This window comes from Salvia hispanica, chromosome 2 (genome assembly GCF_029641045.1).
Source record: "Salvia hispanica isolate PSC_SH4W2 chromosome 2, Shi_PSC_v1, whole genome shotgun sequence".
NCBI lineage: Eukaryota > Viridiplantae > Streptophyta > Magnoliopsida > Lamiales > Lamiaceae > Salvia > Salvia hispanica.
In genome coordinates this window covers 48,615,356-48,687,444 of record NC_142693.1, presented here as the reverse complement: position 1 = coordinate 48,687,444, position 72,089 = coordinate 48,615,356, and the positions used below count along the sequence as shown (strand labels likewise).

The following is a 72,089-nucleotide window of genomic DNA, read 5'->3' as shown; positions in this document are numbered from 1 at the left end:
TTGGATCTATGTTTTTCTTGATTTTAATTTTGGATCTATGATATGATGTTCTAGATCGATGAAAGAATATTATGAATCTTGGATTTTATTCAAGTTTTTCACAAAAATATTCTAGATCTATGATGAACAACATTAGATCTATATATTCTAAGTAATATATACTAGATTATATGTTTGATGCTTACATATATGTATGTGTTTAAGTGAATATATGTTTTTGAATCAAGAAATAAAGTGGTCCATGATTGAATTCTTGGATCGATGAAAGAATATTATGAATCTCGAATTTTATTTGAGTTTTTCACAAGAATATTCTAGATCTAAGCAAATATTCATAGATCTATGTTTTTATGTTCTTAATATGCAAGAGTATTTTAAATTGCTAAAATGCTAGATGTTTAAATATGCATATTTGATATGAACATAAAAGATTGTTATATATTAAGAAACGATTAATTAAGATTTAAGATCGCGGTCAAGTGAAGCGACTGCGATAAATCAAGTTAATTAAAGTTGAAAACGAACAAAGGAATACAATGGTTAAACCCTAGGTGTGTTCGAATACCGGGCTGCCTTCATCGGGGATCCGAGATCCAGAATCCGGTGAGAAAAGGCGGCGGCGGCTTCGGCTGGTCGGAGGTGTCAGCAGGCAGCAGCTCCGGCAGCGACTGCATCGTCTTCGGACAGCAGCGCCGGGCAGCGGCTGCGGCGATCAGCTCCAGAACGCAGCAGCAGCGGGGCGTCTTCTTCGGGCGACGGCGGGCAGCAGCTGCGTCGTCGACGAACAGCAACAACTCCGGTCGTGGACAGCGGCGATCAGCTCCAGATCTTGGAAGCTGCGACGTCGTCTTCGATATGCACCACGACGGACAGCCGTGCTTGTCGCCAGCTTGAGGCAGCGACAGCAGCCTCGTTGGATGGCAACGGAGGGCAGCGGCTACTGCAGTGGGAGTGACAGCAGCGGCGACGCTCGTGCCAGAGGCGGCGGCGGCCAGTAGGCGGCGCTACTGCAGTGGGAGCAACGCCGGAGGTCGCGGGAGGCGGCTGAGGTCGGGCGCGGCAGCAGCGGCTGCTGCGAGGCCCGTGGCGGCCCAAACCCTAATTAGGGTTTTGGGTTGCATCGTCGCGTCGTCTCGTTCTTCATTTTTCGTGTTTTCGTTTCTTAAGGCGCAAGCTATTTATAATTGTGGTTTAAAATCCTAAACCTAGAATAATAAAAATATCTTGTGGAAATTAGAATGATTTTGCAATTAAGTCAAGATTCTAATTTAAAGAGAATAATTGTCTTCTTTAATTTTGCCAATTGGAATAATTAGTCAAGTAATTGATTTAATTTGTTAATTAGTTGATTTTGATGGATTCTTTCCATCTAGATAATATCATGATAATTAACATAAGGAAATTCAATATTTGATTGATCTAATTTTTGACTATATGCTTTCATGTTTTATTTTTAAGGTTTAATTGAAATTGTCTTTATTTTATTTGGTGTGTTATGGAATTATTTCCTAGAAATATACCTAAGGAAAAGACATGAGTTTTTCAATTGGTTTTAAACCTTCAAAATTTTCGAAAATTACATATATAATAATTGAACGAATTTTAATTGGAATCCTATTCCTAGAATTTTGTCTTTAATATGATGTAGGTGAATTTTATTTCATCTTGATAACATCGGTTTAATTAAAGAAGTGAAAAATTCATTTGGCATTAACATGCTACTTAAATCCTAAATTATTAAAACGTTAAATAATTAATTGGATTTTAATTGGAATTCAATTCCTAGTTTAATTTGAATTTTATCTTTAATTTTGATGAAGGTGAATTTGTTTCATCTAGATAACATCAAATGTGATTTAAAGGTATGAAAATTCATAGAGCATTAATTTTGCTATTAAAATCCCTAATTATTTATTAAGTTGAATTTTGTCTTTAATTTTGATGAAGGTGGATTTTATTTCATCTAGAAAACATCATTTTGAATTAAAGATGTAATAAGATTCTTCTTATCATGTGATTTTATTTGAAAGCTATGAGAATTTTAATTCTCGAATTTAATTGGTGTGTTTTAAATGGATTTAGTCTTAATTGGATAAATGCGGATTTATATATCCAAGTGGGCATTGTAAATTGAGACTTAGCTAATCTTTTATGATATACACCTAGACATTAATTTTAGGATAAGGATGGATTAATTCTATCTAAGAAAATCCTAATAGTATTAAAAGGTAATTCTAATAATCAAGATATGTTATTTTAACTAATAATATATGATTGTTTAAGATTGGACTTAATGTCTAGATAATCTTGTTTATGTGAAGATAGAATTTTAATTCTATCTATTTATTTTAGATGCTTAAATTAAATGATCAAGTTTCGTCATTATGTTTATGTGAACCTTTTGTAAATGTGTTTACATGTTTGATTGATGAATGATGGATATTTAATTTGAGTTATGATTTTATTTGTTAAAATCTAGTTTAACTCGTGCATCGCCTATGTACTTATTGCCTTGCATGCATAACTAGTACATGTTTAATTATTCTTTGAATGTGGATACCTGCCTTATCTGCTTAAGTGATAATTAAACTATTAAAACCACCAACAAGAAAATATGAAGCGATAATTACAACACGTTTGTATATGGCCTCCATAAAATTGGTCTTAGTGCGAAGTAGTGACCGGCCTGTCTTTACGGGAGGAACATTACCAGTTCGTAAGTTTTGACTTCTCTAGATAAAGGTTATTAAAATCGTAAAATTAGTTTTTCAGTAATATCGCGACTGATCTTTACCAGAGCAATATTGCTGCGAAATTATAAGGATTGTATTTTAATAATGCTTAGAGGGAGCTATAGGAGGAGGTGCTTGTCCGGTTCGACCTTTATTTAGAGGAGTTCACGCACAAGTAAAGAATCCTTAGTGCTTAATTTTATGGTTATACGCTTTAGCATTGTTAGTCAGCCATGCCATTCTTATGGTCTCTGGACTATCTGTCGACTTTGTGGCCAGTAAAAATAATGGATTTCTTGCATGAATATGACACGGCTTCCTAGTAGAAGAACGTTTGTGCTTGATTTTTGTGGATGTAAAATTGATGAATTGTTTTGTGGTTATTTGCAATTCCTTGAAATTTTACATGTTTATATTATTGGTATTTATTCTCAGCTTGAACGAAAGATGATTGATACTTGGGATATTTACTATGCCATACTTAGTTCGAGGAAGCATGACTCTGAATTGTTTAAGAAATGGAAAAGTAAACTTGATGTTGATTGTTTGATCAATGACTTGAGATTGATCCTCAGCAAGGATCGTCCACCCACATACCATCTACAAGGAGAGGACAAGGAGTTTCGTGATCAGTGGCATACCGCGGAATGTCATCTCAAGGGCTTCATTTTGGCCAGTGTTGGCAATGCCCTTGAGAGGTTTGACAAACCCAATAGGCCGTTGGTCAACAAGCCCACGTGGTTTGAAGAAAAGTTCTCTAAGATAAGAGCTGGTATCGCTGTGAAGCATTTAAGGCATGATGTGTTTGAAGAGGGCCAAGACGTGGGGGTATATGCCCTAGTCATGCTTGGCTACTTCAATAAACTTCACTTGTCGGAGGGGAAAGTTGACCCAGAAACCCAACAGATAATGATCCTTGATGGGCTTCCAGATAGCTTTAATGAAGTCAGACATAAAATTTTGTTTAGCGACAAAAGGTTTTCGTTTTTGGAGCTTTATAATAAGCTTGTGATTGCTCAAACAAAGATGAAAAGAAGGGGTGGACTTTCGAGATGACCATGTTCAAGTCAGAAGAGTTTATTTTTGCTTGAATTTTAAGAGTTTTTGATATTGTTTGGTTTTGATATCATATGGATTATTGATATGGAATTTTATTCCTAGTTTATCAATTGTGTTTTTGGATTATCGATGTCATTTTATAATGCTTGCATTATTAGATAAATGAAGTTTTGATTATCCAATTATTTATGACATCAAATGTAACATGGTTAATATCAAAATGTTTACTTGTGATTAAATTTGTTGATTCAATTATTATGAAGTTTTCTTCTAGAAATATTGATTATTAAGTTTCTTTAATCCTTAAGTCTTTTGAACCATTATTTTGTTGATGAATCAATAGAACATTAATGTTCGACATGGATTCCAAACAAAATAAAATGATCTTATGATCGCATTTGTTCAAATAAAGGTGTAAGAAAAATAATCACAATAATTGATTACAAGACAAGTAAATTAAATTCAACTAGAAACAAGATAAGTATTTATTATAAATACTAGAAATTCTTGTATAGTAAATATAGTGTGCACATTAAATTTATTTTAATGTTCCAAGCCAAGAGTGGACTATTTGATTAGTTGTTGTTTTATTTAATTTGTTGTGAAAGTGATAATTAAAATAGTGGGAGCTTTTCTTAAATGAATGATTAAATTCTAAGTGTTTAATAAGAGTTTCATAGCTCATTTTATTAAACAAGGATGAATTTAACTCCAAGCACTATTTAAATTGTTTTAATAGCCTTAAAGAATATTGAGACTAATATTTTTCTACTTTTAAAAGTGGGAGCTAAATTTTGTCTCATAGAATATTCATAAATGGAATTAAGGTAATGTTTGATAGAGTTAAAAGGGCTCACACCCTAGAATGAAAGAAGTGATGAATTGCACACTTTCTAAGACTCTAATAACATTAAAAGACATTTCCAAGTTAGCTATTAAAATTATAATTGCTTTTGGATTTCCAAAGAAAGTATTTCTAAAGATCACAACAAATGGTTAAATAAATGAACTCTTGGAATTTATGACTATAAAACAAAGAATGCAATCATTCGGTTTTATTTTGTCATAAGGACTAATTTCCAATTAGTCATTGTGATGAGGTAATTATGTTCATGCATTAATTTACATCACAAATTATATAGCAAGGATAATACCAAGTTAGGTTGGTATTATATAATTAAAGTTTTGGGAATCATATTCCACATGATTAAAAACTTTATATTTGCTATAAATATTCTACTTTAATTAGTAGAAATTCAGAAGGATCAAAATAGTGGATTTTGATAGAGGAATATGTATAAGTGCACTTGAGAAAGGCACATAAAATTATTCCACTGGATCAAAGGGCCTAGAAATATTTTGATCAAATTATCGTGCTCCTTAGCAAGAATTAAGGTTATAAATTACAAGTATATTTTCGTCTTATGTACTCTAGCAAACTATGTCGGTAGATTCGTTTTTAAAGAATTATAGTTTTGAGTACATAGTGGCCAAAGCCTGCTTTGAGTATAAGTGGGAGAAAATGTGTGTGAATGTGTAGCACAAGGCCAATAAAGCGGTAGGTATACTCGAAAGCATTCTTTGAGTATAAGTGAGAGATTGTTGGGGTTTGTATACTAAAAGATGCTTCGAGCGTACATGCCTTTGTACAGTCAGCTTGTGCATGTATACGAGAAAACGCCACGCCCACATGTTTACCTAATTATGAGAATAAATAATATAATATAATGGTTTATTATTGAAATATGATAAACAAGTCTAAGGCTTTTTACTAAGAAGGTCAAGTAGGGAAATTCGATGAATCTCCTCATGAGTTTTCCAGTAGGGGACTTGGCCAGAACTAGTAAGAAGAAAAACGTATTCACAACCTAGATAGGCTTTGGCTACATATTGGTACGGTTGCGGTGTTTGTGATAATTCTCTCTTACCTAAGAAGAGATTAGTAACACCGGTGTGGTAAAGCACTGAAAGGATCTAATCCGAAATGTATTCTTTATTGCTATCTACTGAAAGAATATATTTCAGAAAGTTTAGTATTTTCTAGTCTATGATATTAATATCAATAATGTTTATTCAATCAAACGCCACTTTGACTTATCAATATGTGAAAGTTTGTACGTAACTCAAGTTCATGATATCTTGGGTGGTAGTAATTGAATAACATGAAGGTATTGGAATATTATTTCATAGAATTCGCGTGCCCAGTGTGGTATGATTAAATCCCTAAAAGGGTGATCCCCAATGAGGTGTTTGAAAGAGGAATTTATTATTCAGAAATCTGCGCAGTTGGAATTTATTCCACGAATAATAAATAAAGTTTCAAACTAGAAAAACTCTTTGGAGAATTAATTTAATTCTAGTCACATAGCAGACAAAAGAATTAAATTGACGGATCAAGATAATCTTAAACGCGGAAAATATTATAAAATAAAATGGACCCAAGTTATTTGTAATTTGGTGATTTAAGTGGGAGTGCAATATTATTCTTTAGTGGAACAAAATAATATTCCATTGATAATATATTAAATCATGGGTCATTTGATTTAATTTGTAATTTATCTAATGGGTGAGCCCAACACTTAAGTCATTCCATGGATCCCCAACCTAGCCCAACAAGTCCATTATAAATAGTGATGAGATGTGGAAACCCTAGCACACCATTCATTCACAACATTCCTCCCCTAAACCCTAGAAGCCGTCACCGGCTCTCTCTCTCTCTCCTTGCCTCGGTTTTCGTGCCTTGGCACGTGGGAGAATTAGGGTTTTGTTTTGTTCTTGTTCTATCCTAATTCATAGGCTTAGATCAAGACATTATCGAGTTTGTGATTGGGTTTCTCTAGATCTCTTCAAGACTATTATTGATTATTCAAGATCCGCCCACACGGATGGATGATCAAGGACTAGGGAATAGGTTGGAAGATTCACGGTCGATAAACCAAGGATCTCCGGGTGGTGCAGCTAGCAACTTCGATCCTATGATTGATCAAAATGAGGTAACAATCGAATCTACATCAAATTGCATGATTATGTGTTTATTTGATGTTATATCTATAGATCTATGTTAATTGCATGAAATTGGAGTCGAATGCATAATCACCTAAATAGATCCGGTCAAGGACCTGTTTGGTTTCCGTGTCTTCCGCTGCGGTAGTCCCAACATCTTCGCCTCCTGGCGGGCGTATCCACTGTCCCCGGGCGTTTTGTGCAATTTCGGGATCTTGAGCAAAACGCCCGGTCGGGCATGTTTACACTGCTGGTCGGGCATGTTAACACTGCTGCCTTGCAATTGCTGCATTTTTCGCCCCGGATATAAATAAGACCTAGGGTTCGACTTCAAAATAGATTCCACACGCCCCATAAGAGTTTTTCAAAGGTTTTGAGAGTAGATTGAAGAGACGGAGAGTCACAATCATCAACAAGATTGAAGATGAAGACGATTTGTCATTTAATCCACTCTTGGGAGTAGTTTATAGTTTTCCTATGTCCAATTCATTTTCTATGGATTCTTCTTGTGAATTTGCATTGAATATGAGTAGCTAAATCTTTTGTAGAGTTTTGGTGAAGACTACAATTAACGCTTTTGATTAATTCAAGGACTTTTGATTACCTTTGCTCTTGTGATTTCTTTGTTTCGTTCTTGTGCCTTTTCAATTAAATTGCTTAGCTACCAATTGGGTTTGTTGACCTAGTTTTGAGTAATCGAGAGATACCTAATTAGGATTGATAAAAGAATGAACAACACCTAGATAATTTGCATTCGAGAGAAGGAATTCTAGAGTGAGGGCTTGAGCCTTTTGTTTTAAGGAGTTAATTGTTAAGTATTAGAAGGAGACTTCAATATTAATGATTAATCAACTGGTTGAGTGCACTCGAGAGAGGGCTTAGCCTAAACTAGCGGCTTTCCTAGTAATCCTAGAGACTTTAATTGAGTAATCGAAGTTGTTGAATTGTTCGCATCGTGTTCATTGTAGTTGGATCCAAGGCTCTACCGTGTTCTCTTATTTGAAACTTTTCTTTGTTGCGTGCTTTTAGCTTGTTTATGTTTATTTGATTTTCAAAATCAAAACCAACCTTTCCGGATTCTCTAGATAGTAGTCAAAATCGGTTCGTGGTACTTGAGTTGCACAATTTGTCTCTGTGAATACGATACTCTTGACTTGCCTATACTACGATAGCCTCGTACACTTGCGGGTATTTCTCGTGTTAAATAATTCGAGTCAGTATTCCCTTTTGGACGATAGCACTGCAATTCTCTGTTAAGCCCACTATCTTGTACTTCCCCCACTTCCTTTTCCTGCCACCACATCATTAAAAAATTTAGCATAATTGGGCATTTGTTGCAGGGCCTCTACCAGTGGAATGTTGATGTGGACTTTGCTCATTGCTTCCATGAATTTGGCAAACCGAGCGTCAAGTTTCTTGCTCTTCAATCGTTGAGGATACGGGACGGTAACACTGCTATGTGGGGTGTCTGTCTGATTGCTGCTGCCCAGCCGGTGGACCGCCGCGATGGGGTGCGGCGGCCGCCGGGATTTCATCAGTGGCCAGTCCAGAGTCTATCTCGATCTGCTGGGGTGTAGACAGCGGGTCGCCGTGTTGGGGTGGGGCGGACCGCCCCACTTCTTTGGCAGACGTGTTACCAAGCGACTTCTCTGCCTCCCTTCTTCCCCTGCCTAGGTCTCCTGCCTCCGGAGGTTGATATGTAGTTCCACTACGCAGCTGCACGGCGTGGCACTTTCCTTTCAGGTTTACCTCTGGCAGGCTAGGAAGCGTACCTGGGGTGTGCCTGCTTCCTATGGACGTGGCTAGGATCCCAAGGTTAAATTCCAGCATCTGGACTTGAGTAACAAGGGTTGCCAACCCTCTTTCCAAGGTGTTTGTATTTCTTTTTAGATTTTTCAACCGCTGGTTTGTCACCTTTCTATATTCGAAGACTTCTGCGATGCAGATTTCCAGCAGATTCTCCCAATTGGAGTGGGGTTGATCCTCCATACCTGCGCATATTTCAGAAGAACTGTCAGAACAGTAATCTTGTGCATCGTAGGAGAATTCAGAGCAGTTTGGGTCGTAGTATGATCCCCCATGGTCGGAGTTATAGTACTCATCGTTGAATCCCCACTGCTGCTCATAGCCATATGGATCCTCCAACCCTGCAGGAAAATCCATAACAAAATAAAAATAAAAATAAAAATAAAAATAAAATAAAAGCGATTAAAATCCAAAGTAGCAAAATTATCCGTTTGAAGATATCTCTTGGTCTCAATTTTCATGCCTAGCACGTGGGAGAATTAGGGTTTTGATTATTGATCTTGATCTATCCTAATTCATAGGATTAGATCGAGATAATCTCGTGTTTTGTGATTGGTTTTCCTAGATCTCTTCAATGCTATTTGTTGATTATCCAAGATCTACCCATACGGATGGATGATCAAGAACAAGGGAATAGTACGGAAGATTCGTGGTCGATAAACCAAGGATCTCCGGGTGGTGCAGTGATGCACTTTTTATTAGCACTAAATAAACCTGCAAGTATACAGAGTATATATAGTATAGCCAAAAGTCAGTACCGGATATCGAACACGGGGAAGGCAAACAAAAAGTGTCTATCCTCTACTAAGGCTTTGTTTGGTATACGGAATTGGAATTGGAATTGAATTGGAATTGAAATTCTATGGAATTGAATTGGATGGAATTGAATTACAATTCAATTCTAAATTCTTTGTTTGGTATATTTAAGGAATTCATATGGAATTGGATTATAATTCCAAATCTTTTGTTTGGTAACTCAAGAATTGACATATTTAGAATTGGATTTCATCATTATAAAATAACAGTCCTTTTGACATTCAACAGTACTAATCGTTCACTGAGCTACTTCAACAAAAACGAAAGATATGAGAAATTATTCAAAAGTTATGACTGCATTATATAGAAATTCAACTAAAAGATGAAAATTATTAATCTACAATGCTTATATAGCTGTATCCAATAAAAAAACTAAAGAAACAATGAAGCCATACACATATGTAGATGTGAATGCCAACTATCTTAATCACAATGAAGAATTTCTTTGCCGGGAAGTCGTTGCTACGACCCACGCTGAGCAAGATAGCCATCACCAGCATCATTAAATAAACAATCCAACAGTTTCCAAGATGAGATGAGAAGGCTTGGTAACTTCATGGAGTTCTGTGCAGGTGATGATAAAGTTTACCGTAAACCTACAAAGGGAAACGATGCATGATTACAAAACCATTTGCCTACCCATGGAGTAGATTCATCATACTCTCTCCTCTTTCCTCTCTCTCTTTCTCAAACATAGTTATAATCATATTCCCACAAGAATCAAGGGATACTCTAGCTTCTCTATGTTACTGTACTTTTCTTTCATAATATTACTTGTTTTTATACTACCTACCTATTCATAAATACACAATCCAACTGTTCCAGGAAATTGCAACATGCATATTCTAATTAACCAAAAAGAAAAAGAAACTGATACACAGAGAAAAAGAAATGGCTTTGATCATAGCTATTTACAGTTGCATAAACATAATTACCTCAATATGTAACAGTTCAAACAATCTAAATGTGATCTAGTATTATACAAGATGAAGATGATAAAGGACAAAATGTACAGTAGAACTATTTTCTTTCTGGTGTTGCAGTTAAAATATGTTCAAAGTGATTATTTTGATTCTTAAGCCAGGTTAGTTCGTTTCTCCCGAGCATGTTGAATACTCGTAATAGATTAAAGAGTACAACAATGCACAAAATTTTCTTTCTTGATGTACATGATAAGGTGAACTAAGCATCTCACTTTCCACTTACTAGTGTAGGTGGATTGATGAAAATTCCTCGCAGCTTTCTGCTCGGGGGGACATAGCTAGTTCCAACCACTTTAGTTTCTTCCAACGAGCTTCTCTAGCGGATGCAGATCCAGGGCGTGTTCTGGCCTGAACTCATGCCTTGTCAAAACCATAACTAGATGTCTCTGCTCAAGACAGACACATCAGTTTTAATGACAAGAGTGTCATAAGGAAATATCTATCATTATCAACAAAGTTCTCAAGGGAGAAGCTTATCCCAAAATAATGCTAGAGATCTTCAATTCTATCACCATGGCCCAAACTCATCTCCTAAACTACCAGAGCACTTTTCTAAATGATGGCTTGGAACATGATTGTTCTGCTACACATGGCAATCTTCTCACTCTTCCATTCTTTTTAACTACCAGAGCACATCTCCTAAAATAATTGTTCTGTTACGAGAGCAAAAAATGTAGCTTGAGGGGAGGTAGAGTTGAGAACTTTCATTGACAAAGAGTGTCAATATTGAAGATTTCCGAAAAAAATATATAAATATAGCAACAACAAAAATTTCATAGCCCTTTTTTTCTCTCAAATCCTAATGAAAATGAAATTTAGAATATACATATAATCAATCACCCATGATCCATCTCATAAATTCAACAAGCCAAAGTGAAATGAATTAAACTAACACAGAGGTTGGTTCCAAGATTCTAAAGCCCTTTTCAAAGAAAATCTATGTACCTCTTTCTAAATTTTTAATCACTGTTACTGAAAAAGAAATGGCAAATCTGAAAACAAAATGACATAAATATACATCACAAAATGTGGTGAGAGATTCAGGTTTCCAGTGGAGATTAATACCTGATCATCGGCGATCTGTTGAAATCAAGTCTCCAGATTAGGGTGCAGTCGTCGCAGAAGAAAGATGAAGAGAGAGTTGAGAGAAATCAGAGTGACCGGTTTTTTGCTATGACCCGCAATAGGATCAGGCGTGTTTTTCATTTTTGACCCGTAGAATTGAAATTGTGGATTTTGAATTCTTTCTTTTTAATCATGGAATTGAAATAACGGAATTGATGGAATTGGAATTGGAATTCAATTCCAAATCCATACACGATGCCAAAAAGTAAAATTGGAATTAGAACTCCCAATTCCAATTCCATAGCTTGAATTCCATATACCAAACACAGCCTAAGACTCAATTACTATCTGGAAAAGCAAGTAGGTTTTGGAAAACTTTTGAAAACTAGAAACAATAAAAAGCATATAACAACTAAATGCAAATAAAACACAGAGATAAGCGATAGAGATAAGGGAATCCCAGGGATGTGCGTTCACAGTTATGGTTATACAAATTCCAACTACAATACTCTAGCACAGTTTATACTTTGAAAGGACGAATCACCTAGCTTATGCTCATGCGATACAAACGTTGATTACAAAATTAGGGTTGTCAATCCTAACACGTAACTCCAAAAAGCTCCTAAGACCCTTGAAAAGTCCTCACTCTCAATTAAAAGTGTCGTTTTAAGGGAAGCTAATTGTAGCGTCTACTAAGTGAATCTAACTCGCTAGAACTCTGTCACAGTTATGAAGCAAGCTATATTAAATCATACAAGATTGTGTCACTCAATCATGCAACATCAGAACTACTTAGGGAAGAAACAAAGTAAAAACAAAACGGATATTAAATAGAAAAATGAATTTGTATAACCAAAGTCGTTACTAACACATCCCTAGAATCCTATGAGTTTAGTTACACATGATGAAATAAGCTTAAAACAAAGATTGAAGGAAAGACAATTTGAACATAAAACTAAAGCAAATAAAACTCGTAGGTTGAATCCTTGTCGTTCTTGATGTTCTTCTCCAACTCCTTGCACAAATGAAGTACTCTAGCTCTTGATCTCTATGAATTATTTTGCAAGTAGAAACTCTCACTTTTGATGAAACTTGAGGTGTTATTTATAGGGAAAAGCCAATCCTTATTGTAGAAAGAAAAGATCTCCAAAATATGGTAAATCTAGGCGTAATTCTAGGGTTTCTCGGATTCGCCGCCTTTCTCTGGCGGGCCGCCGCACCTTGGCCGGCGGTCGCCGCGTTGGACTCCAGAGAGTCTGTTCCCTCGGCGGCGGACCGCCGCACGACTTCCGTCGGCCGCCGGACGAGACTTCTCTTCCAAGCGTATATTTCCGAGGCGGACCGCTGCATTGATCTGCCTGCCGGGCGCCGGTGGTCGCCGCACACATCCGCGGCGGTCGCCGGTCGCCGTCTGGCTCCAGATTTCCAGACTTTGCGTTTTGGCTCCTTTTTTCGGCTCAATTATGCACGTTTCTCACAAAACACGTTAAAATACCAAAATAGACAAAATATGCAAATAATGAACATGTAGTGTGACTTTGACATAAAAAACAGACCAAATAATGGCCTTAAAATAGTGCAAAATCCGAGCATATCATGCAGCTAGCAACTTCGATCCTATGATGGATCAAGAAGAGGTAACAACCGAATTTACATCAAATTGCATGATTATGTGTTTTTGATGTATTATATCTATAGATCTATGTTTATTGTATGAAATTGGAATCGAATGCATAATCACCTAAATAGATCCATTAAGGACCTGTTTGTTTTCCACGTCTTCCGTTGCGGTAGTTCTAACAATTGGTACATACTGTAGTACCCACCCATCGGTCCCCATCCACTTCCCACGGGTACCGTGGGAGTTTGAGACCCGCTCGTCACTAGAGGAGAGTCGTTGTTCTCCATTTCACGATATTGCTCTTGTACAAAAATTTAGAGAGAGAGAAAACTTGTTTAAACAAGTGGTGTAAATGAAAATGACGTTCAAATCGCGTATATATAGTGTTTCGGAAAAAAAAACACAGCTGGCCGATTGCTCGCCGATCGCCAGCCTACAATGGCGGCGAGCAAATCGGTGAGCGCATCGGCCAGTGACCAACGCTCACCTATTTTCTCGCCGATTTGGCGCTCGCCGCCTACAATGGTTCAGCGAGCGGACCGACCAGCGTCGGGAATCGGCTTGCCGGCCCGTCGCAGCCATTGTGGATGCTCTTAGATACTATATGCATTTTTACATGACCTTCATAAAGAGTTGTCAAATCAGTCAAATCACACATGTATATACCCAATATTTACAATGAAAATTCATTTAAAGATCACTCTCTATGACCGTTGGATAAAATACGACTAAGTGGTCTATCCCTCACTTTTTTTTATTGACCAATTGGATTATACCATTTGTTATAATATCATTAGTCAATAAATATCGTATTTAATATTGAAATATCTTTTATATACTCACTTTGTTCCACTCTAAGTGGAACATTTCTAATCCGACACGAGATTTTATTTAGTTTTGTTTTAACAGTAAAGTGAGAATAAAGTAAGAGAGAGGAAAAAAGTAGAGAGGGTGATATTTCTATATTTAGAAGAGTAAAGGTCAATTTTGGTTATAAACACATGACCAAAATTTGAATTTGGTCCAAAACGTTCACTATTTGTAAAATAGGTCCATAACAAATGAAAATGTCGTCGAAGTAGTCCTTGTTACGGTTCCGTAAAAATTCAAACGGCCATCGCTAATTGCACAGTGGCATGACAATTAGTTTTTTGATGGAACATAAAAAAAGGGACCACTCCGATAAGGATTTCATTTATTATGGACCTGATTTTCAAAAAGTGTATGTTTTGGACCAACTTCGTATTTTGGTCATATGATTAAGACCAAAATTGACCTTTACTCTATTTATAAATGTGTCATTTAGAGTGGGACATCCCAAAAAGAAAAATGTGCACTTAGAGTGGGACATCCCAAAAAGAAAAAATGTGTTACTTAGAGTGTGACGGAGAGAATATTAAATAAAGTATATATAGGGATATGCTAATATGCTAACTAATTTTAAAGTGCAAACTTAACAGTCTATATCTAAAATGGAAAACTCAACAATAAAAAACGCAATCTGCCTACAACTAAAATGCAATATGCTGAAATCCATCTATCACTTCTACAATTGTATATTGCATGTTTTGTGTCAAGTGGCAGCACGAGATTGGATGTACATTAACACTTTAAAAATAGTTAGCATATTAGTATAGGATTGTATTAAAACGACAACCATATTTAAAATGACAACATAGCACCAATGAGGACCCTTAGATTAGCAGATTCAATCTTAGCCTGCCACGTGGCAGGCTTGCTTGCTTATGTATCGCAGATTGCTTTTTTTTTATTATTATTATAAAATTAACTCCTATATGAAGGAGGAAATTACAAATTATAAATAAACTCCCAAGCAAGGAGGAAATTACAACTGATGTCAAGAGGGCTCAAACTCGGCACCTCATACATTGATGTCTAAGCTCTTTGCCCCTAGAACAAAGGCTCTCTTGACTATGTATCGCAGATTGCTTGATTATCTCTAATTTCGTATCTCAGATTGCTTGGATCCATATGCCGAGTTGTTTGTCTATGTATCACATATTGCTTGCCTATGTGTAGTATATTGCTTGCCTGGATTGTCATTTTAGTTATGGTGTCACCATAGTGTTCTGATGATGAAGCTTCCTATGACGAAAATTAAAGCTTCATAATCGTCATTTTAATTTTGGGTTGCATCAGATTGTCATCTTGATCATAATTAAACAAATTGTCATTTTAATTTTAATTATGATCAATCGTTCAATTTTGGGTTGCATCAGATTGTCATTTTAATTATGAGTAAATTGCATTTTAATGGATTGATCATAATTAAAATGACAATCTGATGATGAAGCTTCAAAATTGAACGAATTTTCGTCTTGGTTTGCATCTATTGGTGATGGTGAAGTGAATATTCATCTTCCATATTATTTTGCCTAATGTTGGTGATCCTCTTAAAACCATTATTTCGACCATTTATCCGTCTTATCTGAATCACGAATAGTTGACTAATTGTTTGCGTGATCATGTGACTCTTGCCCCTACTTTACAAGTTGTTTATGAGGTTAATCAGTTCAAGATTTTTTTGGATCAGTGTGCTGGGTGAAATTATTTGACATATTAAACTCTGATAGAACCTCAAATGGTTTTGCTCCAATAAATTCAGTTGAATTTCTGAATAATTCGAAGTGTTGAGGTATCCCTAATTATCAGTTGTTGTTGAAAGTTGGTACTCCTGTGATGTTATTGAGAAATGCAGATAACTCTAATGGAATGTATAATGGCACCCAATTGATAATTACCCGATTAGGTAATTGTTTTTGGAAGCAAGAGTTTTGGGTAGTCATAATATTGGTCATAAAGTTTTGATTCGTCAAATGTCTTTGATACCATTTGATCTAAGGTTGCCGTTCAAATTTCAACGACGACAATTTCCATTGGTTGTGTCGTATGCTATGACAATTAATAAAAATTAAGGTCAATCACTATCGCATGTTGGATTGTTTTTTAGAAAACCTGTATTTATGGACAACTCTATGTTGTTGTATCAAGAGTTACAAGTCGTGAAGGTTTGAAGATTTAAGTTTCTAAAGATGAAGTTGATAGGAGTGATGATTCCATTATTAATGTTGTTTACAAAGAAGTGTTTCAAAACTTATGAATTTTTTGTTCGGTGTTTGCTTCTAAGTTTTGTTTCTGCTTTTTAAAATGTATTTTTGGTCCCTATAACTTATGAACTACCCATCCGTCTCATTAAAAATGAAATGTTTTTCTTTATGTGTTGTCCCATTTATAATGAAATGCTTCCTAAAATAAAAACAACATCATCTCTACTTTTTCCTTTATCTTACTTTTTTAGTTTGCCCCATCATCTCTACTTTTTAATTGTGTATTTTTTTTATTTTCTAGTATTTTAATTATGTATTTTTTTTCCTTTATCACAGTCGTCGACAAAGTAATTTTCTATGATTTTAATTGTGTATTTTTTTTTATTTTCTAGTATTTTAATTATGTATTTTTATTTCTAGGAATTTTAATTATGTATGTTTTAAATTATGCACTTTTTAATTTTTTGGATTTTAATTTGTAATTTTTTGGTTTTTTAATGAAGTATTTTTTTTTCCATTAGATGTTTATTTTTATTAGTTGCATTTTAAATTGAAAAATATAAATAGTGAGATCCATGAATAATGAATAGAAGAGATAGTTAAGAGATAGAGGGAGGATGGAGTAAAACGTATTGTGGGGCCATGAGTTGCGAAAGGAAGAAATGGATATGGATGGATAAAAGATAAAGTTGTGACTTGTAAATAATCTTATAGTGTCAAATCTTCACGACATCTATGTAAACCCTAAAATCTTTTTACATAAATTTGTATTTATATATAATAACTTGCGCTATGCTTAAATTGTAAAGATTTTATGAGAAAGATTTTATTGAACAAGATATAAGACAAATATGTCATCTCAATATTAGCAATAGCGAGAATTGAAATTTGAACGGATCCTTTATACTCCCCCGTCCTAGCTTAAGTGAGACGTATTCCTTTTTGGTACGTCCCAACTAAGTGAGATGTTTCCTTTTTTGGCAACAATCAATTCACTCCTCTCTTGTACTTTATCATCTTTCTTACTTTATTCTCTCTTTTTCTTTCTTACTTTATCATCTCTCTTACTTTATTCTCTCTTTCTCTTTCTTAGTTTAACCTCTCTCTTTTTTTTATCTCTTTCTTTTTCGTATTTTACCCTCTCTCTTACTTTATACTAATAATTTAATTCACTAACCACCACTACCTAAATTCTTGTGCCAAAATAGAAACGTCTCGCTTAGGCTGGGACGGAGGGAGTAGTTGGTTGGGTTTGATACTTTGAATTGGAATGACAGGTTGGGCAAATATTATATTATTAAATTATTTATACTGAATTCAAATCTATTTGTGCAAATATTATATTATTTAATAATAATTTTATTTCAACTATTTACACTAAATTTAAAAGAATATTTTCTGTTCCCTTCGTCCCAGAAAGTTTGTTATGTTTTTCCATTTTCGTCTGTCCCATAAAATTTGTCACTTTTCACTTTTTACCATTTTTGGTAGTGGACCTCATATTTTACTAATGCATTCCTACTCATATTTTATTAACAAACTACTAATATATAAAAGTAGAACCACATTCTATTAACTTTTTCAACTCAATTTCCATTTCATTTCTTAAAACCCGTGTCCGATCAAAGTGTGACAATAATTATGGACGGAGGGAGTACTTTTTTCCACTCATAAACTTTGAAAAAATATTAATTTGTTTAAGTGTAAATCGAAAAATAAGTACTCCATCCGCCCAATTAGAAATGAAACATTCGCTTTTCGGCATGAGATTTTATGTATTGTTGTTATGTGAGTTAATGGGGAGAGAATAAAGTAAGAGAGATAAAAAAGTAGAGATGGTTTTTCGATCTCCGTTTTCACATGATGGGTTTTTCGGCCATGAAGCAAGCTGACATGGCTGCTGAGTGTATAAGCTGACGTAATTGGTGACGTGTCAAACTTTCTTCTTTATATACCCGGTATTGGGTAGAGCCAGCGTTGGCTAGGTAAGCATCCTGTAGTAAGATATTATACGCCAATTTTTTAGTTCGTGAAAAAACTGAAATTTGGCAAACTCGTCTCTGGGTGAAACAAAGAAGGGCAAAACTCGTAAATGATATACTTATGACGCAAAATCGTAAATGAAGGGCAAAACTTTTGCCAAATTTCAGTTCTTTCCACAAACTAAAAGATTGGCGTATAATGTACATTCGGTCGCCATTTTCACATGACGAGTTTTTCAGCCATGAAGCAAGCTGACGTGACTGCTGAGTGTACAAGCTGCTGACGTGCCAAACTTTCTTAAAAGCCACAAACTATTCCCATTTATGGTTTTTCCAGTTGACGTGGTTGCTATGTGTATTGACGTGTTAAAATTATGCTTACTCTCAAATTCACTCCACATCACTCTCAAATCAGTGCCGAAAACGATGAGCACGGCACAGTGAGGGGCTTCTACGGGGCGGTGGAGGAGTTGCTTTCTTGCTTCTTAAATGCCGCCACGTCGACTGACCATGAATTTTCCCCGCTCTGCTTCCTACACAGGATAAATAACAGCAAGAGAAGCAGCCCTAGAACAGATCCAATTGCAATTCCCGCAATGGCGCCACCAGAGAGCTTCTTCTTCCCTCCACTGGCTCCACGGGTTTAAACCATCCATAGTTTATTGTAGTTCAACAATAAATTACACACTTGAAGTTTAAACTATTCTCATTCCATTCATTTTATTGAGGCTCGTCTTTCCTAATGTCAAAAATATACTACTCCCCTTGTCTCCTAAAAATAGAAACCCTTTTCTTTTTAATCCATCCCCTAAAAATAGAAACTTTTTATTTAAGGAAATTTCATTTTCTCTAATTAGATAGGACTATGGGTGGCAAAATGAGCAGTGGGTAACAACTAACTGGTAATTCCCATCCCGAGTATTGGGAACCCACTACCTGACGACAACAGGAAACAAGGCGAGATTGAGTAGTCTGTCTTAGAGTTTTGTTGGTAGGGGTATACACGATATCGGCACGGATATACCCATTAATCCCGTTAATAGCTATATACGCATCTTTCAATATTTTATTTTAAAATATTGTTGTCAGACTCACACCAATAAATATACGTAAAGCTACCAAAATTAATACTGTAAATTGGAGAACATTGTTGTCTATTATTATTAGAAGAGGAAATTTTTTTTTATACATGATGGTATAGTTTTTCTTTTTCTCTCACAATAATCAAATATTAATAATAGTAGAGAGTCGGAAAAAGATATGCGAGCTTCAACAATCTTAGTTGTTTTACGAACCCAAATTTTGGTTTGAAGCACTTTTGATTGAAGGGTCAAACACAATATACTCAAACTTGGAAACCTCACAATATCACATATAGAAGCACCTATTTTAGGTTGGCTAATATGTCGCGGGACGGGTATTGGAACATCAAATTTGGCTGAAATCGGGTACAGGTATCCGCGGGTAACCCGTTTCACCACCCCTAGATGATACCCATTTTCTACTAACACAATTTTCTTTCTATCTTTCTCTTACTTTACCAATTTTGTATTAAAATCTGTGTCATTTCTAAAGTTTCTATTTTTAGGAGATAGAGAGTATAAAATAATTCTTCACATAATAAGACACTCAAATACTAATGACAACAATTCAATCCATACGAAGTTCTTCATATTGTTAAAAAATAACTGTCACAAACTTAAAAGTAAATTGTTTTTTTTATTTGAATAACGCAATCCTCCACTACTTTAGTTGAATTATTTTCCTTGAAAATAAATTGTGTTGCCAACCCCTTCTTTGAGTTACAGAAGAGAAATTAAGTAGAAGAAAGGATTAAAGAAGCCTTCATACTAGCGAACATCATAGTTTTATGTCTGATCGATACATAAACAAAAACGAAGGAAAACAGGCAGGGCACAATGAAGTGGCCTAAAAGTGCGACCTAGCAATTCAAAAACCAAAAGCACAATGCAGATTGAAGCCACATGCACTTTCACATAGATCAGTAGTACTTTGGGCACACGAATACAAGGCGATTTCCTACTTCTTACGCAAAAGGAAGAGAAAAAAAAGGATGTAGATGGCATGGAACGTATATCTTCACCTTAAGCTGATCACAATATCGAACAGGCTTTTTGAGCCTTTCCCTTCTTTTTCTTTTGCTTGGGTGGCTGGAGAACAACTTTAATCGCAGCATCAAAAACTGCTTTCACATTCTGTTTTGAAAAGGTATATTACAAAACAAATTCACTTTTGTGTCTTGAGTGAAAGTGGTTTTAATAAAAAGTAGGCAACTCATACCTCTTGTGTTTTTGAACTACATTCAACATAAGATGGAGATGCAATCAATTTCCTCAGCTCCTCTCCCTGTAAGTTTAGAGTAACAAGAATAAAATCTATAGGAATAGAGCCTCGCCATCACAAAAACCAGCAACAAATGCTAGAAATATATATATATATATATATATATATATATATATATATATATATATATGGGGTATACTAGTATAACAACTAATTTTAAAGTTACAATGTACATCCAACCACGTGCTGCCACATGGCACGAAAAATGCAATATTGTATACAGAAAAATGCAATACGCATTTGTAGAAGCTATAAATGAATTTCGGCAGATTGCATTTTTGTTATATGCAGATTGCATTTTTTATTGTTAAGTTTTGCATTTTAGATATTGACTGTTTAAATTGCATTTTATATATAGACGGATTGCATTTTTATATATGAAAATGCAAAACTTAACAATAAAAAATGCAATTTATGTGAAAATGCAAAACTCAACACTATAAAATGCAATTTACATACAACAAAAATGCAATCTGCGAAAATGCATGTACAACTAGATTGCATTTTTGTGTATAAAATATTGCATGTTTTGTGCCACATGGCAGCACCAGATTGGATGTACGTTGTGACTCTAAATAAGGGGGCACCCTAGTGCTCCCCTATATATATATATATATATGAGAGTGATCAATTGCTAATTTTCAAACTAAGACTAAATCTTAGCCATTAAATTAGAAGATCTAGTGGTTGAAATAATGCCACATGGATTATATTTTTAATTAAGAAAATTAATAAATAAAATTAGAGGGTATTAATATCAATTCCCTCTCATTAAAATCATCTTAAAACTTTAAATTTACGTAACTCTCTCGATTTAAATTATTTTTTCGCAAAAAATATATCAAATTAAAGATAATTTTATAAGGATTCCAACGAGATCTCAATTGCATATGTTCCGACGACGTTCGGATGATGAAATTTGATATTTTTTATTTTAGTTTTCGTAAATGTTGATAACCAGATTTTTATCAACAAATACATCAAAAAATCTCAATAAAACCATGTAAAAATCTCAATAAATATGTGTTGATATTTTCTTGTAGTAGTATTGATATTCTTATGTCACATTGTTAATATTTGTAATACATTATGTTGATATAAAAAAACATTCACGAAAATTATCATATGATAACATAATGACGATATTACCCTTTTGTTGATATTTTGTCTACTATTTATTGAGATTCGTAGATTTAATCTCATCCACTCATTTTAAAATCTAAGGGTGGAGATTTGGTCTTGATTTTAGATTAGTGTGCTATAAGCATTAGAATATGACCATATATATATATATGGGTGCACTATGGTGCCACCATAGATAGGATAACACCATACCACCAATATAGTCCGTTAGATCTCATTTATGGACGCCTAGGATTTAGTTTCGTGAAAAAACACGGGTTTGCAATCTACTGTATTAGATATTACAGTCGTGGTAATCTGCAACATTGTTGTGGTAAGACTGCAATATTCAATGAACAATACTGCAATCTGGTAACGTAAAATTAGAAATTTCCTATTTTACCCCTCCGTGTTTTTACACGTGGCAGCATGACAAACACACGATTTTCAGATCCAATGGTCTAAAATGGTGGTATGGTGTTACAATAAAGAGAGTTGTCATCTTAGTACATCCCTATATATATATAAGGGATTTGTTAAAATGACAACCCATCTTAAAGTAACATCATACTACCATTCCTAGCCAATCATATATACACGTGGACGAATAATCATCTGCCACGTGGCAATCATAAAAAATTCACAAGGGCAAATTTACGCGGACTGCATCATCCAATACTCGCATCCAATACTCTAGACTGCAATATCCAATACTCTAGACTGCAAGGTGTCGCGGCCTGCAATATCCAATACGCTAGACTGCAATCTATAGATTGTTGTAGATTGTTGTCTAGCGTTTATACTATTGCAGTCTAGCATATATAATATTGCAGTCATATTAAGAGTGTTGTGATTATATATATATATATATATATATATATAGGGATGTAATAAGATGACAACCCTCTTTATTGTAACACCATACCACCATTTTAGGCCATTGGATCTGAAAATCGTGTGCTTGTCATGCTGCCACGTGTAAAAACACGGAGGGGTAAAATAGAATATTTCTAATTTTACGTTACCAGACTGTTGTGTTGTTCATTGAATATTGCAGTCTTACCACAACAATATTGCAGTTTACCACGACTGCAATATCTAATGCAGTAGACTGCAATATCTAATACAGTAGACTGCAAACCCGTGTTTTTTCACGAAACTTAATCCTAGGCGTCCATAGACGAGATCTAACGGACTATATTGGTGGTATGGTGTTATCCTATCTATGGTGGCATCATAGTGCACCCCTATATATATATATAGATGATCAAAACAAGTATGTGTTTAAATCCAGAAATGCAGCCCAAATCTTGGCCCTAGGATTAGATGATCTAATGGTCAATAATTAACCCAAAACACGGAAGGTCATAATTAAGTAGTTTTAGGTCATATTATAAGATTTGGATTTATGTCATGTTAAGATCATTTTAAAAATAAACTAACTATGACCTAAAAATGTCTTACGTATGACCGTGTTCTGCATTTCTGTATTTAAATCTGGTCTTCATAGATCAAAACCCTATATATATATATATATATATATATATATATATAAGGCTGATATAACCAAGGCCACAGACTTTCACCTGTACATTGGTGATTGGTACAGAGCCTGGATGATTTTCAAAGAACTCCTTATCATCCCGAAGATCTGAAACCACCACAAGTTACTATCAGACAAGATATAAACCCTTCATACAATGTATTAATGCCAATTTTAACTTATAAAACAAAAATACGAATACAAAAGATTATATAGTAAACACACATCTTGATTTTCCATCCTTGAAATTCAAGATTAATCATGAACAAATTTTCAACAAGTGGTTGTTAAAATACAAAATGCTGCAAAAGTAGCTGTTCATGAAGACTTCTTCCTATGAACTTTTTTTTCCTTCATATGAACTCATACTGACCAAAAACATATGCATTAAAAAGATATAAGCACAAGAATCATACAGTCGCTGTCGCAACAAACAAGGTCAGCAAGATTAATACAGTTACAAAAGACCCCCTGACTCCCAATCATGTTTACATTTGACATTTAACTTGCAACATGCGGAGAAAGTCTTTTGAAGAAGACAACGATTTTAATGAATAAAGTCCAGGAGGTGACCAAACTAAGTTGAACTCTTAAGACTATCACATCACAGCTTCTAGAAGCAAGAAAGGATGTTGATGTCACCTAGACATTATTATCAACGTATTAAGCTTATCAGAAGTATCATCAGCTAAAATATGGGCAAACATTCACTTAAATACTTTTTATCCTACATAACAAGAATAATGATTACAAAATGGATGTTCGTGGTCATACATACTAAACATAAGAGTCTCTCACTCTTGGTTCATGTATATTATTCCAGGTGATAGCTAAGTGTTTGGGACAGAAGAATTAGGGTAGTGGCAGAGAACATGAAGCTGACACAAACATATTTTTCAGGCTTTAATCGTAATTTTCCCATATCAATAAACCTAATATCACCAGGAGCATCTTTAACAAGGAAACTAACTGGTACATGTACTTATGAATTTGGTATCTCACCAAGTTTTGTGCCAACAAGAACTATAGGGACACCAGGAGCGTAATGCTTCAATTCGGGAATCCACTGAATTAGAAATGCACCAGAGCCCAAAAAAAGAAAAGGACAATTAACAAAACAATTTGGTGCCAAAAAAAAGTAGAAAACATGAAAAAAGGTAAAGATGAAATAACACACTGTAAAGTGAATCAAATCCTCACCTTCTTGGAAACATTTTCATAGCTAGCCTTGCTGATAAGAGAAAATGCCAGAATGAAAACATCAGCTCCACGATAACTCAAAGGCCGTAATCTGTTGTAGTCCTCCTGCCCTGTTTCACAGAACAATAACCATCGCTCATATGTTAGAACCATAATAAGAAACAGAAATAAGTTTATCCGTACAAGCGTAGGAGTAATTCTCTTCGGCATATTGCTATTAGTTACCAGCAGTATCCCACAGGCCTAGGTTAACAGTGGCTCCATTAACGACAACATTGGCACTGAAATTATCAAACACAGTAGGCACATAATCCTGTTGCGTATAAAAAAAATTGTTAAAATATATATGATGGAATAATGGATCACATTTCAGAGAATTAAGTGTAGCATCATATAACATCCAAATCAACACGAGCAATCTGCTTTCAGGATTATCAAGGCAAAAATAAGATGAAATAACATAGGAATAAATCAGAAAAGAAAAGAGAAAGTTATGATTAGAAAAGCAAGAATAGGAAATTCCTCTTAGAGCAAAAATCACCTATCAAAACTGGCAATATGATTCTCACAATCATGAAGCAAAAAGTTGAAATTGATACATCAAAATGTTGGTATTTTTTGGAATCCCCACAAGACCAGTAACTGACTGTGTGCATAATTTAGTGACTAATAAAGCCAGAAATTCAAATCAATTAACCTAATCCTAGTTCATAATTATAACAAAAAATGAATAAAAATGTTAGACCGTGGGGAAGGTGTTGCTGGTATAGGAAATCAAGAGACATGTCTTTCCAACCGCACCATCGCCCACCGTCACACACTTGATGAATCTGGAAGCGCTCATTCTAACTATCTCTGCTATCTGTCTCTCTCTCTCTCTGATTACCAGAAATGCTCAATACAGACGTTGAAAGTGCAGAAACGGTTTCTTCCCATTGTTCAAAGCTAGATTATCAATGAATTCGAACCCTAACCATGTACGGAATCAAAATCTAGAGAGAGAAACAAGAATAATATGGTTAATTGATAATAGTGGTCTTCACGCATATAGCTGCAATTGAACCGCTCTCTTCTCCCCCACCGTTTTTCTCGCTCAATAATCACTAATTTCCACATTTTAACTTCATTTTTCAAATTTTTTAAACTATCAAAGTTAAAATAAGGTTAGGCTTTTCACCATTATACCCGGGTGTGAGAAAAAAACCGAAAATAGAATATCCGAATCGAATCAAACTGAGATTTTAAATTCAGTTTGGTTTTTTGGTTCGGTTTTAAAAATACAAAGTTTAGATTTTTCAATGCGATTCGGTTCAGTTTGGGCGAAGTACAAAAACGAAAAACTGAAAAACCGAATTATAGTTTGAAATATAATCTCAATTTAATATACTATATTATAGTTTGAACACTCCCCTGTATTATATATTATATATAATATATATTCTTTTAATATATTCTATATATTATGTTATTATATATATTCTATCAATTTTATATTTCAAAATATGATTCGGTTTTTCGTTTTTTTATTTCGCCCGAAACGAACCCAAAAATTCAAAAAAAATTTATTTTTTAAAATATATATTATATTTTTCTATATATAATATAAAAAAATATTATACATATATATATAATTCCAGTTTTTCGGTTATTTCATATAATTTTAGTTTTTTCAGTTTAGTTCGGTTTTCGATTTTTCAGGTTTGGTTCGGTTTGTGTTTTGAACTTAATTCGGTTTTGGTTCAATTTAGGCAAAAAACCGATCTGAAACCCGAATGCTCACCCCTAATTATACCTATCTAATTTTTTTGCAAGACATTAGAGTTGCAATTTAGATATTCTTGAGATATGCAGTGGCTCACTCGGATCAAATAAATGAAATTTACAGGGTAAATGGTCAATTTTTTTTTTTTAATGAAATTTGGTCAAATTTTAGTCATATTCATAACTTTAAAAAATAGTATACCAACAGGTCATAGCGCAGTTGGCACGCGGAGCTGTTATGACCTTGGGATACTTTCGGCCTTAATCCGTAAACCCGGTCAAACAAAATTAGTCGGATTCCACCAAAGGCTACTTGTGGTTGATGCACTTTTTATTAGCACTAAAAATATCTGCAAGTATACAGGTTAGATCTAGTAAAACTCAAGGTTAGTACCGGGTGTCGAACACGGGGAATAATATCACAGACTGACTACCTTCTACTAAGCTTCTTTTACTATTTGGTAAACCAAGGATTTTTGAAAACGTTTTAGAAAACAAAAGTACCGAAAGCGGTAAACAACTAAGTGCAACAAAAAATAGAGATAAAGTAATGGGAGATAAGAGAATTCCAGGGATGTGTGTTCACAGTTATGGTTATACAAGTTCCAACTACAATACCCTAGCACAGTTTATACTTCGATAGAACGAGTCACACTAGTTATGCCCATGCGGTACAAGCATAGATTACTAAAACTAGGGTTGTCAATCCTAGATTCGTAACTCCTAAAAGCTCCTAAGACCCTTAAAAAGTCCTCACTCTCAACTAACAGTGCCGTTTGAAGGGAAGCTAATTGTAGTGTCTATTAAGTGGATCTAACTCGCCAACCTCTTCTCACGATTATGTAGCAAGATATATTAAATCTTCATCGAATGTGTCACTCAAACATGAAGTGTTACGAAACAACTTAAGAAAGAAACGGAGTAAAAACAAAATGGATATTAAATAGAAAAAAGGAATTGTATAACCCAAGTTGTTATTAGCACATCCCTAGAATCCTATGAGTTTAGTTACACGTGGTAGAATAAGCTAAAAACATAGAATGAAGGGAAAACAGAATGAACATAAGAACTAAAAGCAACATAACCCAAAGGTAGAATCCTTGTAGCCTTGATCTTCTCTTGATTCCGTCTCCAACCTCTTGCACAATGAAGAACTCTCTCAATTTTATGCTCTAGAATTATGAGGCAAAAAGATGATAATAATGAAGAGGTTTGAGGGGGTATTTATAGGGGAAAAATCGAATCCTAGTTGAATAAGGTAAAAGGTGGCTAAATTTGGTAAAATCTGGAGAGAAAATAGGTCAACTAGTGCACTAAGTTTTTGCAGAGGGCCCGCTGCATCTAGAGCTGCCCAAGGTTTACTGAACCGGCGGTTAAAACCGAAACCGTAACCGGTGGTTACGGTTCCAAACCGAAACTGCGAAAAATATGCTAAACCGAAACCATGAATTTTAGAACCGTGGTTCGGTTCAGGTTCCAAATTTTTCGAACCGAAACCGCGACCGAACCGCCGGTTCCGGACGGTTTCGAACCGGCAGTTTCATGGTTCCGAACCGCCAACGCAATGATAAATTTAAACATAGTTAATCCTTATATTAAAACTATACTCCATTAAATAAAACATTGCTGAATGATCCGGTTTATGAGTTTTATACTCTTATATAAATAACTTTCATTTTTAGATTTGGTAATATCCGTAGAAACAATAATGTGGGACAAAATTTTGTAGCAAAAATAACTTTATAATACTATTTGGTAAAATTGGATGGTAATTTGAAAAACATAAGGTAAAAGATAATAAAATAAAAATAACTAAATTACAAGATGGAGTCTTTGTTGTATGGTTTATGGTAATAACTTTATAATACTATTTTCGATTTTATTAATTAACATATTTTTTTACGTATGGAATCTATGGAGTATGGATAATTATTAATAAATATTTATTCAACAATTTTTAATAAACTTAGAAGAATTGATTACTTTAAATAAAGTATAATAAATTAACATTGGTTAATGTTGTAGTCTTCAAAATTGATTAGTTGAGTCTTCAAAATTGATTGGTTGACGGTGGGCGATGGTTGCACTATTCAAAATTGATTGCACAAAACACCATTTCTTTTATTTTTATTTATTTATTTATTCTTAAATGTTGATTTTAAATTCAAATTGGATCTCATTTCTCTCTATTTTTATCTATATTAAATATTTCTCTCTATCCTTACTTACACTCACCTCATTTTAGTGTTAACAAGAATTTCTCAATTCAATCTCTCAATTTAAACTATCCATTTCCTTGTTCCAATTTATTTTATAATTTCAAACTATATGGCAGAAAAAAATTGACGGAAAAAACCGTGAAACCGCGAAACCAAACCTAAACCGCTACGAACCGTCCGAAAACCGGCGGTTCCGAACCGAAACCGAAACCGAAACCGTGAAACAGCCTCACGGTTCGGTTCCGGTTCCATATTTCCCAAAACCGGAACCGCCGGATCCGAACCGAAACCGCCGGTTCATCTTGGGCAGGTCTAGCTGCATCTTGGCCAGCGGTCGCTGCTCGTTGTCCGTAGCTTCTGCCCTTTTGGGTAACGGTCGCTGCATGATGTTGTAGCGGTCGCTGCAAATTATTCTAGTAGCTTCGGGAGCTTCTCGAGCAGTCGCTGCGCATTCCCCAGTGGTCGCTGGGCGTCTTCTGATTTTCAGCACAACTTTATAGGTGTAGCGATCGCTAGGCTCCACCGGTCGCTGCGCATGTTACAGCGGACCGCTGGACGACATGCTCGCTCCAGATTTCCAACTTCGACTTTTTCCTGTCTTTTTAGCTCAAATATGCACAAATCTCACAAAACATGTCAAAAATACCAAAATAGATAAAATATGCAAAATATGCACATGAATTGCGATTTAGACATTAAAAAAAGACCAAATAAAGGCCTTAAAACAATACAAAATCCGAGCGCATCACGGGCCACCGCACATCTTCCGGCGGTTGCCATACGATGGTCAAGAGACTCTACCTCTTTGGCGGCGGGCCGCCACACGTCCTTTTCTAGCACAGATTTTCGAGGCGGGCCGTTGTATGTTAATGGCCGCCGGGCGCATGCCGTCGCTGAACAGGTTGCGGCGGTCGTCGGTCGCCGTCTGAACTCCAGATTTTCAGGCTTTGCGTTTTGACTCCCTTTTTCGGTTCAAATATGCACATTTCTCACAAAACACGTCAAAAAATATATAAAATATGCAAATAATGGACATGTAATGCGGCTTTGATATTAAAAACGAACCAAATAATGGCCTTAAAACAGTGCAAAATCCGAGGGTATCAGCACTCTGAACACCAGCGAAGACACTTTCTCGCTAGAGGAGTTATGTCTTTCTCCAATGAGGGAACATACTCTGAAGCCCACTGGGAGGGAACCTGCGGGAGGGAGGCGGGGAAAGGGGAGTGATACTGGGGGAAGGGGAGTTGTTCGGGCGGAAGTGGGAAGAGGAAGGGCAAGGGGGTTACAGGTGTCACGACCGCATTTTGCTAAGGATAGCGAAAGCGGGTAAACCGCGACTAATGGGAGGGATTAAAGAAGCGGGGGAAAGAAAAGGGCTGGAACTTGAGAATTCGCACAAAGACCAAGTCAATTGATATCATAGAAGCCGAGTTGATACGACCTCACGTGTTGGACCCATGACGAGAGCCATGACGAGGCAGCTTCGGGATGGACTCGCAACTTTCATTCAAAAGTCCAAGCGGGAGGAGCCTAGGAGGACGGATGAGCCAAAGTTGAGGATCGTGCTGAAGAACGAGGGCCGACCAGTTGGATTCAACTGGAAATCTTCCTATTGAGATGACATCCGAAAGCTATGAAACTACCACCATTGTCTTCGTCTTGGAAACAGCTTCGCGTGGGTATCTTGCACATCCCAATCGGAGTCCGAATGAGGGAGTTATGGTGGTTTTACGGAAGTCGCGCAGAGAAGGCCGGGAGCTTCGGGAAAAACGCCCGACCGGGCGTTTCGCTTGTGAAAATCGCCCGGGGACAGGGAAAACGCCCGGGCCGGGCATTTTGGCATGTGAAAAACGCCCGACCGGGCGATTATGCCGTTTTTTTAGATTTTGTGGGCCAACTTTCTATTTTTGGACCCATACTATAAATACCTCTTGATGTTATTCCATTTCCTTAGGTTTTTGCTGAATTATATGCTTGAGAGATTTGTTCCTCTTGAAGAGGTTTTCCTATCCAATTCCTAGAATTAGGTTGCTTGGTTCATCAATTCTTAGTGAAGTATGGATCAAGTAGAGGTATGCTTCAAGGTTTGTGGATTCCCTTGAAGATCTAGCCATGGATGCATGTTAGTATGTTGTAAGTGTTATAGCTTGCCTCATCAATGACTATGTATCTCAATTTCCACTCTATCCAATGTTGTTCCTTGTTTTGATCATCTATGTTTCCTAATTTCTTGTTGGGTTGCCATTATTGATACAATAGAAAATCTACTTCACAAAAATACCTAGATCAATCACCTACAAATTGGGTAAATTCTTGGGAAATGGATCACAAAATACATGGATCCATATCACGAGTATTTCATTACATGGATCCAAATGGATGTGCGAGCAAAAGAATCCATTGCTCAATCAAAAGAATCCGAAGCCCGCATGCTTGCCGCCCAAAACACTTTATTTGAGGAGTTTAACACTTGGAAGGGAGAGCGGGGGACGAGGCCTCCCACTCCTATGGGCAATTTTGTGCCTAATGAGGTCCCGGAGGAAAATGTTGAAGAGGAGGAGTATGAGGGGTGGCAAGGAGGGAATGTTCGGGATAGGGTTAACAATTTGGAGAATGGATGGTTTGGGGGGGAAAATGGAGTCAATAGGCGAGGGGGAGGAGGAAATGGGGGGTATGGTCGCTATGGAGGAGGAAATCAATATGGAGGGATGGAGCCTTATGGGGATAGATTTAGGAGGGATAGGTATTATGAGGAGGAGCCCCGACCAAGGTTTGATGATCCGTCCAAGACCTTGAAACACAACCTTCCCGAATTCCATGGAAAGTTCGATCCTGAAGCCTACTTGGAGTGGGAATCTCAAGTGGAGAAAATCTTTTCCCTCCACAACTATTCCGAGGGAGATAAGGTGAAGATTGCTTTGGCCGAATTTAGGGGTAATGCTAACACTTGGTGGAATGATGTGTTGAGAAAGAGGAGGATAGCTAGGATGGGAGAGGTGCGATCATGGGATGAGTTGTGCCGAATCATGAAGGAGTCCTTTGTACCGAGGTCCTATTATCTCAAGCTTCGTGGGGAGCTTCAAGACCTAAGGCAAGGATCCATGAGTGTGATGGATTACTACTATGAACTTCTTGCTTTGATGAACAAGATTGGAGTAAATGAATCGGAGGAAACCACTCAAGACCGTTTCATCCATGGTCTCAACCCGTCCTTGAAGCATAAAGTCCAAATTGAGGCTTTGAGGGGAATCACATTGGGGGAAGTACTAAGTTTTGCCGAGACTTTTGAGAGGCAAGGTAAAGAGGTGGCTCTTAGCAAGGCAAGAGTGGCTTCTAGTCAAACCGGGATGGGAGGAAACAAGTGGAGTACCCCTTCCAAAAAGATGGAGAGCTCACCTATTACTCAAGGCAAAGCACCATACAAGGGATCTCCAAGCTCAAGTCCACAAGTTACCAAGAGCCCTTCCTCAACGGAGAGTAGCAAGGTACAATGCTTCAAGTGTAAGGGGGTCACTATGCTCGTGAGTGCCCCAACCAAAGAGTCATGGTTATTGGGCAAGATGGTAGCGTGCATAGTGAGGATGAGGAAAACGTGGTGGTAGAAGACAAGGAGGCGAGTGTAGAGCCACGAATGTCATATTCTAGTGGAGAAGAAGAGGATGAGGGGTCAAAATCCTTAGTGATGCTAAGGATGCTCAATGTACAACCCGATCTTGAGGAGCATAAAGAACAAAGGTGCAACATCTTCCATATGAATTGCAAGGTATACTCTAAAACTTGTTTGGTGATTATTGATAGAGGTAGTTGTGCTAATGTGGTGAGTGAACAATTGGTGGCCAAGTTGGGGTTGAAGGTTGACAAACACCCCAATCCTTACAAGCTTCAATGGCTAGGGGAGTCCGGGGAGCTAAAAGTGAAGGATCAATGTCTCGTCCCTTTGAAGAATGGTGTCTTTGAGGATGAGGTGATGTGTGATATCATTCCAATGACGGCTTGTCATGTGTTGTTGGGAAGGCCTTGGGAGTTTGATAGGAGGGTGTATAAGAATGGTTTCACCAATGAATATTTCTACATGGTGAATGGTTTGAAGGTTAGGTTGAAGCCCCTCTTACCTAAGGATGTGTTTGAGGCACACCAACATCTACAAAGGGAAAGGGAAAGGGATAGAGAGAAAAGGCTTGTGAGTGAGGGTGAGCTAAAAAAGCCAAGTGAGAGTGGGGGTGGTGAGAGTAAAAATAAAGTACCTAAACAAGAAAAACCACAAGCAAGGGAGGGAAAAGGTTGCTTGTTAGCTAGGACTCCCGACCTTGGGTGGGCACTAAAAAGCCGTTCAACCATTCTCCTCATGGTCCGGAACGATTTATGTTTAAATACTAACACTAATCCTTGTCCTTTGTTGATTGAAAGTGTTTTGCAAGGTTTCAAGGATGTCTTCCCGGATGAGCTTCCAACCAAGCTCCCACCCGTGAGAGGGATTGAGCACCAAATTGATTTTGTACCGGGATCCTCTCTTCCCAACCGGGCGGCATATAAAGCAAACCCAAAGGAGACTCAAGAACTTCAAAGGCAAGTCGAGGGACTCCTTGCCAAAGGTTTGATTCGAGAATCTCTCTCACCTTGTGCCGTCCCCGTTATTTTGGTACCTAAGAAGGATGGAACTTGGAGAATGTGCGTGGATTGTAGAGCCATCAATAAGATCACCATTAAGTATAGGCACCCTATACCTAGGTTAGATGATATGCTTGAGGATCTATGTGGCTCTCATTGTTTCTCCAAAATTGATTTAGCAAGTGGGTACCACCAAATTCGCATGAAAGAAGGGGATGAATGGAAAACCGCTTTTAAAACCAAATTTGGCTTATATGAATGGCTTGTTATGCCTTTTGGATTGACTAATGCTCCTTCCACTTTCATGCGTTTGATGAATCATGTGCTTCGTCCTTTCATTGGAAAATTTGTGGTGGTGTATTTTGATGATATCTTGATTTATAGTAAGAGTGTAGAAGAGCATGCTAATCATCTTAGGGATGTGCTTGAAGTGTTGAGAATGCATGCCTTATATGCCAAGTTATCCAAATGCACTTTTTGTGTTGATGAGGTTGTTTTTCTTGGATTCGTTGTGGGGAGGGATGGTGTGAAAGTAGATGAGGAGAAAGTGAAGGCGATTAGGGAGTGGCCTACACCCAAGAGTGTGAGTGAAGTTCGATCTTTCCATGGTCTTGCAAGCTTCTATAGGAGGTTTGTGAGGGACTTTTCTACTAAGGCATCTCCCCTTAATCACCTTGTGAAAAAGAATGTGGAGTTTAAGTGGGGAGAGGAGCAAGAAAGAGCTTTTAACACCTTAAAAAATGACCTTACTCATGCTCCTTTGTTAGCCGTTCCCAATTTTGACAAGACTTTTGAGCTAGAGTGTGATGCTAGTGGAGTGGGGGTAGGAGGAGTGCTCATGCAAGAGGGGAAGCCCATAGCCTATTTTTCCGAAAAGCTTGGCCAAGCCCAATTAAACTACCCCACATATGACAAGGAGTTGTATGCTATAGTGAGGTGTTTAGAGAATTGGCAACATTACCTCATGCATAGGGAGTTTGTAATACACACCGACCATGAATCCATTAAGTTCCTAGGGGGACAACATAAACTTGATAAAAGACATGCTAAGTGGAGTGCTTTTCTAGAAACTTTCCCTTATGTGATCAAATATAAGAAGGGGAAGGAAAATGTTGTTGCCGATGCCCTTTCTAGGAAGCCTCATGCTCTTTCAAGTGATGATGTCTTGATTGATAATCATGTGATGCATGTGAGAAAACAAGTGCTTGTTGTGTGTGCTTCAAAGTATGTTGGCTTTGAGTTCATTAAGGACTTATATAGACATGATCACGAATTTGCCACTATTTTTGAAGCATGTGAAAAAGGATCTTTTGATAAATATTATAGGATGGATGGTTACTTGTATAAAGAGAATAAGCTTTGCATTCCTAATTGTTCTCTTCGTGACTTGTTGATTAAGGAATCCCATTTGGGAGGCTTGATGGGGCACTTTGGGGTGTCAAAAACTTTTGACATTTTGAGTGAACATTTCTCTTGGCCTTGTATGAAGAAACATGTTGAGAAATTTTGTGGTCAATGCATAGAGTGTAGGCAAGCCAAGTCTAAGTCTAGTAACTTTGGGCTTTATACTCCTTTACCTATACCTACACAACCTTGGGTGGACATTTCCATGGATTTCGTGTTAGGCCTACCCATGTCTTCTCGGAAGAATGATAACATTTTGGTAGTGGTAGATAGGTTCTCCAAGATGGCTCATTTCATTCCATGTAGGAAGACGAATGATGCTAAATTCATTGCAAACTTTTTTTTTAAGGAGGTGGTCAAATTGCATGGGATTCCAAAAACAATTGTGAGTGATAGGGATGACAAACGGAAGTAGTGAATAGGTCCTTAGGAACCCTCCTTCGTGCTCTAGTATTTGAGAATAATATGTCTTGGGAGGAGTGTCTACCTATTGCCGAATTTGCATACAATAGGACTTTTCATTCCACTACTAAATTGTCTCCATTTGAAGTTGTATATGGATTTAACCCCCTCACCCCGTTGGATTTGTCCGCGGTGGATTTGCCTTTGTCAATTATGCTTGATGTAGGGGGAGAGGAAAAGGCTAAGTTCGTGAAGGAGATGCATACTCAAGTGCAAGAGAGGATCCAAGAGAGGGGAGAGCAAGTAGCCCGCCACGTGAACAAGGGACGCAAGAAGGTGGTTTTTGAACCCGGCGATTGGGTGTGGGTACATCTTAGGAAGATTCGTTTCCCCGACAAGACCAAGGGCAAGCTAGCCCCTAGAGGAGATGGGCCTTTTCTTGTGCTGGAACGCGTCAACGACAACGCCTACGTGATCGACTTGCCCGGTGAGTATAATGTTAGTTGCACGTTCAACGTCACTGATTTGAGTCCGTTTGATGTTGTAGGGAGTTCGGATTTGAGGACAAATCCTTTCCAAGAAGGGGAGGATGATACGACCTCACGTGTTGGACCCATGACGAGAGCCATGACGAGGCGGCTTCGGGATGGACTCGCAACTTTCATTCAAAAGTCCAAGCGGGAGGAGCCTAGGAGGACGGATGAGCCAAAGTTGAGGATCGTGCTGAAGAACGAGGGCCGACCAGTTGGATTCAACTGGAAATCTTCCTATTGAGATGACATCCGAAAGCTATGAAACTACCACCATTGTCTTCGTCTTGGAAACAGCTTCGCGTGGGTATCTTGCACATCCCAATCGGAGTCCGAATGAGGGAGTTATGGTGGTTTTACGGAAGTCGCGCAGAGAAGGCCGGGAGCTTCGGGAAAAACGCCCGACCGGGCGTTTCGCTTGTGAAAATCGCCCGGGGACAGGGAAAACGCCCGGGCCGGGCATTTTGGCATGTGAAAAACGCCCGACCGGGCGATTATGCCGTTTTTTTAGATTTTGTGGGCCAACTTTCTATTTTTGGACCCATACTATAAATACCTCTTGATGTTATTCCATTTCCTTAGGTTTTTGCTGAATTATATGCTTGAGAGATTTGTTCCTCTTGAAGAGGTTTTCCTATCCAATTCCTAGAATTAGGTTGCTTGGTTCATCAATTCTTAGTGAAGTATGGATCAAGTAGAGGTATGCTTCAAGGTTTGTGGATTCCCTTGAAGATCTAGCCATGGATGCATGTTAGTATGTTGTAAGTGTTATAGCTTGCCTCATCAATGACTATGTATCTCAATTTCCACTCTATCCAATGTTGTTCCTTGTTTTGATCATCTATGTTTCCTAATTTCTTGTTGGGTTGCCATTATTGATACAATAGAAAATCTACTTCACAAAAATACCTAGATCAATCACCTACAAATTGGGTAAATTCTTGGGAAATGGATCACAAAATACATGGATCCATATCACGAGTATTTCATTACATGGTCTTGAAAACAGAATGAACGTCTCCTCAAATAAATCAGAGTTGATGGTGAGATTTTACAATTCACACATTACAAAGACACAGCGGAATAAGTCCTTACTAAACGACTTCGTGTATGAAGACACGAACCGTTGGGAGATCAACTTGATTGTTTAACAACATCGACTCCGATCATCACTCCATCCTCCTGACGTTCAACCTGCACATTTATAAATACATGCAGGGCTGAGTACTTGGTGTACTCAGTGGACACGTGCCGAAAACAAAACATACATTATATAGTTGTCAAGCCATCACAGTAACACACGGGGGTTTTTCTTAAAATGCCCGAGCTTACTAAGTTCTTTTGTGAGCTAAAAGTTCGACTACAGACTAGGTTCTGTCATAAATCCTCACTCATCATTCATCATTCATCGTTCATCATTCATCATTCACCATTCATCATTCATCGTTCATCGTTCATCGTTCATCATTCATCATTCATCATTCATCATTCATCATTCATCGTTCATCGTTCATCGTTCATCGTTCATCATTCATCATTCATCATTCATCATTCATCATTCATCATTCATCATTCATCGTTCATCATTCATCCTTCATCATTCATTCCAGTCAAGTGTCGCTCCAACGGTCACCCATCATTCCATGACAATCCAAAGACAATCATCAAAGCAAAACATTTATGGCATGACAACAATTTGAAAAGAATCATAGCTCCATTTTGAGAAAAGATGATTTTTCATAATTTCGCAAGTATTTGATTTATATCCACACTAGTGTGCTGGATAAAGAAAGCCCACCTGATACGCTTATTCTTCAATTCAATTATTCGCCTTGACCTCACTTGCCCTTTGAGCATTTTATCCTTTGAAAATAAATAGCGCGACGCGCTAATTAGTATTCGAACTATTTCTCCTTAGAAAGAATGCATGTACCCTATGGCATAGCACCTATATCCTTAGTCTTGTCTCATAGAATCTCTAGTCCTTTCTCGGGCTTCATTAAGTTGTAGGATTTATTTGTCCACTTAAACTAAATTCGGAGAAGTACCATTATCTTTAAAATAATTACTTGAGCATTTAATATGGATTCTTGGAAAATCCTTTCTTAAATCTTTTCTTTGAATTTTCTTAAGGCCGCCCATGGCGTCGCGGGGCGTCACCGGTCGGCCCTTCGCATCTCCATCTTCATCACTTTCCATCTTTGGGAACTTACTAAATTATTCGGGAATTAATTAATTGAGCTCCAACTCAATCCTTAAATAAATTCCAACCCAACATAAATAATTCTCGGCCCAAATCATGAGTTACTTACTGGCCCTATTCTTTAATTTCAGCTCATGTGTAGGATTAATTCTTTTGGCCCAATTGAAAATTAGTAGTGGCCCAACAAAATTTAATGAGGACCCAAATATACTCCTTTCCTTATCAATCGGCATTTCTCCCCCAAATCACCTTCATTCTTCCCAAGAGGAAATCCCTAAGTTAGGAAATCAGCGGCACCTCCTCCCTCTCTCTCACGCCTCCTCCGGCGAAAACTACACCGCTCCGCCTCCTTTCTCAGTTTCCCCTTCTCGACTCATCCTCAAATTTGATTCTGGGATCCTAGATCGAAGACTTCGAGAGGCAGCGCCTCCTTTCTCCCTTTTCCAGCGAAGATCGTCGCTACCCCGACGGGAACTCGGAGTTCCGCCGCGTGCTGGTTCTCACACCAACCTCTACTTCGCGTCGCGGGCAGAAGCTCCTCTGCGTTGCGGCTCTCCGTCGCTGCTGCCAGCGACCTGCATTGCTCTCTGCGTTGATTTCTCTATCCGGTGAAGTCCCGGTTAGGGAGAAGGCGTCGCCTCTCCTTCCGTCGGTTTCCCTCTCTCGCTCGGCGAAATCACCGACAGAGAAGTGTCGCTCCTCCATGAGCAGTCGTCTCGTTCTGCCGCTCGCGTCCGCCCCTAGTCGCTCGGCTCCCCGGTGCTCGCAGCACCGCTGCCGGAGTCCGGCGGAGGCCGTCGCTGCTCCTCAAGGCTCCTGCTACTGCTGCTGCTGTTCGGGCGAGACTCAAGGTGCGTCACCGTCGTTCGTGCTATTGCTCCAGCGGCGTCGCCGCCTCCTCGCGATAAAGCTAAGTCTTCTTTCCCCCTAACCCCTTAATTATTCTGATTTGCTTTGTTGTTCTACTTGAAGGCAGTAGCTATATTGAGGAATTGTTTTATATCATGATGTTCTAAAGTTTCGATCTTGGGAAACAATTAGCTCACTGGAACGAGCTCTTGGTAGGGGAGTTACTTGACATGTTTTTACTTGATATTTGGGCAGTAGCTATGGCAACTGATTATTCGTTGATCCTATCGCTATGATTTGTCCTACGTGAGCATGCTGCCTATGATTCTAAGTTTTGGAAATTTCGTGGCGTTCTAACGTGATGCCGAGAATGGTATCGAGGGGATTACCTTAACGTTGTTGAATCCTCCTCGGTGGTGGCTGTCCTTGCCGTCACCACTCGCTGCTCCTTCCTCTCCTCTTCGCCGCCTCGCGCTTGGTGTTGTGTAGAATTGGTGGTGATGAAATGTGGTGGTGGGGGGAGGTGAGGAGAGGCTGCTTAAATGGTGCTAATCTATTGAAAGCTAGGTTTGGGACATGGAGCCAAAGGCTCCTATTTTGAGCTTGTTAGCTCTCTTACTTTCGAGCTTGATGATTGTGAGATTCTTGCCGTTTTGGTGATGGTGGCTGATCTTCTTGGCTGATTTCTCGGCCTTGATCGATAGGGAGATGAGAGTTGGTCTCATCTTCTACTTTTGGGCTTGTGTAGGAGCTCGCTCTCCAATGCCCCTTTGTCTCGACTCCCTTTTGATGTTAGAAGAGATGGTGACCAAGATTTTCTTACCTCATGCTCTATCTTGTAGCTCTTCTAGCTATATTACCCATTAAATGTTCCATCTCTTTATTTAGCTTGTGCTTCCCTCTCTCTTTACTTGTGTGACACTTTCTAACCCCAATTTGGTGTAAACTTTGTAGGTACATGGAGGCATTCTTGGAGCTTGTGGAGGCCGAAAATCGAGAATGATGGGAATGAGGGAAACACTTCGATTTAGTTGCTCTATTTGGCTAGTATCCGAATATTGTAGTTTGGCATCTTTGAAATGCTAAGTTGTAGCTTCCACTTTTGTATTTTCCACATGTAACTATTATGTAGCAAAATCTCACACCTCTCAATAAGATTGTATAGCCCTTTTCCATTGTGTAGCCCTTTACCATTAATCTCTTCAATATATGTAAATCCTCTTCATAAAGTATTGTGCTAATTTATCCTCTTTTTCTTCTTCCAATAATTGTAGTTTACAAACTTAAATTTCTTGCACTTTAATTCCAATCGTCCTTTCGTAAATTTTTTTTTTATACTCTAACTAGTGCACGAAAACTCGGGATGTTACAACAGGTGAGTCGTCGCAAGGTGGGGGAGGAGGCGATGGATGTTGAGGGACGAAGGACGGTTTGGAAAGAGGAAGAGTACACTAAAGGCCTGGGTCTCGGTTGTAGATGATCCCATTCGGTCGAATAATCAAAACATCGACGGGATGTGGGCTCGCATCCTAACAAGCTACGAATTATTTAAGCCGGAAGGTATTAAGTATCACAAGTCTGAAAACTCCGGAAACAATGGGAAAGGATAAGCGTCGCCATCTCCAGATTTGCTAGCATCTACTAGAACAACTCCTGCACGATGACCAGTGGCATGAGCTTAGACGATGTGAAAGAGTTTCGTACCGGCAGTTCCCCGAGGCCAGACGGTTCAGGCAGTTTAAGTACTGGGACGCCTATGTACAACTGATCGACTCCCCCAAGTTTCGTGCCAGGATAGAGGCTGGCTGGCCGAAGCGGACGAGACTCAATTACTCCGGCGATTACAGTAGCAGTGTTGGTTCCCACGACCTCGCCAACGATGTCGAAGAGACCCCTCCACCAGTTCCCCGCCATCGTCACCCGGTTGGGTAAAAATCGGCAATGTGGATGTCTGGAGGAGCTTCAAGTGGGCTCTCTGAAGTCCAATCTGCTCCCAGTGCTGGGTTAACCGATGTCGTTCTTATCCAAGAGACCAAGCACCTGATTGACGTCATAGAGAAGTGGAACCCGACAACAGACCCTAAATACAAGAAATGTTTAGAGAGCCTCATCAATGAGATGAGGCGCAATTGGGGGATGAGGGTCGACGACGACGAGCCCGTTGGGGATGCCGATGCTGCCGGGGTTGGCCAAGAGGACTCCGACAAGTGAGACGGGGATGGCCGCATGTTCAAGCTTTTAGATTTTTTTTTATTGTACTAGATTTTTTTTAAAATTTTTGTTGTGTTTATTTTTTTTTATTTTATGAAATTATGTTTGCATTTTCTTTGTCTTTTGTCCAATTTTAATTTCGTATTTGTTAATTTATTTGTTGGGTTAGGGCGTTGGCTAGGCTGTTGTTTGGTTAGCCTAAGCTGTGGGAAAAGCATGATGTGGTAGAAGGAGGTTTTGGCAAGCCTATTGCTAGCCTATGGCTAGTCCGTGCCTATTGCTAGCCTATGGCTAGTCCGTCCTTGTATCATATGCATTTGTTTTACACTGTTAAAAGCCTAATGCAATTTGAATTCAATTTTGAAGTATTAGAGCAAAAATTTCTTAGATTGAGTCTATAAATACTGATTCCCATCAATCAAAGATGTAAAATAAAATTAGTTTGCAAATTTAGTTGTAGTACATATTCAATTTTATATTTTCTCTCTCTGCCTTCTTGGCACTGACATAAATTAATTTTTTTTTTTTTGCGGAGAATTCCTGAGAGTCGGTATAAAATGAAGTGGAAAAATATCAATAGCTCAGTTAAATGAACTCTACTTATCTATCTTTCTTTTATTTACTCTAGTCGGTATGAAATGAAGTGGAAAAATATCAATAGCTTTATCTTTCTTTTATTTACTCTAATGTATTATTATATATTTTGTGAATTTTGATCCTATCTATTACATGAAAAGACAATAAGAAATATATAAAAAACTATCAAAAAAAATCTTCTAATTTTTTGCAAAAGCACTAGCACACTGCTAAGTGAGGATAAAATATACGGAGTTGAGAATGGAACTTTTATTTATTTTTCATTAGTTAACGATCACAAAATGTGAGGAATTCATAAAATCAACTTATATTAACAATAGTTATGGATATAAATGTCATCACATCAAGAAAATATATAAAGGATCCGGAAATTTTCAACAAGCGGTAAGGGGAAATATTTAGTTGAAATACTAAAAATTTAATTAGATACAGAAATTCAGATATACAATTTTAAACTACAATATTATAAGTTTGAAACCAAAAATCATAAGAAGTCGAAATAGGAAAAAAAAGAAAGAAAAGAAAGAATCTTTACCAACGGCAAAATTGGCTGTGAGGCACCACAACAAATTTGAAAAATTATACAAAAAATTATTTCTGTTAATACGTCGACTTAGTTTTGGCTATACTAATCTATATAGAAACAAACAAATTATAAAAAATGCAATGATATAAAACAACAAAGAAAAGAAATCGTTTTTGTGACACAAGTTGTTCCAAAATTATAATTGTTGGTTGTATATCTGTATTTATAGAGAATGATGGAAGCGTACAAAAAAAAATAAAAAGATTCATATGATTTTAATCCTAGTTATTCATTATTTACACATTCTTTCATTTTTTTTTATCTTCTTTCCAATTCATATTTGGGTGTAGTTTTTGTGAATAGATCCAACTTACTGTGTTTATTTGGTAGATCAACTCTTGTGGAATAATCTTTGGATAAATCACATGGATCCAACCACAAAGATCATTATTGGTGGCAAAGGCGCCAACAGCGCATAATAATTATTACATATAATAATTTATCTTATTAAATATCTATTTAATAAGGTTATCATCTCTAATGTGGGATAATTGACGCTTAACTTTTTTTAATAATCGAATTAATTGAATATCATGTTAGCATGACAAGCTAACATGGACGAAGTTACAAGGTAAACATGAAGTACAAAACCAAACATGGGCAAGCCCATAAATGAATATAATATTGCATCCGCCATTTCTCATTCGATGTCAGAAGCATGTTATATAAAGATCCCACTACAGCAACTATCATCTGTTTCAAGAGCCCTCTATCACCGGGAGCCCGAGCGGCATTAGCTTATAAAAGGAGCTTAAATATGTATTTTCCAGAATGGGTGTTTTTTGATGCCAAAAACCCGGTTTTTTAGCCGGCGGAAATTGTTCGTTCTTCCTATTTCTTTCTCAATATCTGACGATCAAGGCAGTTCAGCCAAAATTTATGATTCGAAATAGAACGCTTTAGCCTTTTTTCATTCATTCTCATCCAATTAAAAAATCTTTTGTGTAGATTTTGTGAATTGGTTTCTGGAATCATAAGATATAAAATATTTTTTTTAGAAATTATTGGAGAGTTGTTAGTACGAATGTTCGCATTTGTCTAAGATAAAAATTGAAAATTGACTTTTTGTTGACTTTTTGTCTAAGATATAGACTTTTTCTATTAAGATATTAATATCGACTTTTTGTCTAAGATAAAAATTGAAAATTTTTCAATCAAAATATTTTCTATCAGCTGGTTTTTCCATATATGGAATATCAACCTGCCCTAGATCATTTGGAATAGGGATGTTCCTCCGTATATCAAAAATTCTTTTTTCGAGCTGTTAGAAGTATAAGAAATTTCTTGCTTCTTATTTCCTAGAAAGGGAGGTCTATAAAAAAAGCATTCCGTTTTATTTTTATAATTAATAAATTTATATGATAAAAGATTATATCTATAGTATTTTCGAAAACTATCTTTTTTCAGTATATAATAAATATGCTTCAGATTGCTTTTTGGAACCAACTAATAGGTCTTTTTCATATGAATGTTGCTTGCTTAAATTTGTCTTTTTGTCTATACAACGCTGGCGAACTCTATTTCGCCATTTTTCTGGTATTAATTTAGACCATCTGATCTGAGATAAATGGTACTGAAAATGCCCTTTTAACCAATTTTTCCATTGATCTATTTCATAGCCCGGAAGTTTCTTGTTTGCTAATTTCGAATGAACCATTCCTTGTCTTTCAAAAGAATCCTTTATTTTAGACTTAAGAAAAAGGTGTATTTTTTGATATTGAACAATAGATCTTACGGAGTTACTAATTTGGATTTGTGATAATTTGTAAAATACATATGTTTGTGACATGTAGGATAAGTTATAAAAAATACATGAATTTTCTTTAATATTACTGATCTTATCAAGTGACTTTTTTATAGCCGAAATTAGCGAAATTGAAGTTTTCTTTTTTAAATTAATTTTTGCTTCTTTTCTTTGATTATTGCTATCAATAAATTTTTTTGTTAATTTAAGAAAAAGTTCTATATTTATTCTGGGAATATTAACGATAGATACAAATATATTTGTGTAGATTTTTTCAATGAATTTTTTTAAAAGGGAGGGTAATTTACGGATTAATCGAGGATTTCTTCTTTTTAATATTTGCCATTTTTGCAAATCTTTTAAAAGGGAGGGTAATTTAGGACTAAGGTTTTTAATTCTTGTAGTTACTTTTTTTTTCTCTTTTGAGATTCTTTCTATTTGATTTCGGATTGTACTTGTTCTATCGGTGAGATCTTATTTTTTTTTCTTTCAATCGAGAATTTGTCCAACTCGGAGATGCAATTTGACTAAATGATTTGTGAATCATCTCATTGTTTCTCATGGAATCTTTTTCTTCTTTAAGTTCTTTCAATTTATATACTTCTACTTCTCTTAGTCTAAACAATAGAATTGGATTTACTTTTGAAAGTTCTTTTATTATTTTTTTTAGGAAAAAAATACTTCCAATAAACCATTTTTTGATTTCTTTTGAAACCTTTTGAAGTAATTTTGTTTTCTAGAAAATACTTCATTTTAAATTTTGCAAATTTTTTTTTGAATTCCTTAAAAATTGGTGTAAAAAAAGGACGTTTTCGGGGCGGACCAAAAGGAAGTTCCGCTTCCATTCCCCAAATTGTTAAAAAACAAAAATCATCTTTTTATTTTTTCTTTTCCATTAGATCTTTCCTGGAAATCCTCAGCCCATTCAGGAAGTTCGAATAGGAGTATACGACCAATATTTTTTGTAATTATTAAAAAAGGTAATAGAATACTTTTTCTAAAAATAGATCGAGTTAGTAACATACAACCTCTTACTACTTGCGCAAGTGGAATGCTATCCTAGGCCTCTACTATCTCTATTCATACATTTTCTTTTCTTTTGTTCTTTTCTTTTTTTTTTTCTTCTCATTTTGTTTGTTCTTTTGCATACTCTACTATGTTGAATGCTTTTCCCTAACCCACCCAATTTTGAAAAAAAAGTTTAATCAATGCGGAGATATTAAAAGAAAAAACAGGGAATTTTTGTAGTCTTTCAAAAAAAAGGAAGGAGTGCGCATTTGCTTGAAACAACTCTGAAATAACTATTTTACGTCTTTGAGCTCGCATAGAACCTTTGATTATACCCTGCCGAAAGTCTGATTGTTGTGAATAACGTACCAAAGCCACTTCGTCTATTTCATCGGGCATATTAGTATCGGTAATATTAGAATCACTATTCTCCCTGTTAGCAGTAAAAATCACTACACGTTTGCCCTTTCTTGAACGAATTTGATGATCTATTGGTAGGTTTTCTTGATATTCTCATGACTGTTGTTCTAAATCGGTAATTATTCTGTATGACCGTTGGGGTATTTTTTTACTGATTTTTTTTATCGATTTTCTGCTAATTTTTCGACCATCAAAATTGGTTTGAGTTAAATTTTTTTTAAAACTTTTTGTTCCTTTTTCGGAATCTATTCTTCCTTCTGAAAATAAAAAAGGATCTTTCAGGGTTAGATTGGGAGATCCTGATTCTCTAACAAATTACACGTCCATTTTGAGGATTAAATGGTTTACATGTATCAAATAAAACCCATAGAGCTTGAGAATTTACTTCTGACGAGAGCTCGAAGAACATGAGATAGGTCATGAAAACAGGATGAAATTTTAAAAAAAATTCCGAATAGCAATGAATGATATCGTTCAAACATGTCGAGGCCTAAAATAATCAGTTGTGGCAGGATTTAGAAACATAGACATAATGTCATGAAGTAGCACTAAAATGGTTCAACGACATCATGTTATTGAAAATTAGAATCACATCAATGGATTCGCGGTTTGTTAAAGGCAACTCAAAGTGAATGGAACTTTTTAGAAATTTAATACGATCGACCCGTTAAGGAAGAAGAGAACATGATAGCCTTAACTTGGTGTTGAAGAAATAAAAATCATTGAGTATGAAACAATATATGTAGTGAAACCGAGCTAAAAAGAATTTCACTTCTGCCAGAAAGAGGTGAACCAAAGTTCCAAGAAGAATATTCCATCCTTTGAAGAAAATATGTCTGGAGATGTAATCATATTGAAGGTCATAACTGCAAACAACTTTAGGATTAAAGTTCAATGACGGAAGCTCATAAAATCAAAACATCGTCCTTATGATGAATCAAACGAGACTACTCAATCAAGATATCCAAAGTTACAAAGGCAAACACCAACTTTCGAGACAAGTGACTCATGACTCGATATATGAAAAGAAATAATGGGTATTACTTGAAAATTATGAGTCCAACAAGGTCTTAGATAAACAAGGGCTCACTGTTAATCGAGAGGTTCCGAAAAAATTTCTTAGGATCCAAGTAAGTACTGTTGACTAAAAAGAATCGTTCATTCTAGCTACGAAGGTCTCACTCCCTCGCACATTTTTTCCGAGCCTGAATATGGCAACGTCGTTCTATGAAACCGTGAATTCCAAGTTGAGATTCATCGTATCGTCGAAATTAATAACTATTTTTGATGGTCGCATCTTCAAAGTCTTCTTCTTGCCATGTCACATAGTCATTTTCGATTGCCATTATACACGTGGTCTTAATGTGTCATAAACGTTGTCGTATTTGTGTCGCGTCGCCACTTTAGCATGGTATGCAAGACTGCATAATTTTATTAGATCTTAGGTATGATCTCACCATTGTAAGGATACACCAAAGTTCGAAATATATATTTTTTTGTTGGTTCTATTACTCAGGAAAGTGATATTGCGGTTGTCCTCTTACAACTAAGTTCTAGCCTACTACTTAGGCACTTGATAATTTCAAGCATAGCTTGAAGTCTCATACTTCAACATATATTCGATCATTACTTAAATGCTATTCAAGCTTCATAGGGCTTCTACGTTCGCAACAAAGTTCAAAAATTTCACATTTCACTCTCATAGTGATTCTATACGATACCTTGTACTTCATCGGTCATATATTATCACCACATGAAACTTCATTCATACATAGCACAATCAAGCATGTTTATCCCCAAAAGTCATATGACGTTCCATAGCATAACATCCATCGTATATTAATATATGTAAGGATTAACACTTAGTCAATGCATCATCCACAAAATCGCATTTCCAACTTCATGTAGTTCAAGTCCATCTATTTCACAATCACATAATTGCAACTACACACACGTCATACTTCGCCTTCACATTTTCAAAATCATATAATTTCAACCAAATCTGCATTAGAATTTTCGCCTTCCAAGTAATCAACATGTACGTCCTTCAAGTTAAATTTGCAGTTTGAACATGTAATAACAAATCTCAACATCAAGCAACACGTGTTCACAATCATACTTCAATATGTGATACATCATGCCTCATTATTAAACAAAAGCAATTACACATTCTCATAGTGTCTCCCGTTTCATAACTTCACCACATTTTCCAAAAGCTATAGTATTTACTTCACATTTCCCATAGGAGTTGCTTCGTAGCAGCCAAGTAATCACAATCATGCTTCACGTTTCACAATACTTATGCATTCCCGATCATATAGAATTATATCTATCCAAACTCATAGCAGTTCAACATATATTCGCAGAAATTCTCTATCGAGCCAAATACAAATTTTCGTGCATAACAATATTCATTATATTCGGCATAGTCGCATTAAGCACTATCACGTTCATGTATATACATCATTTCACACTTCAAGCAATAATTTCAAAGACGTCATATTAACTTTGATTCACCATAACTGTGAAAGCACACCCCTGGAATTCTCTTATCTCATCTGTTTAATCTCTGTGTTTTTATCTGTAATTGTTATTTGCTCTTGTGTTTACATCTTTTATTTTCAAAAACCAAAATTTCATTTTTCTGAATAGTAGAAGAAGCTTAGTAGAAGGTACATAGTCTATGATAGTTTTCCATGTGCTTGATATCCGAAACTGACCATTAGCTATATTAAATATACTCTGTATACTTGCAGGTTTATTTAGTGTTAAAAAAAGTGCATCACACCTCTTGCACGACCGCCCTTCTAGGAGGGTATAATAAATGCGGGCGATCGCGACCTAGGCGGACTTAAATGCAACAAAGAACATAAGCTAGAGTTTCATTAAAAGGGTTTGACCAAAGTATTTAATGAACAATTAAAACAATAAAAGTAACGGCTTAGCAATGAAATTCAACGAAGAATAGATATCAAAATTTATGCTCAAAACGACAGGGGCTTATTGTGATCCAAAATGTATCATGTCTCAATATTCTAAACAAAATGAAATAGTTTCAAACTCAATCAAAAGATAAGAAGTTTCATGTTTCAGCGGAAGCATCCAAGAGAAGAGTGAAGTCATGTATGAAGTCACAACTACACTCGGAGTTTCAAAACGACCATATTATTCAATTAACTTGCTCAACACCGCCAACCGCTCGTCGCCGCTCAACCTGCACATAGGGAAACCACATGCAGGGCTGAGTACTATAAAGATACCTAGTGGACTCATGCCGAAAACAATTTTATCAAAATATTATTTATCATGCCATTTTCAAGTGTCCATCGGGGTTTTATATTTAGAAATGCCCGAGGCACCAAAATATTCCTGCATTCAAAAATCACGATCGCGCAACCCTTTTTCTCATCGACGCTTACCATATCCTCATTCTACATGACAAGGAATGCGGCCGCAAACCAGGTCACTAGACCAGCCAACCCGTACGCCGGCACACGGTCTAACATTGGTGTACACTAATCCAAGTACGGTTTGCGGCTCTACGAGGATCCGAATTCGATTTAATTAATAGTGGCAGAGTGATGCACTATTTATTAGCACTAAAAATACCTGCAAGTTTACAGGGTAGATCTAGTATAGCTAAAGGTCAGTACCGGGATATCGAACACGGGGAATAAGATTGCAACTGTCTATCATATACTAAGCGTCATATACTATCTAGAGACACATATTATTTTTGGTTTTTGGTTTTATAAACTAGACATAAATATAAATAAATAAAATAAAATAAAATAATACAAAACAGGCTAAAGAATGTAGAGTTTTAGGACCCAACTAATATAACCTAGTGATGATTAATCTCATAGAATCTTTACCTTTATGTGTCTCCAAGATTGTTAGGAAAGTCGCGATTATCAGATAAGCCCCCTCTCGAGTGTACCTATCCAGTAGATTAGACTCTAACTATCAAAGTCTCCTTCTAATAGATTAGATTCTAACTCCTTAAGTTCCTAACACTCAAGCCCCTCACAAAGGGTCCCCTCTCTCGAGTGCAGATAAACCTATGTGTTGTACCCGTTCCTTTTACCACGTAAAACTAGCTATCTCTCGATTAATCTAGTTAAACGGACATAGTTCTACAGTTGGCCAGACAAAAGAACAATAAAAGCACAAGAACAAGCAAAACAATCACAAGAGCTAGGAAAAAGTTCAATTCAATAAATCAAAACATGTTCATAATAGTCTTCACCAAAAACCATACAAAAGATATTTAACTACTCATAGACAAGTAGTAAAAATCAATAAAAGTACTAGACATGAAAGAAATAGATAAAACCCAAGGTTGAATCTTCAATCTTCAGTCTCTCTTGCCTGGATCTGCAGAGCTCCGCTCCAATGCAAGATGGATGAATTGATGTGTGGAATATGGAATGGAAGAATGTGTAGAGGGGAAAGGATTGGAGGTTCTGAGATGGAGATTGTGAATTAGGTTTGGATATTTATAGGCTAGAAAAAGGGTTTAGGAATGGTAAAAATTATCCTCCAAGAAATATAAAAGATATTTTTTTCGAATTCTTCAATTAATAGGAGAGATTTGAGCAATAATTTATTCCTTCCTTGAATTTTCGCCTAATTTCCGTCAGCTTTGACTGCACTGCGCAATGTCCGTAGAATAGTCATAACTTTCTCCACAAAACTCCGATTGAGACGTGCGAGATGTCCACGCGAAGCTCTTTCGAAGACGAAGAGAATGATATGAATTAAGCGGAAATTCAAACTCCGATTGGACTTCAAACTCGCTGGAAGAATGGGCTCGAACAGAGGCTACTGCACCTTGGTCTTTTTGCACCTTTTTCTATCTTTTTCTATCATTTATCAACAAACACATTAAAAATACCAAATGTATACCATATGCAATTTAAGAACAAAATTTGCATGATTGACATTTAAAACGAGTCAAATCTAGCCCTTAAAAATATGCAAAATCCGTGTTTGTCACAGAGCCACAAGGGATAGGCACGACAAAACAAATCACGGCATGATATCACATATTTCATTCTCATCAATAAAGATTTAGGACGTTGTCCTTATTTTAAAAGAAAGCCCATCTCGACGGCTTAGATCTCAAGCACTCTCTTCCCCTTGCTATCACGTTGAGAGCGCAAGTTATCACCTTTAAATTATGTGTATCACAAATCAGTCTCAATCATCGATTCAAAAATCATGCATGTCCCCAATGTTTCCCTTTTCCCATCGATTCGTTTTATATTATCATTCAAAATCTAGACATGCTCATCATATCAATTTCATTCGCACTACAACTCCAGATCTATCATCAAATCATGTCACGCATGAGTGTTCTTCCACACACATCACACGCACACACACAAACACACACGCACGCACACTGATGCACACACATACACACGTACATCACTTCCCATTCATCAATTGTTTCCCCTTTTCACTCGATCTATATGCGTGAGGGTACAAGAACACCGTTTAATTGGTTAGATGAGAAAAGATAGATCAAATACCTCTTCTTGATAGAAACGATCGGTAGAAACAAAGTATAATCTTGGTTCTTCAACAATTCTTGAGGCTTCAACTTGAATTCTTCTCAAAAGATGAGGAATAATTGGAGAATAATAGAAGAAAAATTGAGAGAGAGTAGGAGAGAAAAGGCGTGAGGGAGAGAGGGAGTAGGCGTGTAGTTTAGTGGCTAGGGTTAGGTTTTCTCCCATGTATATATAGAGTATGATAATTAAATCTCATAATTAAATAAATAAAAGATTTGGGATGATTTGGTGGTGGAAGTTGGCGTGAATTGTATAGAGAAAATAAGGAGTATTCGAATTATATGCTATTTAATTAGCATATGATTTAATTTGGTATTTCACGGATTAGAATAAAATAACACGGAGCAAAATAAAAATAATAAATCCTCCCAATAAATAGAGAGTAGGCGATTTTTATATATTCTCCCACAAGGAATTAAATTCAAATCCTAATTTAAGTAGGATATGGTAAGATTTGCTAGGATATTTATATTTATTCATGGAAGGAAATAAATAAGGAATCAAATAATATAATAAACAATTCCTTCTTCCCTTAAATAGGAGATTTTCGAAATCTCCATGTATAAGCATAGGGGTCGAAAATTTCATGGAAGAAATAGAGGATAATCGGACTTTGGATTTAATTTGGATAATTATCCCAAGCAATTAATTAAATACAAGAAAAATAGGATTTCTTCTCCAACAATAATAGGGGTCGAAAATTCCAATTAAATACTGATGCTCCTATTTAATCTCACTCATCTCTTAGGAAAAGATTCTCCCCAATATATTTCACCCCGCATCAAATATTCATACAGTAATGTCACAAACTTCAATCATTTTCACTTTCACCTCATATTCTCAACACATTGACCTTTCAACAGCCACGTCATATATTTCACATCTTTGACTATTCAACATTCACGTCATATACTCAACATATTTGACTATTCACATAAATCTCAACTCCAAGTCGCAATTAGGTCATAAAGAAATCATGCAATTAATTCACTCATCATTTAATCCACATACTTCATAGCACTGAAAGCATTTAATGCAAAATTTTATGATTCGAAAATTAGGGTTCAGAAAAGTGGGGCGTTACACCTCTTGTGTGAATTTATACTATTTTTTTGCACATTAACAATTAATTTGTGCATATTATCTGTTAAAACAAGGTAAACTAGCTAGTAACCAAGACACAAACTCGGCTCTTCCGTAACGCTGGACAGAGGGAGCATTAATTGTTGATAAAGTGTTGTATGATTAATGTATAATTTAAATAAGTATGTAGGTATGATTAACAAAGTATAACCAATATATGAATATAAAATATTCTTTTTGAGTTTGAATTTTATGCAAATAGTTGAAGTTAAATTACTTTTTTAATGTGACATATATTTAAAAATAAGTTTAAGCGTAATGTAAATAGTTGCAGCGGATACCCGTTTGACATGATTCAGCGAATACCCGTTTGACATGATTCATAATAGCATTCACACTGGCATTCTTTAACTAAAGAATGCCATACACTATTAATGGACCCCTACCCACGTTTTTTTTTCCATCCCCTAACTAAGAAGTTCACAACGCATTGAACAATCCATTACTTCCACAATAGTACAATTAATAAAAAAAATTTCATTAATAATAATACTTCATTAGAAAAACTCAAAAATGACATTACAAGTTCTAAAAAAATTAGAAGTTACATAATTTAAATACTAAAAATTAAAAACTGCATTATTTGAAAATCCTAGAAATTAAAAATTGCATAATTTAAATCCTAAAATAAAAATTTACATACATAATTCGGGTCTCAAAAACAAAAAAATGACTGCGGCGACTGGGGCGGTATGAATTGAGGTTGGAGGGCGTCAATTATCTGGTCATGCACAAGCACAACATGTTGCGGATTCATCGAGACGTGTCAGTGCTAAGTGGAGAATGCATATAGCCTAATAAGGTGTGTGGATTAGGAGTAGGAGGGATAGGAGGGATAGGAGGGGGTGGACCTTGGGGGGGCACTTGGGCTTGGCTATGTCTACCCATGCAGCTAGCTTTCGCTGCTTTCCTCCCAGGTGGACGGCGGTGCAAAAAGGCCAAATGAGCTCCAGCAAACTAGCTTGCGACCTCGACCATTTGGAGGTGGAGTCCGAGGAAGATTGGATGCCACCCGCCCAATTATCCAGATGGCGAACCTTCTTCCAAGTATAGACATGCTTGACGGGTCTCGACATGACCGCAGTCATAATGTCGGCTTTGATCGTTCCGCTGCCGCTCGTCCTTATTTCATTGATGTACCACCCGTTGAATTTTTGGATTTGCTCGCAAGCTTGGACAAAATGATTACTTAGCATACTTACGTTGCGCTGCACATTTCCAGACGACCATTTTGCGTTGTATCTTTGGGTGATCCTTACCCAAATCATCTTTCCAGAGTGGTTGGTTCAAACAAGTGCAAGAGATCTTCTGAGGTGCTAACACACCCCTCGAATAATTTATCGATCTCAACCGGACTGTACGGAGTGTCGATGTTGAATTCCGACAAATTGGAGCCATCCCCGGGGGCGTTGTTGCACTCTTGGATTTGGGACAACGGCTGCATCAGGGCGTCCACCAAAATTGCCCCTAGGGGGGCGTTCTGCAAGTCCGCGTGTAAGGTTGGGTACACGTCCGGAGTTGCCGAGCTTTGTCTATCCGGAGTAGCCCGGCTGGGGTATATCTAGCGTAGGCGTGCTCCACTGGCTCCAATTGTCCCAGCCACCGGAGTTGCGCGGGGGTTGTTGGCTGGACATGTTTGCACAATTGTTGTTAGAAAAATTTGAGATGGAGAATGGAAAAGTTTTTTTGGTTAAGATTTGTGGTATTTACGGATGAAAGAGGATGAATTTTGGAGTAAAAAAATGAAGAAAAAACGGTAGTATTTGGGGAAGTGGGAATTTTTTTATTATTTCTGCATTTTCGGATTTTTTTAATAAAAATATTAAACAGTTCTAATTGATGCGCATTTGCAGGCTGGTTAGTGGGCGTCACGCTTGTTGAGGGTGCTGATTTTCTTATAAAGATTTAGTCTTATAATAAGTTTGATTGGATATGAATTAAAACATATTTCAATAAGATGTCGTATTACATATCTGATAATCCTTTCATCATCCAGAATGCAAGGAGATTTTGTGATAATGCCACGTTTGTTCCTTTAATGTGTATGGTTTTGCTGGAGCTTGTTTGTGGGAAGGTAGTATATTTATGGTACTGACAATACAGAATATGTAATTACTAATCCTAAAGAGAACGTACTTTCCGAGGCAGCCCAAAATTTTGGTAGACTCTGATCTCACCTTCTAAACTTGCTGTGACTATGACCATGCCCCATGCTGTGGCCTGAGCCGTCTGACCTCCAATATGACAAAAAGAGTGGGAGGACAAAGATTGGGATCGTGTAGCACCTAAGGCAGACGGTGGTGGTGATTCGTGATTACTTACGGAGGCAGACAAAGATCTGGATGTGTTAATAACTCCAATTCCAGGATCTACGGGAGGAGAATGATCATCGTCTTCACAATTTGGAATATCCTCATTTTTCTTGGGTAGTGGGGGCAAATTCCTTCTTTTACTTGTGTCTACTAACAATTTTGAATGCCTCTTTGAATGTATTTCTACAGATGGTGGTTCATTCGCCGTGCTCCCCCCGGGCCATGCAACTGCGACGGTTACATCTTTACAATGGAAGTGCTCGTATGCCTTTACAGTAAGTTTACTCTTCTTTCCCCCACTTGGATTTTTGGACTCTCCGACCTTCCATATATAAACCTGAGAGTCTTCACTAGCACTAATGACGTGCCTTCCGTCTGGACTGAAGCTAGCCGCGCTCTGGCTACAAGTGTTACGAGACCCTGTGGTTGATAAAATGGTGAAACAAAGAACTTCTTATTGGATATGATATGGAAACATACATACATACCTCTAAATTTTTGGATCATGTCCTCTCCGTTGTATATTCGAATTCGAGAATCAGTAGAGGTAATGAGCACTTCAGATTGATTCCAAGGGGCATACTGTAGAGTGTAGACACAGAAATGCATGATAGTTTGTTAAACGAAACACAGGAGTTGAGGCATGAAGTTGAGTTACCTGAAAACCGGTGATCTTTTTGGCTGGGGCCTGAGGATGAAAACCAGGGAGTTTTTTTGCTTGAGACTTTGTCTTCATCTGGATATCCACGGTATGTTCCAATTTGTAGTCTGAGAAATAAAATACACTTTTGATAAGGCATCGCTGATATATATTTGTTACTATATGATTTGAGTGAACCGTGTTACTAACCATCAATACTATAAAATCGACACATCCCTTCTTGAGAACCAATGACAGCACCCTTCAGAAGTAAATTACAAATTAGACATGTATTTGAAGTTTATGTACTCCAAAACTAGTGGGTACCTGGCCATCGGGAGTGTAGCTGGCAGCAGTGACCATTTCACGAGAGTCTGACCAGTCTACAACCTGGCGGTCAGGTACATTCCAGATCCTAACCTTTGCATCTAGTGAACCGCTTATAAAGTAGTCGTCATCTACTGGATTGAACTGTATGCAAGTTACTGCCATATCTGGACTTGTTAGCAAAAATTGATTTGGTAAAATTAATTGCGTATAATTTTGGCATCTTACCATAGTCATTGTGTGCAAACGTCTTCAAACAACTCTTTGTTTCCAGATCCCACAGCCTCACTGTCTTGTCCATAGATGATGAAAGCAATAGCTGCAATATATTCTCAAATTATGTTAAATGATGTTGTTTTTCATCTTATTTACGAATTAAAACGAATAAACTCAAAATTATACCTGAGATGTAGACCATGATAGGTCCAATACATCATCTTGGTGACCTTGGAATGTGCAGAGTGGTTTTTCAGAAAGGGCAAAGACAGTCTCTGGCACATTGACGTAGTCGGGGATGGAGTTTGCTTTTTTCCTATTAATTATACTCTTCTTCTTGGACGGCATGGGCGTAATATCTGCAAGTTGAGGGCAGTCTGAGGCCGTTCTAGTCATAGGATGAACGGGTGTGGTGCTGCTGGCTGAATTCGGCATAATTTCACAATCCTGCACTTCCCAAACATGTATTAGCTTGTCTTCTCCTGCAGTTGCCAGGAAGCGAGCATTTTTACTGAATCTGATGACCCATATGGAGCCCTCATGAGCTTGTATTTCTTGAGAGACATGCAGCGCTGTGAATTCTCTGTAGGACTTGCCGTGTTGGCGAGTTTTCACCCATTGAGAGCCTGCCTTATTCTCTTCCGAACAAAGCTGCTGCTGCTGCTGCTGCTCATGTTCTTTCAGGTTTTTTGAACTTGCTGCAACCTTGATATTTTTAAGTAATGCAGCTCCCTTTCTCTTGCTATTTCTGAAACTTTTTGTGAAATACTTGTTGTGGTTCAATTTCCTAGCATCGTGGTCGTGTCCCTTGTTCTGCCGCCTCATCAGCTCCTTCACAACCCGCGACTGCCCAACAGCCTTCTCGAACTCCTCTATCGTTAGCTGCTTCCCCGTCTCAACATCACTCAGCTTATTCCACATCCCCTCTTCGTTGTACTCCTTCACAATAAACTCCTTACCGGTGTCCAGGTTCTTTATCAGAAAGAAGGAATCGAACGAGTGCTTGTTCCGTTGTGATGATCTGTTAACATCACTGGAGTATTGACACAAGCCTTTGCTTGGCGCGGATGATGTCCTGATGAGTCTTTGCTTTAATACACTACCAACTAACTCTTCTTTCCTCTGTCTTGTTCTTACATCTATGTCACTGTCCGACCGAGATCTTCCGAACACAATTGCGCTTGGATGCAAAGATGTTGAAGGAGAAGCAGAATCAACTGCTCTCGGTGTACAAGGATCGACTTTGGCACGTGTAGTCTTGGTGCTAGCCATCCGGAGCATGTCTTTGCTGCTGGCGAGGCCCATGCCTTGTAGGAGGCGCTTCCTCCGTTCCCTGATATCACCCGGCTCGGACGTCCACATGTCATAGCTAGCCAACATAAACGAAGGATTCGCCCTCGCGTCATAGCTGCTTTCGACTGAGGAGGCCGAGGAAATAGTCGAAGTGAACGACATTCGGCTATCCTCAAACTCGTCCATGTCAGAAGCCAAATCCAAAGGATTGGCACATGATATTCGTTCCCGGGTCTCGAAGAAACGGTCGTCTTCTTCGTCGTCTCCGAGGCCTTCCCAATTCATGGTGAGTTTCCTTCGACGCGCCATTGATGCACATTGCATGTGTCTAGGAATTGTGTATGGATTTTTGCAATGATAGGAAAAATAGTTTAAGAATTTTGGTGAATCTCCGACCAAATGAGAGTGCAGGGGCCGGAAATGAGGAGGAAAGGAAGGGAGGAAAACTAGGAGAGAATGAAATACAAGACGTTACATTTTTTTTGTTTAGAAATTGGCAGTGTAAAAGATAAAGAAAACAACTGGTCAATGCTTTTCTTAACTCAAACATCTCTTCACGTCTATATTCCAATGATTAATAGTATTCATGAATCGAGTTGGTAATCAATAATTTATTTATGTGTATAACTCTTATACTATATTTTTATACAATGTGACTTTAGATATATTCCATTATTAATAAGTGGGTGGTGCGCTAGTTGTATGCAACTTTTCATTTTGTTAAGATCTAAACCACCTAATTTTCTGATACATATATAAATATATAGTCATAGGGGCGCGTAACGTGAAACTACTCCCCCCGTCCGTCACTAAATGTCTCATTTTTCCTTTTCCGTCCGTCCATCAATAAATATCTCATTTCATTTAAACTATACTCCCTCCGTTCGGCGGTAGTAGAGGCATTTCTTTTCGGCACGGGATTTAAGGAAAATTGTGTGAAGTGGGTTAAATAAAGGAAGAATAGAGTAAAAAGTGAAAAGGTAGAGAGATGAAGAAAGAATAAATTAAGAGAGAGTAAAGGAAGAGATAAGAAATGTGTTGACTTTTACTATAAAAGGAAATGACTCAACTACTATGGAATGTACCGAAATGACAAAATGACTCAACTACCACGGAACGGAGGGAGTATTTGATAAGTGAGAGCCTACATTCCATTAACACATTTCACCCACATTTTATTATAAAACCAATATATAAAAGTAGGTCTCACATTCCACTAGCTTTTCTAAAACAATTTCTTAAAGCCCATGTCGATCAAATATGAGACATTTAATCACGGACGGAGGGAGTACATTTTACCACACTCCCTTCGTCCCTAAAATAATCTCATTTTGTTATTCTAGGATGTCTGCAATTTAAAGTCTTATTTATCTTTTTTTTTTCATTTTAAGTAAATGGACTCCACTAGAGGTTAGAAAAAAAAACAAAATCCGAACCGATCCAAATCAAATTTTAAAATACGGTTCGGTTTTACTCGATTTTTCGGTTCAGTTCGGTATTCGATTTTTCAGTTCGGTTCGGACGAAGAAAAAAAAACAAAAAAAAAAACCGAATAACCTAAATTTTTTAATATATTATATTACTATATGAAAAAAAACCTAACCCTGATACATATCAAGTGAGAATTGAAAGGGGACTCCGCCTCCAATTTCATTCACCACCAGAAATCACCATTTCTCTTCTCCTCCACACCATCACGCTTCCACGACGTCACCTCCTCTTTTCTATCCCTTGATTCCCCACCTCTCAACGCCTTAAGGCTTCCACGATTCTCTTCTCCACCGTTCTCACTTCTCTCAAAACTCCTCCTACATTCCACTGTTCCAGCTGCTCCATACCTTTTATGTGTGTGTGTTTGATGATGACTTAATATCATGAATGTTCTTGTATATTTATAAGAATAACATAAACACCTCTCAAATTTATTTGAGTATACGAGATTTTCCGTAAAAAGTTTGTGGATTTCTTCAATCTCGATCTTTTAATATTTCTCTCTCTTCCATTCATTTTGTAGAATTTTTTAATTCAAGAACATTTTAATTACTCCCTCCGTCCCAATTAAGTTGAGACATAACTTTTGGGCACGGAGATTAAGAAATTGTGTTGAAAAGTAGGAGATGAATAAAATAGGAAAGATAAAGAGAGAGTGAAGTAGATAGTGAAATAAAGTAAGAGTGATTGGGTATTTGGTTTTTGTTTAAAAAAGAAATAACTCAACTTAGTTGGGACATCCCAAAAATGAATACGACTCATTTTAGTTGGGACGAAGGTATTAATTTTTTATTTTGTTGTGTTATATGGAGTATAAATTAAGTGGTTAGGCCTTTATTTAAATATAGATTGTGTGATTGGTTCACCATTAGTGTTTTCAAGAGTTTACAGATATGATGCTATTCAAGGTTTTATGGTTAGAAAATTTGTCCACTTTATAGCGTTTGGTAGAAGTTTATTAAACTATGAAAATATTGTGTACTATGTTTGGTTCAATTTTGTATCATAAAATAAAACAAATGAAGAGACAATTCTACCCATGTATAATTTATCTATTGACTAAAACGCCCTAAGATTGCTTTTGACACGTAAAGTTTCAGACAATTCAATTTAATCTTAAAATATCACACAAAAATTCACCCTCTCAAACAATAAAAATTAAATAGAGAAATACAAGATCTGAAAGGAAATAAAAAAATAATTTCCTCATATTGGCCATCTCCTTCGTCTTACTCTCTCTAGCTGATTCCAATCTCAAAAATTTCCGGCGAAACTCACCAAATTTTCTTCCACTGCCGCCGCCTCAGCCCCCGTTTTTCCTTATTCTTGGTCGACTGATCGGCACATTACCTCCCCGCTGCCCGCCGTGGAAATTTGCTCGCCGCATCCCCAACTCCACAACACCAATTTGCTCGACGGGTGTTCTTCCTTCTTTGTGTAGCCGTAGTGAGTGTTTTGAACGAGAAAGAACAGTGTTTTCAAGGTTTTAGCAATTTGCCTCCTTCACTATACCAGGTTTTGGAAGAGATAGAGTTATAGCAACTCTTGTGTTAGTAAATGGAGGAATCATGAAACACGCATTGTTTATACCGGATCTTCAGCAAGTGTTTCAAGGCTACCAATCACCAGTTAGTTTGTTTAAACAGTAGATTTTCATGGGCTAACAGGGCTACCATTCAAGCCCTGTTATATAATTGTAGGCTTTGTTTTTATTAGTATTTTATATATTTTCAGTTTTTTTTATATGTTTTGCACAATTTTGATTTTTTGGTCTTGTTCAGTTTTCATAGTTCGGTTTTCAGTTTTTTAGTTTTCGATTTTTGATTAGATTGGTTTCGATTTTAGAAAAATTTCAGTTTTTTGGTTTGGCTCGGTTTTAGCCAAAAAACCGAACCAAACACCGAATACACACCCTTAGACTCCACCATTCACCTAGCTCATTACAAGCACATTCTATTATAAAACTAGTATCAGTATCACCTCCTTGTGTTGCACGACCTATGGAATTTTCTGTTAGAGTTTGTATACTAGAAATCACTTTTCGAGTGATTGAATACTGTAAAAACTCTTATTTTATTTTCCAAGGAATAAAACAGATTATTTTTGCCATATGTTGTTATGTTTTACATTTAATGGATGTTTATTATATGTTTAAATGTGTAAGTAACTTACCAAATTCTAAGTCTTTGTTTTAGTAGACCGATTATGGGCGTCGTCCACTTTAAGGTAACACGGTCAGTTCTGAACAAAGAAAAATAAGAATTTCACAACCTAGATAGGCTTAGACTACCTATCGTGAACGGTTGCAATGTCAGTCCGCATATTTCTAAGCCTTATTGAAATAAGATGACATTGGTGTGGTATATCACTGAATTAGATCTAACAGCAAGACAAGTCTTTATGCTATCTACTGAAAAACAAGATCTTGATAATTATTATTTTTTAATCAATGTACGTTAGCATTGAGCATACGATATGTATTATGCACTACTTTGACTTACCAAATGGTACGAGTTTTTCGCAACCCAATAAACCAGGTATATTAGGTAGTGGTGATTTATATCTAGCGGTGCTAGGATTTCTATTATATTGATTCGTGCGCGAGGTGAGTCTCGTTTGATAACATCCTCAAGAGAAGCTCGGAATAAGGCCTTATTATTCGAAACCTAGCTAGTTGAAGTTTGATTACTCTACGAATAATAAATAAGCATTTCTTGTTGAGTCCACTCTTGGAATTAATAAGATATTAATTAATTAAGTCCATAGCAGACACTAATAAATTAATGGATGTTTCTATCTTAAGCACGGGAAATAAATAACTAGCAATGGAAACATGGATTATGTAGCATCCCACTTTTTCGAACCCTAATTTTCAAGATATAAAATTTTTGCATTAAATGCTTTTAATTCTATAAAGTATGTGGATTAATTGATGAGTGATTTAATTGCATGTATCTTTGCGCCCTAGTTGCGATTTGGAGTTGAGTTGGAGTTGAATAGTCAAACTTGTTGAATATATGACGTGGCTATTGAATAGTCAATATTGTGGAAAATATGACGTGGCCGTGGAATGGTCAAAGTTGTTGAAAATGTGACGTGGCGGTGAAATTTGAATGGTGGATTTTATGATGCGAATATGTGAATACGTTGATACGGGGTGAAATAATATTGTGGTGAATTATTTTCCTAAGGGATGAGTGAGAATTAAATAGGAGCACTGTTTATTTACATGGAATTTTCGACGCTCCTATTTTGTGGAAAAGAAATTCTATTTTTCTTGGATTTAATTATTGCTTGGGATAATTATCCAAATTAAATTCAAAGCCCAAATATTCCTTATTTATTCCATGCAAATTTCGACCCTAGGCTACACTAGGGTGATTTTCGAAAATCCCCATATTTTATGGGAGAAGGGATTTTATTATTATATTATTTGATCCCTTATTTATTCTCTTCCATAAATAAATTCAAATATCCTAGCATATCTTACCATATCTAAGGAGATCTTGCCATATCTTATTTTAAATAATATTTGAAATTGATTCTTTGTAGAGAATCAATAAAAAAACGCCACTTTCCTATTTAATTGGGGAGATTATTATTTTTATTCTACTCCGTGGTATTTTATCCTACTCCGTATAATATCCAAATTTAATCATATGCTAATTAAATAGCATGAAATTCGAATTCCCCTATTGTTCTCTCTAAAATCACGCCAACTACTATCCCATATCTCTTCCAAATCTTTTATTTATTTTATTATGGGATTATATCTTGCACTCAATAAATAAGAGTGAAAACCTAAACCCTAGATCAAAGAAAAACCGCCCCCCCCTCTCATCACGTCGATCTTTCTCTCTCCCCACTCTCTCAAAGTTTTCTTCTACTTTTCTCCATTATTTCTTCATCTCTTGGAGAAGAATTGAAGTTGAAATTCAAGAATCTTTGAAGAATCAAGGCTATTACTTTTTTTCTACCGTTCGTTCTATCGAAAAAGGTATTTTCTATATTAATCTTTCTTCATCTACTGATTAATCGGTGTTCTTGTGTCCTCATGCATTTAGAATGATTGAAACCCCATTTAGAATGACTGAAACAATTGATGAATATGGGATGCGTGTGTGTGTGTGTGTGTGGGCATGCCTCGGTGTGCGTGCACGTGTGTTGTGTATGTGCGTGTGACGTGTGTTGTGAAACACTCATGCGTGACATATTTTGATGATAGATCGGGAGTTGTGGTGCGAATAAAAGTGACATGATAATCATACTTTGATTTTGAATGGTGTTATTAAAATGAATTAATGGGAAAAGGGAAACGTTGGGAACATGCATGATTTTGATCAATGATTGAGACTTACTTGTGATACACATAAATTAAAGGTGTTAACTCGCGCTCACGGAGTGATAGCAAGAAGAAGAACATACTTGTGATCTAAGGAATCGAGGTGGGCTTTATTCACTAAACTCTCTTATTGCCAAAATTATGATTGTGGAGTTATAAGGGTGGTATAAATCGTTATGCCATGCCTATGATTGTTTTGATATTATTGTGCGCCTGATGCCTAGATTGTGAGTCCGCTCCATTAGGCTATAGGGCTATAAAAACGAATTCGGGTCTGAGTAGGGCAGCAAACCCTATCAGGCTAGTGTACACAGTTGGGATCGGGAGCCGTCCTTGCTAGTCGGCCGGTCTCATGGGCGAATAGTGTGGCCACACTTTCGTCACACTATGGAATGGTTGATTGATGAGAAAATGGGAGGTATTGTTTGACTGGCCAGTCTGTGAAACTATTTTTGTGATACTCGATGATATTCTTTTATAAATGCAAACTCGAGTTCACTATGGTAAGGATGGCATATCTACTTAAAATGTTTTGGCATAAGTCCACTGAGTATGTTTAAAATACTCAGCCCTGCATGTGTTTTCCCTATGTGCAGGTTGAGCAGTGACGAGCTCGTGGCGGTGTTGAGCTAATAAATTGAATAATGATATGATCGTTTGAAACATCAAGTGGAGTTGTGTCTTCATACATGTTCTTCACTTTTCTCTTGGTTGCTTCTGCTAAACATGGAACTTAGTATCATCGTTTTTGAACTATTTCATTATTGTTTAGAATATCGAGACATAATGCGTTTTTGTTGGATTTACATTAAACCCTTGACCTTTGAGCATAATTATGATATCTATTCATCTATTGATTTTTCTTGCTTAAGCCGTTGTCTTATTTCTTAAATAGTTCATTGATTACTCTGGTCAATACCTTTAAATGAAACCCTAGCCTACGCTCTTGTTGCATTTAAGTCCGCCTAGGTAGCAGTCGCCGTATTTATTATACCCTAAAATGCCGGGCTGTTACAGATTACTTATAATTTCGGATTTGGATGAGGATTGCAATATTACTTTAGTAGTGGCTGCTCGTAATATTCCAATTAAAAGCTTATATTAAATTGGGGTTCAATTTAATTAGTGAAAAGCTAATTGGAGGAGCCCATATCCAAAACCTTCCATAGATCCCTGCCTGGACCCAATATGTGACTTATTATAAACATGAGAATAAAGGAGACAGAAAATAGACATTATTTTCTTCCAAATTTTCATCCCCCACTCTCTCTAGAAGAGGGGCGATTTTTCCTATCCTCCGTGAGATAGGTTTTCCGTCTTCTTTATTTAAGTCCTAGTATTCTGGTGAGATCAGACCACCCTGATATTAGTTTGCAGTCCGGAAATCAGACAGAAGATCCGTGATTTAGTACTGAAGATCTTCACGTGGAGAAGGCGCTAGCTATCTTCGATTCTTTGGAGAATCCTCAAGGTAAAATAGCTAAACCGTAGGAAAGCATGTTTTATGTTTCAATTATTCTAAAGCATGATTTATTTGAGTTATGAGCATGAAACATATAATAATTGCACGAATAGAATTTGTCTAAATAATCTGCTAAATAGTTCACTTGATTATCTGATTTATTTGTTAAAACACCGCACGCTTCCGCTGCCAGTTCTTTCATTTTCTTCATACAATTTAGAAGTATATGAAGTTTTTAAATCACTAATATAAACACAAGAATAACATTAGTTATGAAGCAATCTATGTTATTAATAAGTTTTGGTAATGTTGTAAAATCAAAATCGCTTCCCATATTGTCTTATAAATTTTTATAATACTGTTGAAATTTTAATTTACTCTCTTGGTCCCCAAAGAGATGAACATTTGGTTAGCACGGATTTTAATGCATAATTGGAAAGTAAGAGAGAGATAGAAAAAAAAGTTTTTAAAGTATTTTTAGTGGAGAATGTGTCTCACCTCATTAGAGAGAAATAGTTTTTAAAATTATAAATTTCATGGAGTATTCATAGGGATGGAATAAAAAACCTCATTAGAGAGAAAGAAGTTTTTAAAATTAGAAATTTCATCGAGTACTTTATAGGAATGGAATAAAAAGGAAACAGTTCATACTTTTCAGGGACGGAGGGAGTAATATTTACCATTTAAATTAATTATATTGTTCATTAATCGTTTAATTACTAACCATTCAACATTCAATTATTTTGTTAATAGAGAATCGATTAATAATAGACAATTAATCAACTTCAGTAATAAAAAAATAATTGATAAGAATGCAACCAAGAAATGAAAATTTTTATAATAAATAGAATCCATAATCGTTTATGCTCATGTAGCTCTCCGTCAGCCTCCATATATCTTCAATAGCTTTCATCTTATCCGCTAATCGTCTCCAACACTTTCATCGTCCTGCGATGACACTATCTTCTCCATTAGGCCAATTTGCTTCCATATGTAGATAAGAACTTCAAACAAAAGTCAACTACATACCCTATATTGCAATTACAAGAAATATTTTCCTTTGTGAACAGTGTGAACAACCAAATTTGGCAAATGCCTCAATGATTTCAACCTCTGATTGATAAAGTTATGATACATTGTAGATCACTATGAAAGATTAATTTTATTTCCATGGTTTCTGTCACACCCCAACCCTTCTGACGTACTTACAACTTACTATTGAAAAAAATTATTATTAGTGGTTTAAATGAGTCACAACTCAGAATATATAATTTTTACCTTCTATTTCACATCACACAAGTACCAAACACATTATTTCACCAACGTATATAACCATAAGCAATAAATATCATAATTAATTTCATATCCATATGCATATGCCTCTATGTTCTTCTTTATTATTCTGTGACAAATCAAGTCTGTTATCTGCCCGGGATTTCCATCCCTTTTAATTATTTGACCTTTCCACGAGGTCCCTCTTTGATTTGACCTTTTCACGAAGGCCCCTCTTTGCATTTTGACCTTTCAACGAAGGCCCCTCTTTAATTTGACATTTCCATGAAGGTCCCTCTTTGCATATATTTCCACTGACCCGTAGGTCCATTATCATTGTATATGACCCGTAGGTCTATTTCCATTATCATTGACATCATACCCAGTGCAAGACTGTCACATCTCCTCTTTAATCTAATGATGCAGATAATTCTAATACTATATAAAAACATGTCCATTGCACCATTCACATATCCATTTCTCATTCCACCAAATGATTCTAACACAGTATATAAAACATATTCATATTAGTTTCACACCATATAATTCAATTACTCATTTAAATTCAGCACATAACAATCAACCGCATAACACATGTAAAATTAAAAGTATGGTACATACATACCTGATAATCAACAGAAAATCAACTCTAACTCCCAATTCTGTCTCCTGATTTACAGCTTTCGATCATATGTTCAAACCATGAATTTATTTCTTTCTGGATTCCATATTCTCTTCTCTCTGTCAATTTTCGTTTTTCCTTTTTAATTTCCTTCCTCCTCATTTCTCTCGATTTTTTTCTCCCCCTTTTACTATTGAAAACTAATACTCACTCTATCCCATTAGAAATGAAATGTTTTCCTCTTTAGTTTGTCCCATTAAAAATGAAATGTTGTTTAAATGGAAACATCTTTATCTCTACTTTTTATCTCTCTTACTTTACTCTTTTTTCATTAACTCAAAAAATAACACTATATAAAAACTCGCGTCGGTTCCCAAATATTACATATATTTAATGGTACGGAGGGAGTATGTATTTTGTCTAGCAGGATTGTCCATTTTATAAAATATAAGACCGACTTAGTGTGAATAGATTTAATATATTTTCTTTTTTTTTCTCTTCTTCAAGATTATCTATTAAAAGAAGTTAAAAGAAGACTGCCAACAATAATAAGCTGCCATGTGGCAAAAAAAGAAGTTAAAAGAGACTGCCAACAATATGTTGTACACTATATAGCAATTTTTCTTGGACAACAATATCCAACACGCTAGACAGCAATCTAGCGTATTGAATATTGCTGTGTAGCGTTTATAATATTACTGTATAAGTGTTGTCACGGTGTCACTTTAAGAGGGGTTGTCATTTTAACACAAACCTGCATAGACATCTACCAAAATGTCATCTCATTTACAAAAGATGTGTATTAAGCATACACGTGTATATATATATATATATTTTCATGCACTCTTTCTTTTTAAATACACATATTTAGAAATATATATTTTATATATTTACACAACTATAGGGATGTGTTAAAATGACAATCTATCTTAAAATAACACCATATCACCATTTCTAGCCAATCATTTGTACACGTGGACGAATAATCAGCTGCCATATGACAATCATAAAAAATTCGCAAGGGTAAATTTACGCGGACTGCAACATCCAATACTCTACACTGCAATATCCAATACTCTACACTGCAAGGTGACGCGGCCTGCAATATCCAATGCACTAGCTGCAACATCCAATACGCTGGACTGCAATCTATAAATTGTTGTAGATTGCAGTCTAGCGTTTATACTGCAGTCTAGCATATATAATATTGCAGTCTGGTGTCACAGTGCCATTTTAAGAGTGTTGTTATTTTAACGCACCCCGCCATATATATTAGCTGCTCTAAAAAAAAGCATAACTTGAACCTTTTAATTTCACATAAGTATCCTATTTATTTCACTAGGAAAAGATGCGTACAACTGCATGTATAAGAATTTAATCTCTACCATCTTATCTTTTAATTTACTACACAGTTACTAATATTTATTATTTTGATATTACTGCATGTTATAGTAACAAATATTTTAATATATATAAATAATAAACATTACTTAATTTATTTATTAAAGTAAAATATCTACTGATAAAATATGATATAGCATAATAAGGTACCCGCTTCCGATGATACCCACTTAATATATCTACAATATTAACAATAATATAATATGCAATGACAATAAAATATGCTAATTTGTTATAAAATGCACATTTCGGGTTAGGGATGTCACAATCTTCCCACCTTTAAGAATTTTATCCGAAAAATTCATTTCTTTTTAAAATAACATATCCATTTAAATCACTTACTCATAAACAAGTGTGTGTACATCTTTTTCGTCTTTTCTTCATTTTCCCAAGTTACGTCTTCCACACAGTGATTCCGTCAAATAACTGTCACCGAGAAACTCTATTCTTTGCAAATGTTTTACATCCATTATATTAATTGATTCTTCTATATAACTCATAAATAAGTTGCATATGCATTTTAATTTTCATGAACATGTGTCACCAAGAAGAGAAAGGGCAGCCGCCCTACGTCTCTCATTAATTGTAAATTAATTCATATACTCCCTCCGTCCCGGATAATTCATCCCACTTTGACCGAGCACGGATTTTAAGAAATGTAATGAAAAGTGAGTTGAAAAATTTAATGGAATGCGGGTCCTACTTTTATATATTAGTTTTATAAAAAAATGTGAGTATGAATGAGTTAGTGGAATATGGAGTCCACTACCAAAAATGAAAAAAGTGAAATGAGACAAATTATATGGGACGGACCAAAATGGAAAAATGAGATAAAATTATCCGGGAGTATTTGTTATGATCTATATTTTTGTTGATGTTTTTCTTTGGTGACATATTGATGCACTATTTTTTAGCACTAAATAAACCTGCAAGTATACAGAGTATATATAGTATAGCTAAAGGTCAGTACCGGATATCGAACACGGGGAAGACGAACACAAAGTGTCTATCCTCTACTAGAACTCAAATACTATTTGGAAAACTGAAAGTTTTTGGGAAATTTTGAAAATAGAAAACAATTGAAAGTAAATAACAACTAATTGCAATTAAAACACAGAGATAAAATATAGAAATAAGGGAATTCCAGGGATGTGCGTTCACAGTTATAGTTATACAAATTTCAAACTACAATACCCTAGCACAATTATTACTTTGATAGGACGAGTCGCCTAGCTTATGCTCATGCAATACAAACTTGATTACACGATTAGGGTTTTCAATCCTAACACGTAACTCCAAAAAGCTCCTAAGACCCTTGAAAAGTCCTCATTCTCAATTTACAGTGCTGTTTTAAGGGAAGCTAACTATAGCGTCTACTAAGTGAACCTAACTCGCTAGAACACTCTCACAGTTATGAAGCAAGTTATATTAAATATTACATGATTGTGTCACTCAATCATGCAGCATCAGAATTACTTAAGGAAGAAACAAAGTAAAAACAAAACGGATATTAAATAGAAAATTGGAATTGTATAACCAAAGTCGTTACTAACACATTCCTATAATTCTATGAGTTTAGTTACACATAATGAAATAAGTTAAACACATAGATTGAAGGGAAGACAATTTGAACATAAAACTAAAGCAAATTAAACCCGTAGGTTGAATCCTTGTCGTTCTTGATGTTCTTGAAATCCTTCTTCAACTCCTTGGACAATTGAAGTACTCTAGCTTTTGATCTCTATGAATTATTTTGCAAAAAGAAGCTCTAATTTGATGAAGCTTGAGGTCTTATTTATAGGGGAAAGCCAATCCTCACTGTAGTAGGAAAAGATCTTCAAATTATGGTAAATCATGGAGCAGATCTAGGGTAATTCGGATTTGCCGCCTTTCTCCCGTGGGCTGCCGCGTCTTGGCCAGCGGTTTCCGCGTTGGAGTCCAGAGTCTCTGTTCTTTCGGCAATGGACCTCCGCATGACATTCGGCGGTCGCCGGGCGAGACCCTCTTCCAAGCGTAAATTTCCGAGGCGGGCCGCTGCATTGCTTTGGTCGCCAGGCGCCGGCGGTCGCCGTACAACTCTGCGCCGGTCGCCGTCTGACTCCAGATTTCCAGACTTTGCATTTTGACTCCCTTTTTTAGCTCAATTATGCACATTTCTCACAAAACACGTCAAAATACCAAAATAGATAAAATATGCAAATAATGGACGTGTAGAGTGACTTTGACATAAAAAACGGACTAAATATTGGCCTTAAAACAATGCCGAATCCGAGCGTATCAACTCCCCCAAACTTACATTTTTGTTTGTCCTCGAACAAAACAATAAAGATACAAAAAATAGATGAACGGAATGCACAAGGACTAGACTTCATAATTGCCTCAAAAGATGAAAGAATAGATTAAGCATGTATTAATGCAATCAAATCAAGCAAGGCTTATTAGTGCACTTTCATTACTAACTCGTGGAATAACTTGAATTCACACACTCACATGTGGCAAACTTCCAAAGACGGGAAGTGTTCTCTCACTCTCAAAGTGTATAGAGGTAATGTGTATAAGCACTCAAATCATGCATCATGCAAAGTTTACCATAGACTTGCTCAAAGTCTAATCCCTCCTCTACTAGATGTGATTAAGTATCAAAAGTCTGAAAGATCTTTATTTTCGGTTGTAATATAGGCTCTTTGGTAGGTGAGGAATATTTGGCTAAAAAGTGACTCAAAATACAAATATCCCAAGTAGAGTTAAAGTGACTCCACTTTTCTATTACCCAAGGCACTTCTAACACTTTATTTTCTCCTTCAACTCACTTTCCAATCCTTTGATTATTTTTTTCTTTTCACAACCTTTCACACTTTTCCTTTTTTTTTTGTCAACCTTTCTTTCTGTATCCTAAGTATCCTTTCTAAGATCAAGCACATATTTGGAATTTTTCTATTTCACAACTTGTACTTTTCTTTACATTAAGCACACTACTTTTTATATTTTCCTCCTTATCTTTTCAATTCCTTTACAAAATAAGATAGCAAAACTAAATAACCCAAGGAATTGTCCCCAATTATTTGGCTTCCAAAGAAAAGGCTTAAAGGCTCAAAATTGGCTCCAAAGGGAAAAATTTTGAAATTTTGAGAGGGTGGAAAATTTTTGGATAAAAGTAGGCTAGAAAAAAATGGCCAATCATCCTCCTAAATCAACTTATACACTATGTAAACTTAGGCAAGACTAGGAGCAAGTTCTAAAAACATATACATGAATGCAGATAAAACACACAAGAATGAAATTAAGGCTCAAATCTCACACGGTAAAAGCATGATTCAAGGCGAACAAACAATTCACTAATTATGCACCTTTTCACCAAACCATCAAATCAAAACGTTAAGCCACACTTAAACATAGATGGAATGTAATATCATTGGCAACTCGGTCTAAAGTGTGTCCCTAAGCATGCGTATTTCTAAGTTCTTCATGTTAAGTTCACGACATGGATTCAAGAAAATATTTTAAGAACACAAAATTCTCCTACGGGGTTTTGAAAAACAAAAGCAAAAACTTATTTACAACAAAGTGTAGGATAAGTTTGTAGAGTCGGTAGGGACGTGAGTGAACTACTAAAAAGAAAACATACCTTGAAAAATTTCACGTAGAAGCTTGACGGGGTGAAAATTTAAAAAATTTCAAAAAATCGCGCTGGAGACTGTACATAGGTGGCGGGCCACCGCGGCCTGTCCGGCGGTCGCCGCACATCGTCAAAAAATTCCAGCGTTCAGGTGGCGGACCGCTGCAGCGCTTGCGGCGGTCGCCACGTAGAGGTCAGAACCTGCGGAAAATTTTTCAAAGCAGAAAATTAAACCAAAACCAAAAATACTTAAAATTTAAGGAAAAAATGTCAAAAACATAAAAATAAATTGTCTTAAAACATCCAAAAACATGGTACGAGTGCAGATTTAAATTCTTTGAGCTTGACTTCTTCATTCTTAAGGAGGAGAAGGGAAACGGGCGTTGAGGTCGTCGAATGCGCCAATAAGATAGGCGATGTCGCCACTCATGGTTTGGCGCTCTTGTCGAGCCTTGACGGCCATCCTTTGGAGCTCATCAATTTCCCGACGGCGATGCACGTCTTCTAGCCTTTGTTGCTCTCAAAATTGTTGCTCCACCGTGCGCCAATCGCCTTGAGCCGTCAACCCTTGGCGGTTGTAGGCGTTCTCCCTTTGTTGCTTCGCCCACCGGGTGTCCCAAGTATTGGACACGTTTTGCATGTAGGAGTAGATTTCTCCTAATTGGGCGGAGGTTTTTGCTCGGAACTCATCATAGGAATTCGCCTCCCGCGGCGGCGGTTTGCTCGAGTCCGGCGGCGATGGCCCTCCACTTCCTCTTCTTCTTCTTCTTGGCGATGTTGGGGCGGTGGTGGCGACGGCACTCCACTGTCTTGGGCATGTGAATTCTCCCCTTCTTCATTATAATTCTCAATAGCATCGAAGGCGGAGTCATCATCGGGCTCAAAGATGGGGATGCAAGCCGGGATATTTCTCTTCCTCAACTCCCCATTGATGGGGTTGGCCTCAATGGCTCTTCGGTGAGCCAGAGTGTCGAGCTTCAAATTGATTTGGTTTGCCCAAACATCGACCTTGGTCAACTGCGGGATTGGAACGGGGAAATGATCCCCCGCCACTTGCAAGAAGAATCCTTGACCCCAATAGTCGGTCTTCAACAATCCCACCGAGAAGAGCACCTCATAAGTGATAAAAAGCTCCACGCCATCTTCCGTCAATCCGGTGAAAGATATGTCCAAGTGTTCGGCAATCGCCGTGATCAAGCCCCCACAACATATAATGCCTCCATCTTTCTTCGTGATCCGGTCCATATAGAGAGTGAAGAGGGTTCCATAGTTGAATCCCTTCCTGTTGAGAAGACACCAAATCACATTGAGCTCCGTTTGGGAGACACTTCCCCCATCGACCCTAGCAAACACGAGTTGGGTCATAGCGCGGTGGAGGTACCTCAAAACGGGGTTGCGAATCAATGAAGACTTTGCATAGCCCGCGGCGTGCTCGTGCTCATTTGTCATCGCACCCCAAACCTC

The 72,089-nt window shown here is 36.8% G+C and overlaps 3 protein-coding genes and 1 long non-coding RNA gene across 4 annotated transcripts; 1 reads left to right on the top strand and 3 right to left on the bottom strand.

Annotated features, from left to right (window-relative positions):
- Positions 1-19,965: 19,965 nt before the first annotated feature.
- On the bottom strand, positions 19,966-25,454 carry LOC125221065 (rac-like GTP-binding protein RHO1). Its single transcript, XM_089065540.1, has 7 exons — positions 25,110-25,454; positions 24,590-24,677; positions 24,365-24,474; positions 24,167-24,230; positions 23,208-23,272; positions 20,437-20,502; positions 19,966-20,351 (listed from the first exon to the last, which is right to left on the bottom strand). The coding sequence occupies exons 1-7, from the start codon at positions 25,206-25,208 to the stop codon at positions 20,250-20,252; spliced, it is 594 nt and encodes a 197-aa protein (XP_088921666.1). The 5' UTR covers positions 25,209-25,454; the 3' UTR covers positions 19,966-20,249.
- A 5,229-nt stretch (positions 25,455-30,683) lies between these two features.
- On the top strand, positions 30,684-34,774 carry LOC125220295 (uncharacterized). The gene is made up of 2 exons (XM_089065167.1): positions 30,684-31,832; positions 31,874-34,774. Exons 1-2 carry the CDS (start codon positions 30,684-30,686, stop codon positions 34,772-34,774), a joined length of 4,050 nt encoding a protein of 1,349 aa, XP_088921293.1.
- Positions 34,775-49,107: 14,333 nt separating this feature from the next.
- On the bottom strand, positions 49,108-50,590 carry LOC148932585 (uncharacterized). The gene is made up of 2 exons (XR_016134867.1): positions 50,447-50,590; positions 49,108-50,082 (listed from the first exon to the last, which is right to left on the bottom strand). It is a non-coding gene; the product is annotated as an uncharacterized LOC148932585 (long non-coding RNA).
- Positions 50,591-53,703: 3,113 nt separating this feature from the next.
- On the bottom strand, positions 53,704-56,906 carry LOC125202372 (uncharacterized). Its single transcript, XM_048100755.2, has 7 exons — positions 55,313-56,906; positions 55,139-55,229; positions 54,911-55,068; positions 54,794-54,845; positions 54,602-54,711; positions 54,432-54,525; positions 53,704-54,363 (listed from the first exon to the last, which is right to left on the bottom strand). Exons 1-7 carry the CDS (start codon positions 56,741-56,743, stop codon positions 53,753-53,755), a joined length of 2,547 nt encoding a protein of 848 aa, XP_047956712.1. The 5' UTR covers positions 56,744-56,906; the 3' UTR covers positions 53,704-53,752.
- Between the last annotated feature and the right edge of the window lie 15,183 nt (positions 56,907-72,089).

What these genes read in the sequence shown, in the direction of transcription:
- LOC125221065 (XM_089065540.1), bottom strand. Translation starts at nt 25,208, where the DNA reads ATGAGCGCTTCCAGATTCATCAAGTGTGTGACGGTGGGCGATGGTGCG. An exon ending in ATGAAAATGTTTCCAAGAAG is followed by an intron (nt 24,231 to 24,364) that starts GTGAGGATTTGA and finishes TTTCTAATTCAG; the next exon opens with TGGATTCCCGAATTGAAGCA. An exon ending in TCTTGTTGGCACAAAACTTG is followed by an intron (nt 23,273 to 24,166) that starts GTGAGATACCAA and finishes TGGTGGTTTCAG; the next exon opens with ATCTTCGGGATGATAAGGAG.
- LOC125202372 (XM_048100755.2), bottom strand. Translation starts at nt 56,743, where the DNA reads ATGCAATGTGCATCAATGGCGCGTCGAAGGAAACTCACCATGAATTGG. An exon ending in GTTTGCACACAATGACTATG is followed by an intron (nt 55,069 to 55,138) that starts GTAAGATGCCAA and finishes CAGATATGGCAG; the next exon opens with TAACTTGCATACAGTTCAAT. An exon ending in TCGATTTTATAGTATTGATG is followed by an intron (nt 54,712 to 54,793) that starts GTTAGTAACACG and finishes TTTATTTCTCAG; the next exon opens with ACTACAAATTGGAACATACC.
- LOC125220295 (XM_089065167.1), top strand. Translation starts at nt 30,684, where the DNA reads ATGGATCCATATCACGAGTATTTCATTACATGGATCCAAATGGATGTG. An exon ending in CCTCAACGGAGAGTAGCAAG is followed by an intron (nt 31,833 to 31,873) that starts GTACAATGCTTC and finishes TATGCTCGTGAG; the next exon opens with TGCCCCAACCAAAGAGTCAT.